The sequence below is a fragment of the Pistacia vera genome, unplaced genomic scaffold (genome assembly GCF_008641045.1).
Source record: "Pistacia vera cultivar Batoury unplaced genomic scaffold, PisVer_v2 Contig459, whole genome shotgun sequence".
In the NCBI taxonomy this organism is placed as follows: Eukaryota; Viridiplantae; Streptophyta; class Magnoliopsida; order Sapindales; family Anacardiaceae; genus Pistacia; species Pistacia vera.
This window is the reverse complement of record NW_022196289.1, coordinates 372,080-442,821: the sequence shown is the minus strand read 5'-3', so window position 1 is coordinate 442,821 and position 70,742 is coordinate 372,080. Positions and strand designations below refer to the sequence as shown.

Genomic DNA, 70,742 nt, shown 5'->3' with positions numbered 1-70,742 from the left:
CTCTTATATTGATAATTTCATACACAAGCTTCATGTAATTGCATTTTGCTGACTTCGTGAAGGGTTTCTATTTTTAACTTCTAGCATAGGGCATTTATTTTTCAACTACTTTAATCTGTCTTGTCAGTGTGAGATATTGTTGAGTTCGTGCTTGCATGATTTTAACGTTAATTGCTGCAGATTTGTCTTTCTTTTGCCAGTTTTTTTCTTTGAAGTTAATATGACAGTGGATGGTTCATGTGTCTCTGCATTCAAATTTCTGTATTTCTGTTCTTTGATTTGTGAATCTAAAAGATCTTAGCTCAGTACAGGAAGCGAGGAAGCGTTTTGACAAGGCTAGTCTTCTGTATGACCAGGTGAATTCTCCATGACATCTTAATTGTTTTTCTTACTGATGTTGATCTCTTATGCATGCATTTAAAAAAACCTTCACATTTTTATGTATGTTTTTTATAATTTACTCAAAACAGGTTTCTGCTTGGTATTCTTCTTTCACTGTTTTGAATTTGTTGAAGTCAAGTATGAGTTTGAGTGACATTTATTCTTACATGAATAAGTTATTTATAGTCTTTCCATTATATTTGGAGTTGGAAGTAATGTATCAGAGTCTAAATAGACTATCTAGTTGTCATTGTTTGGCTTGTTTAGGAGGTTAATTTCATGCTCGGTGAGAAACTAAGCTGAGTCTTCCTCTCAAAACCTAGTGACAACTATGAGAAACCTGAATGTTGTTTTTCATTTCTATTTATTGATTTTCAAATTCTCTGCAGTTTTCCTTATAATCTTAGTGCTGATGAATGAATTAAGAATTGCATGCAATAGTGATGTAGCAATGAAGTTGTACGCTTATTTTGTTAATGATTTGACTGGGTTTTGGATGTCTTGCTCCTATGTTTGGATGAACTTGATAGTTAACATTGTTTATGTAATAAATGTTGCTTGAATTAACTTTAAGTTAATGTTTTGAATCATTGTGAACTTAGTTTCGGAGTTGTGTTCTCTTATATTTATTTAGTCTTAATTTTTATTCATGCTGCAGGCTCGTGAAAAGTTTTTGTCACTGAGAAAAGGAACAAAAACTGATGTAGCTGCTGTTTTAGAGGAGGTATTATGCAATATGAATGCTGAGACACAAGTTTTTGCTCATTCCTGTTCTATTCTTGTCATAGTATTGGGACCGCCATCTTTATAATTCTAATTTCCGTTGGAGTTTTTTAGGAGCTTTATCATGCAAGGACTACATTTGAGCAAGCTCGATTTAGCCTAGTAAGTCGATTTCTTGCTGTTAATATAATTAACATTAAATTTCAGATTCTGTTATTATTACTGTAATTGTCACTTTATGGTTTTAATAATCATGGTCACTGTCATACCCAGGTAACTGCCCTTTCTAATGTTGAAGCAAAGAAGAGGTTTGAATTTCTGGAAGCAGTCAGTGGAACAATGGATGCGCATCTTCGTTACTTCAAACAGGTATGTCATGTGATTTATCTATTCTCCTTGATGGTTATCTATTCTCTTTGAATGCTTTTGTTTTAGGATGGCTTTTCTGAATCTTTTTCAAATTTCATGTAGGGTTATGAGTTATTGCATCAGATGGAGCCATATATAAATCAGGTTTGTATTCCGTAGACGTAGTGGGTGTTTATTTTATTTTGATATTACCCAGGTTGTAAAATTTATTAGGGGATGAGGTCATAAATTTGGTCTTGCTTGGATGTGTGAGTTTATTTGCAGAGGCAAAGGGAAGAATAAACGATTGAGTTTGTTTGAATATCTGATAAAGTAGAATAGCTATCCATATAGTGGGGATAGGGCTTACTTAGTCAAGCTGAAGAGTTGGGGATCTGTACATTTCTGATATTACTATTATTTGCATGTCATGGGAATTCTTGAAATAACGGGCCTATCGTTGGCTTGCAGGTGTTGACTTATGCCCAGCAGTCAAGAGAAAGGTCCAATTATGAGCAGGCAGCTCTTAATGAAAGGATGCAAGAGTTCAAAAGGCAGATTGACCGAGAGAGTAGGTTGTCTTCCAATGTTTCTAATGGATCTCCTAATGGAGATGGTATACAAGCCATTGGTAGAAGTTCACATAAAATGATAGAGGCAGTTATGCAATCTGCTGCGAAGGGAAAGGTTTTAACGATGCTTTTTACTTTTTTACTCTACTATTGAGATGTTTCTTTGTCTTCCTAATTGTCTTTCTGCTTTTCAAAATGTACGTAATCTTGCAGGTTCAAACTATCCGACAAGGTTATCTCTCAAAGCGGTCCTCAAACTTGAGGGGAGATTGGAAAAGAAGATTTTTTGTTCTTGATAGCCGAGGAATGCTGTATTACTATCGTAAGCAGTGCACCAAATCATCTGTAAGTAATTTATTTGTAAAATTAGTTAAGACTTAAGAGATTTTGAAGTTCACCACATGCTTTTTTTCTATCTTCTGCCTTTTTAGGGTTCTGGCAGTCAACTTTCTGGTCAGAGGAATAGTTCTGAGCTTGGATCTGGATTGCTGAGTCGATGGCTTTCTTCTCATTATCATGGAGGAGTACATGATGAAAAATCTGTTGCTCATCACACAGTGAATCTTCTTACCTCAACAATCAAAGTTGATGCTGATCAATCAGATCTTAGGTTCTGTTTCAGGATCATTTCACCAACCAAGAACTACACTTTGCAGGTATAACTTGAGATGCAGCTCACTTATGTGAGTTTGAGTTCCTACACAATTCTGCCAAAACTGGTGGGATGGTGTAGGACTAACTTATTGGTTGGCAATAGGTCCTCAATAATGTTTATTTGTGCTTGTCAGTGCAGGCAGAGAGTGCACTGGATCAGATGGACTGGATTGAGAAGATTACTGGGGTTATTGCTTCATTACTTAGTTCTCAGACTCCTGAGAGGGTAATTATTAAGAAGTTTAGCTTGATTGGTGGCCATTGTTTTTCAAAATCAATCTGATGATTGTAGTTTAATATGTCAGTGTCTGCCTACTAGTCCCATGGGAAGTGGCCATCACCGGTCTGGCAGTGAGAGTAGTTCATTTGAAAGTTCTGACTTTGATCATGCTGCTGTTGAAGAATATACATCTGAGAGGAACCTTGCAATTTCACATCATGAACGACATTCAAGGGGTTCACTACATCAGCGAGCTTCTGTAAAGAGTGAGAAGCCAATTGATGTGTTGCGAAGAGTTTGTGGAAATGATAAATGTGCTGATTGTGGTGCCTCTGAACCTGATTGGGCATCTTTGAATCTTGGTGTTCTTGTTTGTATTGAATGCTCTGGTGTTCACCGAAATCTTGGTGTACACATATCAAAGGTGAAATCTATTCTATTGCCTGACCTTTTTCTATGTTTCCGATGAGATAATGCTTGTGTTTTTCTTTTCAAACACAGCCTGCTGTATTAACCATTATTGTTTTTTCTGTTGAAGAATATATAAATGTTCAATGGTTTAAATAGCCATAAAATTGCATAAATGATTGAAGGTGCTGATCAATATCAGTTTTATTATAAGTAAATTTGATTGTAGAGAGAGTACTAAGGCTGTTGTTTTGTGGAAGTGAGTTATTAATTCCTTTGATTGGCTGTACTTAAATGTGCTTGAAAGATATTAATATTGCTTCCACATCCATGAAGCGTTGCCTTAGCATTTGGCCTATGTTGCAGGTCAGATCACTTACCCTTGATGTGAAAGTGTGGGAGCCATCAGTTATAAGTTTATTTCAGTCTCTGGGCAATGCCTTTGCAAACTCAGTCTGGGAGGAATTATTGCAATCAAGAAATGCATTCCATGTTGATCTTAATCCCGCAAGGTAATGAATCCTCTTAATGGTTGAAATTAGATTATTTTCATCCACTGCAATCTTAAGTTGGTATTTTTGCTGGTGGTTACTAACATGTACCTTCTTGTTGCTGAAGCTCATACAAGTCTGATAAACCGCAATTACTTCTTTCGGGCAAACCTAGTCCCTCTGATTCTATATCAGTGAAGGAGAAGTTCATTCATGCAAAGGTGTAACAGATTTAACATCTACTTTGGTCTCTGTAGTTAAATTGTTTCCATGCATTATTTGCATATAGAGAACCTAAAAAAATGCATCATCTGCTCTTGTTTATGTTTTTCTGCTGATGCATTTTTTGAATTATTTGTCGACTGAATGGTGTAACAGATTAACATCTACTTTGGTCTTTATAATTTAATTGTTTCCACGCATATTTTTATAGATAACCTAAAAAATATTCATCATCTGTTGTTTTTTATGTTCTTTACTCACATTTTGCATTGTTGTTGACCAACACAATCTTTTTGCTTTATGGTTGACATGTATTGTCTGTGCTTCGCAATATTGCTTTTCGCTTTAGTGTCACTCTTCAGTCAAGAATATAATTAATACTTTGATTTGCACTTAGTTTTTCGTGTGACGTTGAGGATTTGCTAGACATCTCATTGGTACTTGAAAAATAGTTCCTCTGTAATACAAGCAACATTTTGTCATAATAGGTTTAATTACCTCTTTAGAAATTGAAGAATGGTTTTATACTGAAATTCCATTTCTGCTTCTGGGAAATAATCATGATGCTCTATTTGTTGCTTCTGAGAAATAATTGTTTTGTCATACTGGTCCTGCTCGTAGATGGTGTGCTCAGGCAGAAAATAATCTCTCTTTGGTGCTAAATGATGGTTCAGTGGATTTAATTGAAGCCTAAATTATTTATGGACAAAAATACGTTCATCTTTGGCTGCTCAAATTATACTTAATACCATGCATCATAGGAAAAGTATATAATAAGTTGCGTGGTTTCCTGGGTGATAAAAGGAAACTGAAGTCTGGTAACCCAATATTTTAAACATAAATTCTATAAATTTTTTTTTTTTTTTTTTTTTTTTTTAATCACTGATAAACAGGCATCAGAATTGCATTTGTAGTAGTTGAACATCCTAATTTCACAGGTCTCAGAGTTGCATTTGTAGTAGTTGAATATCCTAGGTTCTATTAGTAATTGATCTTTTAAGACATGCAACCTGCTAATTGTTGAAGTTTTGAAATTCTTCTTTTGTTTGCAGTATGCAGAAAAGCTTTTCGTTCGCAAACCAAAAGACAATCACTATTCCCATGCTATGGCACAACAGATCTGGGAGGGTGTTCGTGCTAATGATAAGAAAGCTGTATACCGTAACATAGTTAATAGTGAAGCAGATGTGAATGCTGTGTATGAGCAAGCATCAAGCAATCCTTCCTTAACACTTGCCAAAGCAATGCTACTGAACGAGCAGACAAGCCTTGAACACAGCTCCAGATGCTTAACAGGGAATTCATCGGACAGATCTTCCTCTGGCTCATCGAACTTGGCCAGTACTAATGAAGGCCAAACCATTGATGATCTAGATGGTTGCACCCTGCTCCATCTAGCTTGTGAAACTGCAGACATTGGCATGCTAGAACTCCTATTACAGTATGGTGCAAATATCAATGCTACTGATTCAAGAGGTCAAATGCCACTGCACCGCTGTATACTCCGAGGCAGACCCCAATTTGCTAAACTGCTTCTTATGAGGTAAACTTCAGAATCTTTGTTGAATAATTGTTTTATTTGTTTCAGCAGTTTTGGATTGTCATAATCTCAGTATTTTATTATCTCAATAGTAAATTTACCTGGTGATAATCACTGAGGTAAGGGTGTCTGGATGATATTTACCCATTAATTTAAGGTCATATTCTGTCGATGTTGATTCGTGGACCTCTTAGAATGATGATGAAAGTTTTTATTTTGCAGAGGTGCTGATCCACGGGCTGTAAATGGGGAAGGTAAAAATCCACTTGAACTGGCTGTAGAGTCGAACTTCAGTGACGGCGATGTGCTTGCAATATTATCGGATTGGAATGAGTAAAATTTGCTGTCTAAAAAATTAAAGGAATTGGTTTTTGTATAGTTCATATTTGATGGAAGAATTTGAGATATTTAGTTTTGGGTTAGAGGAGATGTGTGGAAGGTTGTTCTAAGAGAGAATGGAGTGAAAATGTGAGTGGTAGGTTGGCATGGCTGCCCCCTCATGGGCATGAGTGCAAATTTGATCACTCAAGTAATTTGCAATTTAAAAATTGGCCTCATTTATGAGTTGAGAGGTGCTGTATTAACTGTTTATGTGTTTTTATTTAATCAGTTTGATTCTTCCTTTTTTTTAATTGGTGGAGATGTGAGGGTGTAGGTTAGGGCATTGTGTTTGTGTATTGTTGTACATTGGCTATTTTAGTAAATTGTATTTGTGCCTGTAAACTTTTTTTTTTTTTCTTTTTTGGGCTGAGTCTGCATTACATGAAGAAAAATTAGAGTGATACGACGTATACTGAGGTCAGTAGCACATTAGTCATGTGAAGTATAACATACAATAATGTTAGATGAATAAATAAAACTTACAAAGATTTCTGTACAAACTAATGTACAAAGATTACTCATATAACATATCACTTTATAAAATTTTACGATTAATGAAGTTTTGACGTCTCAATAATCATCAGATTAGATTTAAAGGTGGGATCTTAACTTTTTATAAATAGTTTTACTGAAAATATTATTAGGTAAAAAAGAATTAATTTTGAAAATTGTTGTTCTGGCGGTTGTTACAACTTTGAATTTTGGTTCATACTCTATAGGGGTGTTTAAAAAAACTGGTATCCAAACTGAAACCGAATTGGAAAGACTGAGTACCTGATAATTTGGTTTGGTTTCGAGTTATTGTAAGAAGAAACCTGGATTTTTGGTTTGGGTACCAATGTAACAGTGCAAAAAACCAATTGCTCGAATCGAAGCGGTTTTCTGCCAAAAATTAAAATTGATATCAATTTTGTTTTTCTATTGAATTAGTTTACTAAACCTAACCTAGTTCTCGACTTCTCTAAGTTCTCTTCTTAAATGTTGACATTTGGAATATGAATGCACGCCATATTTAGCGGACTTGGTGTATTTGTTTTGGTTTGATTATGGACTAATTAGCTAGATTTATACTGTTACCTTTTATACTCTTATTTGTATTTATTTCTTTTTATTTGCTTTCCTTACATGTTACATTTACACTTGCATAAATTGTGATACATTGTACATGGAATACACATTCAGCAATACATAATTCTTCTTCCTATTGTCTTGTTCTCATTCTGTTCTCTCGGCAATCTCAGCAACTAAGTTGCTTTTCTTGCCTTTCCATATTTTCCCTTGGCATACTTCGATAGTCTTCTGCCTCTTCTTGCCACTCAAATTCCAGGTTCTTACATGGTATCATAGTAGGTTTCCTAGCCAGATCCTATACTTGTCACTCAATCTCACTAATCCAACTCTTGTCTTCTGTTATTGGTTTCCTTGCAAAATAGATTCTAGGATTAGTTCCTCTCACAAAAAACCCAAATGAATCCAAACCAAAACTAGAAAAATACATCAAACCCAATCTGGCCCAACACACCAAACATGGGCTCAGATTCAACAAATAGCCAAACCGGCCAAACATGCATACCAGTCAAATAGGCCTAGATATGGAAACCAATCAAGATGGCCCAATTGGCCCAAATACTCAAGCCAACCAAAATACCCAAACACCCAAACTGGGCCTAACCCAAGCACATTTCCATTTGAGTTTTCGAGTCAAACCGGCCCAAACCCATACCTTTTCCAATTCCAGCTTGTGCAACCCCATCACCGTTGGCCCGAGCTTGGCTATCCTCTCTACACCTCACCGTTAGATGGCCTAGAGCTCGTTCTGGTAAAGCAAGTTCTCATTGTCGCCAAGAACTATGCAACGTGGGCTTGCGACTTTCGGTGAGATCTCATCACCAAAGATAAAGACGGCTACATCGATGGCTCTGTAACACCGTCGGTTGAGCCTCATCTCCAGAAACATTGGACCAGATGCAACATGCTGGTCCGTTCATGGATCAGCAACTCCATGACCTAACAGGTTGCTGCTGGCCTACCACCAACCGAAATCGCTAAGGAACTCTGGCGATTCATCAAGGAGATGTATGGACAGTTGGATCTGGCCACACTGTTCACACTTCGGCAAAGCCTCACCAAGATCAAGTAGCAAAAGCAGACCGTCACGGTCTATTACAATCGGCTCTTAGTAGTTTGGAATGAATTCGACACCATCGTCGAGCCTCTACAGGGACCACCAGAAACATTACAGCAATTCCACCAACTCCATGGATTAAACGACAATTTTCTACCCTTTCGCACATATATGTTGGACAAAACAACAACGATGTCGCTTTCGCCATCTATACCAACTGGTTGTCTAAGACAAAAGCCAACGTCTGGCCTCCATGGACTCACCACGATTGGGTAAGTCTGTGGCCTTTGCTACCGAGAAAGGAGAAAAGAAAAATGGGGAAGGGCTGCAACTAGGGTTCTTGCAAGAGAAAGGGAAAGACAACCTTTTATATCAAGGGATGAATGGCTAGGATCATTCCAAGCAATCCAATGGCCAGCAAGCAGTCAACCAAGTCAGCGGTCAACCTGGTCAATAAACTTAAAATTCATCCAATGGTCCACAATATGGAAACTTTCACAATGGATCCAACGGCCCAGGATCATCCCGATCAGGTAATAAAAGGTATTATGGTTACTATAAACAAATAAATCATAATAGGGGCACATGCTGGAAATTACATGGTCGTCCTAAAGAACGACATAATCCAACAACAAATAGTGTGAACATATCGAGATCTGAAGCTCCCCCACCCTTAATCAAACCTAAACAAATCACTCAGCTCATCCAGATGTTGAATCAGCTTCCAACAAACAACGCTTCCGCTAGTTATGCAGGTACCTCTTTTTGTTTCAGTAATTCAATTTCCCGTGATTTATGGATTATTGACTCAGGGGCTAGTGATCACATATTTTGCGATCCTAAATATTTTCAGCTACACACAAAAACCAACTCACAATTATCCGTTAAGATGCCCAATGGTAACATTGCTTCCACAACTCATACAGGAACAGTCAAACTTACTGATAGCATAATTCTTAGAAATGTCCTTTTTGTCCCTACATTCAATTTTAACCTTATATCTGTGTCAAAATTTTGCATTGATAACACCTGCACATTATAGTTCTTTCCTAATCTATGAACCTTTCAAAACCCTTCAACTGGCAAACAGATGTGCTTGGGTAAGGCCCATCATGGCCTATACTATTGAGAGCCCTTTCAATTTTTCCTAGCAATAAAGACAATTATTGTAATGCGAATATTAGTAATAATTCTATTGTTTTTCATCAAAGATTGGGTCACAATGTCTTTATCCCTTAGTTAAATTGTCCAATATGTCCTATTGCCAAATAACCAAGAATACGTTTTCCCATCAACACATCCTCCACTCAAAGACCTTTTGCTTTAATCCATCTTGATATCTGGGGCCCATATTCTGTTTACAATCACAATGGATCCCCTTTTTTCCTTACATAAGTGGGTGATTTTTCCTGTGGGACTTGGATCTTCCTCATGCAAAATAAAGCCCAAGCCTTTCCTCACATCCTAAACCCCCTTTCCATGGTCCAAACACAATTCAACACATATGTTCAAAGGGTTAGAACTGACAATGCTTTAGATTTCTTCAACAAACAATGTTCTTCCTTGTTCCTTTCCCATGGAATCCTCTAAGAAAGTTCATGCACTTATACCTCTCAACAAAATGGGATTGTTGAACGGAAAAACCGTTACCTTCTAGAAGTAGCCCTAGCCCTCAAACACCAAGCCCACATCCTAGTTCTTTTTTGGGGCGAATGTGTGATCACTGCCACCTATCTCATTAATCGCATGCCTACACAGGTTATTAGAGGTAAAACTTTGTTTGAATTACTGTTTGGAAAGAAACCTGATAACACTCACTTACGAGTTTTTGGTTGTTTGTGTTACTCCACTATTATGGGTCCCCGTGACAAGTTTGCTCCCCATGCTAGAAAGTGTGTTTTTATGGGGTATCCTATGCTCCATAAAGGGTATCGCCTTTATGATCCCCAACTTAACAAATTTTTTGTTAGTAGAGATGTTATTTTCCATGAGGGAATTTTTCCCTTTTCCGACAGTAAGGCTACACCTCTGATAATCCGAGGATTATGCTAGTTTATTTAATCTTTTAGGCCGGATTTTAGATACTTCTTAGTCTATTTTTGCCTGAATTGCTACTTAATTCCTTACAATTCGTGTTTCAGGTTAAAATGGAAATTTTGAGAGAATAAAGGCAGATTTGGAGTTTTTGGACTCTGAAGCAAGCGGAGGGCAATTCTGGAATTTCAGAATTCTTCGCGGCAGGTGAAATGGGCCAGTGACGCACCAGATTCAGCTCCTTCTTCGCCGCGGCGAAGTCTGCGTACTCCACTTTTTGTAAAATGCACAGTTTCGTTTTTAGGCTAAGTTGTAAGATTTTGGGCGAGGTATAAAAGAGATACTTAGTCTTTTTGTTTAGGGCTTTCATGGAGAGATAGACAACAGTTTTACATTTTCTTAGATTCAAGTTTTTGAGTGATTTTGGATTAAACAAAGTGTGAAGATTTGAGGTGAAACCAGTGGATTCATCAATTGGGGAGATTCTTTTACTTTTCTTTTGTTTCCATGATGTTGAACTTGGAGTTTTCCGTTTCTTTTAATTGTTTTATTGATTTAGCCATGAACTAACCTATTTTGGGTTAGGGTTTTGATGTAGTTCAGATTCTAAAGGGTTAGAGAGTTGATGATTATTAATTTCATATGATTTTGCTTTGATTTGTGATTATTCTGTATTTATTATTTTTATGTGATGAACATGATGAGATTGAGAGATAATTCATATTAAGCTTCTTGGGTAATCACTATTGTATTATTGGATGCTAGAGATAGATTCAAGAACCAATGAAATCAATCTAGGATTCTTGTGCTTAATGAGCTTAGATTTATTAACTTTCAATTTGTTGGGTGCGGAAGGTTAATAGGGAAGAGTAGGAAAACATAGCCTAAGAAGGTATGTTGGACACCTTAGAGAGTTCGATTTACAATCAATGCATGTGACTATGATTTTAGTTTAATTCTTTAGGTTTAACCCATAGAGTCCGAATGAAGTCAAAACCCTACCCGTTTGTTTGAATTGATTTTATCCCGTTTTAAATCTTGCTTTCATAGTTTAATTTTATTTTAGTAAAATTTTGTTTTAGTTATAGTTTAAATTGCTCCCTTAAATCCAAAAAAATTCAGTCACTTCAACTTGAAAACGGTAGAAAACTTAGTACTTAGCAACAATCCTCGTGGGAACGATACTCACTCATCACTCTATTACTTGTGCGACTAGTATACTTGCTACATATTACATGTTGTAGGAAACACGCATCAAGTTTTTGGCACCGTTGCCGGGGATTGAGTTTTAAGTTAACATTGAGTTTTTCTATAGTTAGCTAGATTGAAGTTTTAAATTTTGTTTTAAATTTTCAGTTGGTTTGTGATCTCACTTTCTTTCGTTTTATTTTGTGCAGTTTATGCGAAGAGCAAGACGTCAGCCAGTGGTTCCCGTTGATCTTGAGATTGAGAGAACCGCCAAATGACTTAACAGAGAGAGAAGAGAAAGAGAGGACATAGTGGTTGGAACAGAAGAAATAGTTGTTGAAATGGCAGAACCAGAAAACAGGACATTAAGGGAATTTTCAGTTCCCACCGTTAATGGCAGTGGGTCGAGTATTACTAGGCCTACGGTGCAAGCCAACAACTTTGAGATTAAGCCTGCAATCATTCAGATGATCCAGCAGTCGGTAAGGTTTAATGGTGATTTGAAGGAATATTCGAATCAGCATATTGCGAACTTCTTGGAAATTTGTGACACCTTCAAGTCAAACGGAGTGTCAGATGATGCCATTAAGTTGAGGTTATTCACATTCTCATTGGGGGATAAAGCAAAGGGGTGGTTAATGGCTCTACCATCGGGGACTATCACAACTTGGAATGATCTAGCATAGAAGTTCCTGACCAAGTTCTTCCCTCTAGCAAGATCAGCAAAACTAAGAAATGATATCACATCATTTCTACAAGATGAATCTGAGTCATTGTATGAGGCTTGGGAGAGGTACAAGGAATTGATGAGGAAATGTCCACACCATGGGTTGCTAGTTTGGCTTCAAGTCCAAACTATCTACAATGGACTGATGGGTAACGTGCAAACCATGGTGGATGCAGCATCGGGTGGAGCTTTGCAGAATAAGACAATAGAGAGGGCTTATGAGTTGCTTGAGGTTTTGGCAAGCAACAACTATCAAAGACCAAATGAGAGAACAATATCAAGAAAATCTACGGGTCGTCATGAAGTTGATGCCTTCACAGCCATCTCAGCCCAACTCACGGCACTTCAGAAATAGTTGGGAAGTATGCAGGTAAACTCTATTCAAGCACCTCAACTAACTTGTGATTTTTCTGCAGGAAACCATGTGAGCAGCGAGTGTCAAGTGGGGAACACATTTGCTTCGTCATCTTCATCATCGGACCAAGTGAATTACTTGGCAGGAAATCAGAGGCAACCAAACAACCCATACTCCAACACATACAATCCAGGGTGGAGAAATCATCCAAATCTGGCTTGGGGCAATCAGAACCAGCAAAATAATCAATGGAACCAAAGGACATTGCCAAATAACCAACCAGAGGTGAATAATCAACCGGGAGACCCAAGAGTGACAAAGTTGGAGGACATGTTTGGGAAATTCATGCAGGAGACCACGGGTTTTATGAATGAGACGAGGACGAATTTCAGAAATCAAAGGGCGTCCATTCGGAATCTTGAGGTACAGATGGGCCAATTGGCCGAGAAGTTAAATGAGAGATCGCAGGGATCTCTACCAAGCAACACGGTGACTAACCCACGTGAGCAAGTAAATGCAATTTCGTTGAGAAGTGGGACAATTTTAGAAGAGGTGGAAAATTCAAGGAAAGAGGAAAATTCATCAAAGAAAAATGAAGAATCTGATGAGGAAGTTGATGAAGAAATCATCGCTAAAGAGAAACCACCCAGCCCAAGGAAAGATGAACAGAAGCAAGAAGAGGGAAAAAAGAAAAGGAAAGAGAAATTGTCATTCCCCGAGATACCACCAGAGTTGGCGCATCACACACCACCCATACCTTTTCCTCAAAGACTCAGAAAAGAAAATCAGGATAAGTAGTTTATTAAATTTCTTGATGTTTTTAAGAAACTGCATATTAACATTCCTTTTGCAGATACATTGCAGCAAATGCCGAGCTACGCGAAGTTCCTTAAGGAAATCCTATCAAACAAAAGGAAGCTAAAAGATGAGGAAATGGTGATGCTTACAGAGGAGTGCAGCGCCATTCTCCAGAAGAAGTTACCCCCAAAGCTCAAAGATCCGAGGAGTTTTACTATTCCTTGCACTATAGGAGATGTCACCTTTGATCGAGTTTTATGTGACCTAGGTGCTAGCATTAACCTTATGCCTTTTTCTGTTTTCAGGAAACTAGGAATTGGTGAAGTAAAGCCGACAACCATATGCTTGCAACTTGCGGATCGATCAATAAAGCATCCGAGGGGCATTGTGGAGGATGTGTTGATTAAGATGGACAAGTTTATTTTTCCTGCGGATTTCTTTGTGTTGGATATGGATGAAGACAAAGAGATTCCTCTTATCCTGGGATGACCATTTCTGACGATCGGAAGAGCTTTAATCAACGTTCAAGGAGGGAAGTTGATCATGAGGATGCAAGATGAAGAAATAACATTTAATGTCCTTGAATCAATGAGAGCTCCACATAAACAAGAGTCATGTTTAAAAATTGATGTGGTGGACCAGGCAAAGATTGAAACCTCCCAACTGAACAATCCTAAGGTGGAAATTAAGAGCTGCATTGTCAAACCGAATCAGTTCGAGAGTGAGGACCCTAAAGGAAGGGTTGCACAAAATTCCGAGATAAGCCATAGTCGAGATTGTGTTTTACCAAGGAACGGATCTCTCAGCTCAAAAAGGGTGAGGGAAAGTCAAGAAAACGGAAAGCAGTCGGTGAGAAGAGTCGAACCACCAAAGTAATGACCAAGGGATGGAAATAGGTAGTGAAACTCTCAACAAGGACTCTATGTGAAAAAGATCATCAGCAAAAGAAGCTTGAGCACAAGGGAAAATTCTGGGATGTGATGTACTTGGATAATCCGGACTGATGTGAAAAATTGAGAGAATCGAGCTTACCGACTATAAACAAGCACTTCTTGGGAGGCAACCCAAGTGTTATAATTTTTGTTCTTCTATTTTTTGTATTTCAGTGTGTTTGAATGTGTTTGATTTTTTTTTAATTTGTGTGTTTTTGGGTGTTTCAAGTGAAGTTTTCAGCTAATGTAAGGAAAGAAAATGCTCCAGACTTCGCCGGGGCGAAGAAGTATTCTTCGCCACGGCAAAGCACATTGTGTAAAAAATAAGTTTTGAAAAGTCCTAGACTTCGCCGCGGCAAAGCAACCTGAAAATATGTTGCAACTACTGTAATTTTTCGCCCCGGCAAAGTATTTTGCTTCGCCGCGGCAAAACCTGGGTTTCAAATTAGGGTTCTATGAACGAAGAACTTCGCCGCGATGAAGCTTCTTCTTCGCCGCAGCGAAGACTGTTTTCCATAAATACTCACTTTGATTTTTCATTTTTCACACGACTTTTCATATCCTTTTGAGAGAAAATTTTTCCAATTTCAATCCTTTGCCTTCCAAGTGTTGTCCCAACCAAAGTTTTCACTCCTTAACCTTCCTAAACACCAAAACAACTCATTTCAACAACAAATTTTTCAAAAATTTCACGAAAATTTCAGGTTCAAGAAATTTGGGGCTTTCCAATCTGGGCTAATTCTGGGTAAATTGGTGGCGAATAATCCTTCGTATTGGTAAGATCTCAAGTTCCCTAAACTCATTTTCGCACAATTTCAAGTTTTAAGTTGTAGATCTGAAAAATTGATTATTGGTTCAGTTGCGAATTTTTGGGTGATTGTGAGTTCGATTTTGTTGAGGAAGGGTTGATTGTGCATGTTGTGATATTGAGGAGTGTGGGTTTTGAGTTTTGGAGAGTTTTGTTGAATTTGGAGAAATCATAGTTTGAGGGTCTGATTGCAAATTTTTGGAAGTGTTTTCAATTTTCCTTTTTCAGGTTTGAATTGTTTGTTGAGGGGAACCTAGGCTTGAATTTTTGGGTTGCGCTGTGTAGTTGAATTATAGAAATGGCACCCAAAGTTAAGGTTCCATACAAGGGCAAGGGAAAAGGAAAGAAAGTGGACAACCGCTTTGTGAATGAAGAGGCCCAGAAACGATATCAAGGGGCTATCCAAAGAAGAGATAAGAGCTTTATTCCTAAGCGCGGATTGACCGCGAGTCAGGCGTTGGACTGGAGTCGAGGGAGACAATGGGAACTGTTTATGAGTGCTCCTACACAACCGGCTGTAGAGCCGCTAGTAAGGGAGTTTTATGCCAATCTCCCGGATTGTGAAGAGGGTACTGCATTTGTCAGAGGGATTGATGTATCGTTTACAGAAGATGTGATCAATGAGTTTTATAACCTGCCTGGGTTTGATCAGGATGAGTACGGAAGGTTTAGGGGGACACAGTTTCAAGATAGTATCATTCTTTCGGTCATAGCAAAACCGGATGCAACTTGGTCAGTGTCGAAGAAACAAAAGAAGACCATTAAGGGAACTTCTTTGACACCGATGGCTCGACTGTGGCAATATTTTGTTAGTGCGAGATTGATGCCAGAAACACACTATAGCACGGTAACTTACGAGAAAGCATTATTGCTTTATTCTATTGCCACAGGAAAGAGTATAAATGTGGGACGAATTATCTTAAACAACATTCATCATGCTGCCAAACCAGGGCGATCAAGTTATTCTTTCCCACATCTCATTACAGCCTTGTGCATTAGAGCTGGAGCTAAGGTGGAAGGTGATGAGCAACGTATTCATGTTGCCCCTATCCTCGATTCAGATTATTTTCAGAAGCATCTTGAACGTCCAAAAGCCGAGCAACCAAGGGCAGGAACAAAACGGCAGAGAACCACACAAGGCCCTGTCACATCCTCCAGCTCCACAGCTACACAGAAGGAGATGATACAGCAGATGATGGGTATGATGAAACGTATGGAAAAACGTCAGGAATGGTTGGCTGAGCAGACCTAGATGATGTATGATATGCAGAAGAGTAGCTTCAACAAGCTCAATGTTGACACTTCAGGATTCCAATAGGCTAACAGGGATTCAGATGAGTGGATAAGCTCCGAGTCGGAAGAGCAAAAAGAGGACGATGAGGGAGGCGAAGAATGAGCACCGGAACACCTGTTTTGTTTTTCTTTATTTTTATTTGTTTGCAGTTGATTTTGTTGTTCTTTTCAAACATTAAACTCAGTTTTTATTTTTGTTTTGGATTGTTGTAGTTGTTTTCGTTGTTTCATTTTTCTTTTCATTTGTAGTTTGTGCAAGGACGAGATTGGGTTGTAATACTTTCATATTAGTCAGTGGATTTTTCTAACATAGTGGACACCACAGTTTCTATTGTTTTGACAGATGTTGGGTGATGAAAAGGTCACAGATGGGGTGTGCACTGTGGAGCGACACTTCACGGATTAATCAGGGAACTATCTCGTACCTTTGTTATTTTCATTTTTCTATTCCTAATTTATGCATAATGGGACATTGGGGACAATGTCATCTTTTGTTTGGGGGTAGGAAAATTAGAAATTTTTTATTTTGTTTATTTTACTTTGGTTTGATTGTTTTTGCCGATGATGAATTGTATAATCAATGATGCGAATTGGATTGTTGCGTTTTTATTGTTGAGAAATGTTAAGCATTGCTTCAAGTTTAGGTTTATTGACTGAAATTTTGATTGAGGTTTGTTGAGTGGTTCAACCACCATTTTCATTTTTTTTTTTTTTTTTTTTTTTTTGGCATGTTTAGATTCTTTATGTACTTAGGTAAAGTTTTATAATGTTGGTGGACTCTAGAACCTAGTAGAGAAGTGCTTGAGGCAAAATTCTAGATAGACATGGTAGGAGATGATTTAGGCATTCTTTTTGGAACGTTTGAGCCTTTCTACCAACCCAGGAATGAAATTGTCCCTAGTCCCCCGTTTGAGCCGTATGAATCATTATTGCTTTATTTTCTTGGCTAACCAAAATTGTCCGTCCTTGTACCCTAAACACTCTGTCGTACCCTTAGGAGAATTTGATCCTAATGCAAACACAAAGAATGGAATAGTTGTACGAATTAACTAAAGAATAGTTTGGGGGTCGTGAAAGGAAATAAAACAAAAGAGGTAGTTCACCTCAATTCAATTATTTGTAAAAAAAAAAAAAAAAAAAAAAAATCTTTTGCCAAGTTTAGGGTATCTCGGCTGGCAACCAGTAACCGCCTTAAAAACTGCCTAGCAGTACTTGGCGACTCTGGTTTAACAACACCACGTACACCTTAGACGCACTTCCCCCGCGCATTTATGGTATCAGAAATAAGAAAGATACAAGTTTGAGAGGTGTAATTAGTGGACACGTTGATTGGTGGTTAGAAGAAGTGGAGTTTGATTTGATTTGAGTGTTTGCATGAGGAAAACCGAGTTCTCTTACTTTGTATTTCCTATCCTTTTTCTTGGAACCCACTTCCCGAGCCTAGCGTTACAAGCTTATAAAGACCTTTTGATTCTTAGCTTTGTCTAGTCCTCTTAGTGAAGAGTAGTTCGATATTTAGGCTTATGGAGTCTGCCACCATTTGATAACTTTGCATTCCTGCATAAAATAATCCAGGAAGTCGAAGGTGGATTGAAATGGGGATTACCTACTCGGGGACCAATTGAGAAAGAAAGTCGATGCAACTTATACTTCTTGGAGTGTTAAATATTTCTCTATTAATAATTGTGCAACACTTTTGAGATTGTAATAATTCTAGGCATTTGTTTTGTGAGTTGAGTCTTTTGTTTCTCTTATTTAATTTTTGTCATTTGCTGTTTTGTGTTTTGAACGTTGTGTTTTTCTTTATCTGTTTGGTACCTGATGCTTGGGACGAGCATGTCTGAGTTGGGGGTGTTTGATAATCCGAGGATTATCTAGTTTATTTAAGCTTTTAGGCCAGATTTTAGATCTTCTTAGTCTATTTTTACCTAAATTGCACTTAATTCCTATATTTCGTGTTTCAGGTTAAAATGGAAATTTTGAGAGAATAAAGGCAGATTTGGAGTTTTTGGACTCAAAAGCAAGCGGAGGGCAATCTTGGAATTTTAGAATTCTTCAGGAAGCTTCGCCGCGGCGAAATGGGCCAATGATGCACCAGATTCAGCTCCTTCTTCGCCGTGGCGAAGTTTGCGTACTCCACTTTTTATAAAACGTACAGTTTCGTTTTTAGGCTAAGTTGTAAGATTTTAGGCGAGGTATAAAGAGATACTTAGTCTTTTTGTTTGGGCATTCGTGGAGAGATAGACAACAGTTTTACATTTTCTTAGATTCAAGTTTTTGAGTGATTTTGGATTAAACAAAGTGTGAAGATTCGAGGTGAAACCAGTGGATTCATCATTGGGGAGATTCTTTTCCTTTCTCTTGTTTCCATGATGTGAACTTGGAGTTTTCCGTTTCTTTTAATTGTTTTATTGATTTAGCCATGAACTAACCTATTTTGGGGTTAGGTTTTTGATGTAGTTCGGATTCTAATGGGTTAGAGAGTTGATGATTATTAATTTCATATGATTTTGTTTTTATTGTGTGATTATTCTGTATTTATTGTTTTTATTTGATGAACATGATGAGATTGAGAGATAATTCATGTTAAGCTTCTTGGGTAATCACCATTGTATTATTGGATGCTAGAGATAGATTAGAACCAATGAAATCAATCTAGGATTCTTGTGCTTAATGAGCTTAGATTTATTAACTTTCAATTTTTTGGGTTCGGAATTTCATAGGAAGAGTAGGAAAACATAGCCTGAGAAGGTATGTTGGACACCTTAGAGAGTTCGATTTACAATCAATGCATGTGACTATGATTTTAGTTTAATTCTTTAGGTTTAACCCATAGAGTCCGAATGAAGTCAAAACCCTACCCGTTTGTTTGAATTGATTTTATCCCGTTTTAAATCTTGCTTTCATAGTTTAATTTTATTTTAGTAAAATTTTGTTTTAGTTATAGTTTAAATTGCTCCCTTAAATCCAAAAGAATTCAATTACTTCAACTTGAAAACGGTAGAAAACTTAGTGCTTAGCAACAACCCTCGTGGAAACGATACTCACTCATCACTCTATTACTTGTGCTACTAGTATACTTGCTACATATTGCATGTTGTAGGAAACACGTATCAACCTCCTCCATCTCCGCCTGAACCATTGGATCATCCAGAAAGCAATCACAGAACTAAAAGAGTATCTTCACAGTACATTCCACATTAAAGAACTGGGGGCACCAATGTTCTTTCTAGATATTGAGATTGCTCATTCCTCAGAAGGAATATCACTCAGCCAACAAAAGTATGTACTTGAACTTATTTCAGATTCAGGGTTAGCAGCATGCAAACCAAGCGTCATTCCTGTAGAACAGAATGTTAAACTCACCACACAAGAATATGATGAGAAAAGTCAAACCTCTTATATAGATCCTTTGCTAGAAGACAGTTCCAACTAGCAACGACTTGTCGGAAGACTCATATATCTTACAATGACTCGACCAGACATCAGCTATGCAATTCAAATCCTCATCCAGTTCATGCATGCCCCAAAGCAATCCCACATGGATGCAACAGTCAAGGTACTAAAGTATTTGAAAGGTTGTCCAGGGTTGGGACTTCCCTTACCAAGGAAAAGAGATCTAAATATCACTGCGTACTATGACTCAAATTGGGGTTCATGTCCGATGACGAGAAGATCCCTCACTGGTTTCTACATTAAACTTGGAGAATCGCTTTTCCCATGGAAAACAAAGAAGTAAACCACTATATCACTCTCATCGGCAGAAGTAGAATATCCAGTCATGGCCAAAACTACATGTGAGATCATATGGGTCCTTGGGTTGTTAAAGGATCTAAATCTACAAGTGAAAACTCCAATCAAATTGTATTGTAACAACAAGGCCGCAAACGACATCGCAGCCAATCTTGTCTTCCATGAAAGAACAAAACATATAGAGATTGATTTCCATTTTGTCAGAGATAAAATACAAGAAGGTATGATTAAAACAGAACACATTCATACCACAGACCAGCCAACAGAAATATTCACAAAACCATTATGTCAGAGACAATATTCATATTTATTGGGCAAACTCGGAGTTTATGACATTTATAAACCATGAGCTTGAGTGGGAGTGTTGACATCTGGAATATGAATGCATGCCATATTTAGAGGATTTGGTGGATTTAATATGGTCTGATTATGGACTAATTAGCTAGATTTATGATGTTACCTTTTATACTGTGATTTGTATTTATTTCTCTTTGTTTGCTTTCCTTACATGTTATATTTACACTTGTATATATTCTGATACATTGTACATGGAATACACATTCAGAAATACAAAATTCTTCTTCCTTTTATCTTGTTCTCTTGACAATCTCAGCAACTGAGTTGCTTCTCTTGCCTCTCCATATTTTCCCTTGGCATACTCCGGTAGTCTTCTGCCTCTTCTTGCCACTCCAATTCCAAGTTCTTACATTAAACCTAAATATTTGTTTATGTGAAGTTAAATTTTATTTTTAATTGTCTTAAACTTTTGTTAAAATCATAAAGCTAAGAGCATAGATTTCTAATAACTAAATGACTTTTGAAAATCAAGAAGTGCAAGGGGTGGTGCGTTTGTTTGAGACAATCAGTGAGGGTGTGACATACTACTGAAGTTCTTAACAAAACGCCGATAACATGTGGCAAGTCTTTGAAAGCTCATGATATCTCTGATAAATTTAATAGTTGACCATTCTCTAATCACTTTCACCTTTGCTTTGCCAATTTGATGCACTTAATTTAACCATAAATCCTAAGAAGATCAAGCTATCTATCATAAAGTTGTATTTCTTCAAATTGACACCAACGTAGAAATTTTGTCGTATTTTCACCAAAACGCGCCGCATCCTTTCTAAACTGACACAACAAACTGCATCGTAAAGTTGTATTAGTCGATTCGTTAGACAAGTACTTTGATGTCCCACACGTTAAAATGCTTAAAAATGGAATATGATGTAATTATACGTCGATACATTGGCTCACCCAATTCTTGTGTATATACTAAAGACAACGACTAAATTATAGGCACTATTCTGACGAAGATTGGCGTATGTATAGTTGGCTAACAATGCCAGTAATGCATAATATTTGGGCTTCATCTTTATTGTAGAATGCTAGAGATTTTGCATTGTTTCTAGTTGTTCCAATGCGTAGCAAAAAGAAGAGAGGATTTGTGTTGTTTTATTGGATACGATGACCTGGAAATGGAAGCAACACCACTGTTGCATTGTTTTCTTCGGGCAATGTCGTTTGCATCGCTTTACATGCTTCGAACATCTAAGAAAGAACAAAGTAACATCTATTAGACTACTAATGGATACTTTATAAGAAAAAAATAAAAAAACAATTAAGTCAAATGACATTGATCCAATCTCCTCATAATCTGCCATTGTTTTTGCATCTATCACTTCGCACCCTTTGTCTCTCATAATATGCCATTGTTTTTTGCATCTACCTCATCTCCTCATAATCTGCCATAGTTCTAATCATTGTTAAAAGTCTTAGAACCTTAAGATATGACTTTATCAATGCATAGGTGAATAATGTCTTATTCATCATATTTATGGAAAACGAATTTGCTTGTAGGACATAAATCCCAACAAATAAAGCATAAAAATGACAGTAATGTAATGATACAATAGCCATTGACAATGAGGCAAAGCAATAAAATCATAATTTAGATGAATAATACAATAATTTAAATTATTTTATTTTATTTAAAAACATTTATGAACATAAAGACTAAATAATCCTTGGAGTGCAACACAATAAATTCTCAATACAAAAAGCATAAAAACATGCTATCGGGGAGTTTCACTTACAATATAAAATAAACAATCCATTTTTTTTACTTCGTAAAAATATAGGTGTACGTTATGTGAAATATAATGACAATATAAAATAATAAAGCACGTTTGTGAAATTTATTTATCACAATGATCGCAAAAGTTTAAACTTACTCTCCTATGTGCCTAAGGAAATGTCATTCTAATGTTAGGAACACTAACTCACCTAGGAACCTTTCTTCAACTTAAACTCTTGATTCGTTTTAGAAGATGATATTCAAGTTCGAGTTGGAAGGGATGTGCTCTGAGCCCTACTATTTGAGGTAGGTAAGACATAAATTTAAGCTCCATCAAAGGAGTTGGACAAGATAATATGCAATAATTGTAACTCTCTAAACCCCACTTAGCAAGGTGGGTAGGGGATGTTACATTTACCATCTTCATGTTCTAGCTTCTTTTCATTATCCTTCTCTTAATGTGTTGAATAATTAATTGGGTGACTTTGACATTCATTATAATGATAATTAGGGTTTCATACAAATGGTAAAATATCGATTACTAGGTTTGCTATCAAAAGTTCCCCTTGCCTGTCGTGTATTATGTTGACTCATGTTGTGTTGTAGACCTTCAAATGTTTTTATGGGAGTTTTACCCTTACTTTAAATTTTGGAGGTGGGATCTTTTTGAATGATCGTGAAGTTACTGGATTTCTAGATCTTTTCCTATTTAACTACGTTCCAATTCTTGTGGCTAATTGAATAACATTATATATTTTTTATGAATTTGCCACAAAACAACTTAATCTTAGATGTTAGTACATAAACCCTAAATAAATCTTGCTACCTAATGGTATTCTAACTCGTATTGGCCTATGCGAAACAATTGTAGCTCATTGTTTGCAAGTATGATATTAATGCAATAGAACCCGATCATAATCATGTGAAGAAATCATTCCCTTATAGGTTTCTTCATACCATATCATGTCTATACTTTCTTCTTTCCCTAACGTGTTTGAGACAATTGGAGTTGATCCTACCAAGCAGAAACGCCCTATATATATCATCTTCGATCTCAAACCAAGCAAAGTATTTTTCCACAAGACTTTCCTAATTCATAAATTCTTTAATGTCAAATTGTGCATTAAAAGAATGTAAATAGAAATTTAGAAACCGTACGTATAATAATAATTATTAAAAAAAAAACTAAAAAAACTTGAGTATTCTAACCCATTCCTTCTTGTCAGCATTATCTTAGATGGTTTATATATCCATGCTTAAATTATAGGGTATACGACTTTTTCCCACTCAAGGTTCCCACCTATAGTTAATATTCCGTTATTATTCAAAGCCGATTTTGATAGTAAAAATTCTCTTCATCATTACCTTTTGAACCTTCAGTCTCCTCTCTACGAAACCTCTTTCGCTCCGACATCTGATTTCTCATCGATTGATGGCCACCGCAAAGCTAAGCTTTCCTGTTCTTAGTTGATTTTCAACTGAGTCCAATAGCAAAATTTCAATCAGTCATCACCATTCAATCCACCAGCCTCCACTCTACAAAACCCTTTTTATCTTGACTCCTAGCAACTCACCAAACGCAAACTGAGAAAGTAAATTGTATTTTGTGTATTAACGAAATATAAGCTTTAGGTGGGAACTGGGAAGTGGTATTTTGAAACTTTTTGGGTGAGAAAAAGTTGTTTACTCTTAAATTATATATAAGGCTAGGCTAGGGATCTACTTGTAATTTTAAATTAATATTTAGAGTAATGCTGCATATTTCGAAAAGAATAATGCTACGGACACTGACGTTTTGCATCAAAATGTTAAACCGAATGACGTGTCACCTAAGTCAGACGTGCCACGTAGCACGTTAGTAATATTTCGCGAATAAATGGTTGTCCATCAAATATAGACGACTGTCCATTTTTATTGGACGGTCGTTCATTTGAAATGGACGAGAGTCCACCTATAAGGACACCCGTCTATAATTTAAATTAAAAAAAAAATTGATAACAAAAATCATAGACGCCTATCCATATATTGTGGATGGGTGTCCCCACTTAATGAACAAGCGTCCCTATTAGATGGACGCTCATCCATTGTTTCAATTAAAAAAAATTAAAAACAAAAGTAATCTCATTCTTTCAGCCAAAGTCTGTGAACATTCATGGCACATGTTTTTTACTTTATTTTTTATTTCAGATGGTGGACCCCTTGACTGCATTGATGTATGCATGGCACCTGTTTCTTTACCTTATTTTTTATTGCAGATGGTGGACCCTTTGACTGCATTGATGTATGCACTTCAAGTGATGAGCTTCCATTAACTTTGTGTTTGTGTTTGAAAGTAAATAGAAATAGGAGTTTAGAAGAAGAAAACAGGAGGAACATTGCGGGAAAGAAGAGATTATGTTGTAGAGCAGAGTTCCTATTTAATGGATGGGCGTCCATCTAAGAGGGACGCCCGTCCATTGCTTTTGTTTTTATTTTTTTATTTTTAATTTAAACAATAGACGAACGTCCATCTAATAGGGACACCCGTCCATTAAGTAGACGCCGGTCCATAATATATGGATGAGTGTTCATGATTTTTGTTATCAATTTTTTTTTTTAATTTAAATTATGAACGGGCATCCTTATAGGTGGACTCCCGTCCAATAAGTAAGGACGCCCGTCCATTTCAAATGAACGGCCGTTCATTCACGAAATATTTCTTAACGTGCTACGTGACTCGTCTAACTCAGGTGATACATCATTTAGTTTAACATTTCGGTGTAAAGCGTCGGTGTCCGTAGCATTATTGTTCCAAAAATTATCCCAATTTTCACATCCCAAGTGATGTGTCATCTATTACTAGATCATATTATGAATCACCACCTCATTTACACCTCAACACCACGTAGAATTAAATACCACTTACGATAAGAATTTCAGGATAACTTTTGGGATATCTAGCATTAATGTAATATTTATCACTTCGTACAAATAAGGAACTTGTCCATTAATCGAATTTAAATTACCACTAACTCCAATATATCAGGGAGCTCTTGGTTAAGATTTTGAAGTTGTCTACTATTGAAGGTATATTATTAATTTTGAGTACACGGTTTTGAAAACTTTGCTAGAAAGGTATAACAGTTAAGAAAAGGGAGAACCCAAGGTTTAGGGAAATTACAATTTCCCACGCATCAAGTTTCAAAATGACACTTTACCACCCACCTTCTGCTAACTTTAACTGAAAAAGGACAAAATGGTAAATTCAAGAAACAATTAAAGGATAATTTTGTCATTTTTTCTCCTGTAAATAAAGTCAGAAAACCCTGGTTCAAACACTTTATTCCCCACCTCACCACCCCAAAATCCCCCACCCCCACCAAATGGCCAGAATGGCAACCGGCCTAGTGCGATTAAATCGGAATCGCACAGCCTGTGATTCCAGCCAAATTGCATCTAGCCAAATTCAAACCTGTATCTTTTTGAGATAAAAAACTGATAGAACTAAAGAGCAATAAGTCAGAGAGTTTTGAGATTTAAAAAAGAAAAAAGTTGTTTACCATTTGAAGAAAAGAGCCACGTGATGAAGCAGATTATTTTGGAGCGTATTTTTAATATTGTCTCTGAGTTTGAATGTAAAGAACCAAGAAGTGGTTAATTGCTGCAAAAGTTCTTATTTTCTTTTTCTGGGCAAAAAATCCCATCACAGACAAGACGCGGTTGCTTCTGTTTTAGAAATTTCAAAGGGATCTCTTCCATTCACTTACCTTGGAGTTCGTATCTTCATGGATAAGAAAAAGAGAGTTTTTCTTCAACCCGTTGCAGATAAAATCTTGTCTATAAATTATCGACTTGGAAAGGGAAGATGCTTTCTCTGGCAAGAAGAGCTAAACTAATCCAATATGTTATCCAGTCCATGTTCCTTCATAGTTTTAAGGCATATAAATGGCCATTAAGTTTGCTTAAGTTTATCAGTAAGCGAATAAAACTTTTTTGTGGTCAGGAGATGTGGATAAAGGCAAATGTGTTCTTGCTTGGTCCACAGTTTGTAAGCCAAAAGTGGCAAGCAGTCTTGGTTATCGGGATCCAAAAAATCTCAATCATGCGGCAATTCTTAAGTTCTCCTGGGAATCTATGAAGTCGAACACTTGTTAGGGCATTTGTTTCAATCCAGATTTAAAGTCAATAGTTTTTAGTTCATAAGAACTTATTTGAAATCTTCTGTATGGCCAGGCATAAAGGAGTCTCTACCTATTATTTTCATGCATTGCAGATGGGTTGTTGGCATCGGTAAGCAGATTTTCAGTTTTTTAATTTTTTTTTTTTTTTTTTTATTTGGATGATGTGTGTTGATTTAGATAAGGGTGGAGATTTTGTGTGTTGATTTGGATAAGGGTGGAGATTGTGTGTTGATTTGTGGGAGAAGATTGTGGTGAGAAGGTCGACAAGGTGCAATTTTGGCCAAGGAGAAAGAGAGAAGGAGAAGAAGAAGATAAAAGGATATTTTCGTCTTTGTACTGTTTATACATGTCACATAACGGAATTTTCTAACGGAACATAGCGGTGGGTGGGAAAGTGTCATTTTGTCATTTCCCTAACCAACGGTCAGTTAATATTAAACCCACTCAATTATAATTGAAATAGATAGAAGACAAAATGATTGGTTGTTAGTGTTATTAGAATCCGGTACAAGCACATTAGAGAATACCATTGCTATGGAAAGAATCGGCTTTCCACAATCTAGCCCCAATGCATTACTGAATACTGATAGTGTTTTGTCTCAAAAATGAAGAAAAAACACTATTGATGTTATTAGCATTAACGTAACAATGTTAATAATTTGTCATATATAAAAACAATATCTGTAATTTTATAATGATAAATTTATCTCTATATTAAATTATTAAAATTAATTTTAATTTTCTATTCCTCACAAATAGTTTTGACACCACATATTTATCTCATAAACCCTAATTTTTATATGCTATTCAAATCATACTTGGAATTTAAAGATAGTTTATTGAGGAAGAAGATTTGCAATAGCATATTTTCAATTACAAAGAATACAAAATTGTAAGTTTTTAATTGCTTCTCTTTTTTTTTTTTTTTTAAATTCAAATTATATCTTTGATGAAAAACTAATTGGGAAAAGATACTTCATGCTAACAAATTTTTATTTTATTTTGTGATATATTGTGGATTATACTTCTATTAAAATAACAATGTTATAATTTTTTTTATTGTTCATCTGTTTTATCTTTTGCATATATAATATTACCAAATTCTTTAATTTTTGTATATTGTGATAATGTTCTTGAGGAATCATGTAATGATTTTTTTTTTTTTTTTTTTTTTTTTTTTTAGCTTTGATCTTTTTGAACTTTTATTTGAATGTTTAAGATTTTGGTTTTGAAATATTGATATTAGGGTATATAGATAAGGGAAGGAATCAATATTTAATTTTTTAAAATATAAAAAATATTTACGGGTAAAAATAAAAAATTTTAAACTTTTATAAGAACATTTAAAAAAAAAAAACAATTTAATCTATTTAACTGGTCAATAAAACCACTCTATTTCTATTTATGTATTGATTGAAAGGGGCTATGGCCCATTAAAATTTCAAAGTAAAAGTTTGGAGGAGGAAACCACCCACTGCACACGACACAACACATGTACTGAATGATGTAACTGCTCTCTGCTTACCCACTAACATCAATACCCCACTCCTGCCCCACCTGATGTCTTCTCACAACGAGCGAAATCTTTAGTCCCTATAGTTTTGGTCCATCACAATCAAGGACATAAATGATTATTTACTGACAAAATAGTGCTTAAAACAATTACTTTTGTTGGGTTATTCCTCTGGTGTCCTGAATTGTACTTGAGGCATAATCCAGGGACGTTTGATGTTTTACCTCTCTCAAAACTCACACATTAATAGCCTCTTATCATCAATCAAAAACTTTAAACCAGTAACACACGTGTCAATAAAACAGTAATTTTTATTTTATGAAAGTATAATGTTTGAAGTCATCTGATTTTAAGAGAATTGGAAAATAAAATAAAAAAGATTAAATAATATGATGAGATATTAAAGCAAATGATTCTTCTTCAAATCAAATCAAAAAAGTAAAAAACAACTTTACTAAACCCACTTTAATCACTCTCTAAATACCCACTTAGCGCACAAATTCCCGTGCCTCCTTATCAACGCTCCACATTTCCATCCCCAATCCAACCAACGCTCACGATCTTCCACCTCTTCGCTCTCTCACACACTACGATGCTACCCCTTTCGGCCTAGCGATAGCGACACAACCAATCCTTACTGCCTACGTGGCTCTGGCCCCATCCTCTGTCCAAAGGGCGGGACTCTTGTTTTGGCCTGTGTTTTCCTGGACCTGATATGTTTTTTTACATTTTAAATTTTGTTTTATGCAAAATTCCAATTTTCTCCCCCATATGATTTATTACATTATCTAACTCAATAAAATAGTTGTTTAATTTTACTTTTACTTTTCACTTAAGAATCTTGATTTCTGCATAATTAAATGAATAAAAAGCAAGTGATATATTTAAAAAATTATCATCTTAAATAATGCAATGTATCATAATACGTGATTAAAAAGTTGACATGGTAAAGTGATATATCAACACCACATAAAGAATTATTTTTGAAAACTACATGGAAAAATTTCAACTATTTTGCCCAGGGCCACCAATACTTAAAGACATTTAAAAATTTATAGAATTTATGTATATGCAATTTGTAAAATACTTGAGTAAACTTGTAAATTTTATATATATATGAAAAGAATCTCAAACTCTGGATATATAAAAAAAAAAAAAAAAAATGAAACTAAAGTAGTTTGAACTTTGAAGAATTGAAGTAGTACAAACACAGAACAAAAAAGGGTACAACACATGTTAAAACATTCACACACCCCAACTCACCACTCATATTTAAATACTAATTTTGTTCTTGTAGAGAGTAGAGACTGTAGAGTATTTCTGTTTCTTCTATAATAATAGCTCAAAAACCACAGTAATTATTGGGCAAGAAAAGGACTTTGGTCTTGTATTAGGTAGGTTTAAGTCTCTGACTTTGAATCTGCAGCAAGTTTTGGAGTTTAGCAAATGCTGAAAGAAAATGTGGTATTTTGGTTTTAAATGAATGTTAAAAACTTGAAAACTCTGTAGAATCAACTACAGGGTCAGATTCTTTTGAGAAGGAGATTATAAAGAGTTAGTGGCAAATGATTCTTTCTGTCTTTCTTATTAAGATTTTTAGTAGAAATTCCTTTTTTATCTTGTAAACACTTGTCATTTGAGAGTTTATGAAGAAACTAAAAGGTTCTTTCAACTGGGGTTCTTGTTTTCAAGTTGAAAGTGGAAAAAGTTTGGAGCTTTCTTTGTTTTTCTTTCAGGTTTGAGCTCTAAATACCTCATCTCTGTCTTCAAGTAAGTTCAGCAACAGATGAAATTTTTTTATGTGGGTTTTGTGTTATTATGAACTTTGTTTTTCTTGGTTTCTTTTTGGTCTCATGGAGAAAACCTCAACTGTGTTTTTGCTGTTTATGATTCTTTGGTTTCAATACACAAGTGTGCAATGCCAAGAAAGAATTAGTGAACCTCCATCTTCTTCTAAGTCAGAAGACGGTGATAATGGGATTAAAAGAATCATCCTTAGCATTGTGTCAGGAATATTGACTGGTTTGATTGCAGCCATTCTTTTTGCTTGTATAGTTCGATGCTTTTTTGGTTACATGAACCAAACTCCAATTCTCAAAGGGCCTGTTATATTTTCACCAAAAATTGCTCCCAAGACACTCCAAGCAGCTCTAGCAAATGAGAACCAGTTGCTAGGCTCAAGTCCTAATGGAAAGTACTACAGAACAGTTCTTGATAATGGGCTCACAATTGCTTTGAGAAGGCTTGAACCCTTTGAGAGTGGTGGTTCACCCGAGAAACAGAACAAGGCGGCGAAGAGACGGATTCAACAACATTTGGAAATTCTTGCTAGCTTGAGACATAGGAATTTGATGAGTTTACGAGCTTATGTTCGCGAATCTAATAGGTTTTATTTGGTTTATGATTATGTGCCAACTGGGAGTCTTGAGGACGCTGTGAATAGAGTTAGGGAGAATCAGGTGCAGCTTGGATGGGAAGTTAGGCTTAGAATTGCGGTCGGGGTTATTAAGGGGTTACAGTATCTTCATTTTACTTGCAATCCTCAGATTTTGCATTTTAATTTGAAGCCTGCAAATGTGATGTTGGATGCTGAATTTGAGCCAAGGCTGGCAGATTGCGGATTGTTGAAACTAATGCCAGATTTGGATATAGCAATTTCTGCTTATAGTGCTCCAGAATGTTTCCAGAATCACAGGTATAAAATATGCTTCTTTTAAATTTTGTAGTGAATTCTCGGTACTACTCATGATAATAGCAACTGATAGGAACCCATTAATGGTTTGCATCTGACCTCTCGACAATAATTGAAGTTTGCCTCAGGATTAGTGGTTCTGGCTCATGGTTTTCCTACACAACTATTGAGTTTGGATACAGTTATTGTTATCGAGATGAGCGATTTAGATTCTGAATTTGTAATTATTCTCATGCTCTTGGTGTTTCTGCTGTTAACTGGAACTTCAAAGTCTGTGGTGGTTGATTGAAAACGACATTCTTGATTTGTATGTTCAATTTGGTGCTATGATGTTCTGTTTCTATTATTTCTAGTTGCCTCAAAATGGAAGGAAATATGTATGCTTAGGTATATACTTAGCACTTAGGACTGATCTAGAACATCATTTTAGTTTTGTTCTTTCCTGTTTCGTCTCTGCTTCTAAATGGGAAAGAAAATTCCAATTTAGTTGACTGAAGAGTGCTATAGAGCTCTATTACTTTCCATTGGATTCATGTTGATTTGGTTTTCTTGTCATTAGCTGGTCTAAGTAAAGCATTTGTGCTAGTCAGTGAGCTTCAACTAAAATCTGTTTTTATGAATGCCATACTTTCTTTGAAAACACTTATTTTAAACCAAACATTTTGTACTTCGCAACATCTGCAATAATGAAGTTTGAAATATGATCTATTTTGACAGTTACACGGATAAGAGCGATGTCTTCAGCTTTGGGATGATATTGGCAGTTCTATTAACTGGTAGAGACCCCACTGATCCATTCTTTGGCGAAGCAGCCAGTGGAGGAAGTTTAGGGCGGTGGCTTCGGCATTTGCAGCAAGCAGGGGAGGCACGAGAGGCACTCGATAAAAGTATCCTTGGTGAGGAAGTTGAGGAAGAGGAGATGTTGATGGCAGTGAGAATCGCTGTTGGCTGCCTATCAGATTTACCTGCAGATAGGCCTTCCAGTGATGAGCTTGTTTCAATGCTGACTCAACTGCATAGTTTTTGATCGCAATGTAAGTAATTTGTTAAAAATTAAGTCCTCAGATTTCGGAAATTGGGTATTTTCTATGTTTTACAATGAGGTCTTTAATCTGCAATCCCTCGTGTCGTTATGCAGTTAACTTTTTTCGAATCAAAGTATACGATATTGAGTTTCTGTACATGACTAATGTAATGTAGATTTCTAACAGGAAGAAGTGGACCATTTGATCATATAGATGTGTGTAAGGCTGAGCCACATTATTGTGTTGTCAAACATGTAATAGTGGTGGGGTTTTGTTGGCTATCTTTATTTAGACATAACTTTATTGAAATCAGGATTGCTTCATCTTACAGTCTTTTATTTGCATACAGTTGTTGAATATGATATCATTGTATTTGGATGCCAAAGGAAGTTGCTTGAATTATATAAATATAGCATTCAAGTGCAAAAAAAATGGAGAAAAACCAGCACATAGGTATAGGTTGATCAAATCTCGTGTTACTTTTAGCTATATCCTGACTTTGCAGCTAAAAGATGAGTACTGAAAACTTTGGTTAAAGTTGCTTTTGTATTTTAATTATGAAATACTTAATATTTTTTATTTTATTTTAAGGAAAGGAAAGGAAAAAATTCCAATATGGAACGTTTGATTAGTGATTAAAATAAAAATAGTAAGGGAGAGTTGAAAAAGTAGTGCATTAAAATAGTTTGTCTTTGGTAAAGCATGTGACAAAAATATGATAGAATGCATAGGGAGAATGAAAAGTAGTGTGGTCTGACTGACTAACTGAGAAGTCATGCCCCTCTGCCTCTGGGACCAAAAACAAAAAACTAACCCATGCAGCATGCTCCAAAAGTACTACTGCCTTCACAGCTGTCATTTCACATTTTTCAACTTAACAACCCCCTTTTTTTTTTTTAAATTACCATAACTTCCCATGGGAATGGCATAGCCTGTGTCACGGGCCGGAGTTTCACACCTAAAAGGCTAACCTATTAAGTGGAGAGATTCCCCCCATTTATAAGCCCAAACCTCCCCAAATGCTTTCAATGTGGGATTTGTTACATTCTTCCCCACCCAATCCTGTGACCCCTCGTCACAGGTAGGGCCCTCTGCTTACCCATCCACCTCACTCTTATGTGGACCCACAATCATACGTGGACGCCCCTGCGTGGGTGCTGGCGGGACATCGAAAGACGGATTGGTTCTGCTCTGATACCACTTGTCACGGGCTGGGAGTTTCACACCTAAAGGCTAACCTATTAGGTGGAGAGACTCCCCCCATTTATAAGCCCAGACCTCCCCAATATGCTTTCAATGTGGGATTTGTTACACTTGGCCCCTATCAATCCAATCATGCTTTTATGAACCCCTACGGTTCTCCAATAAATTTCTCTCACATGTATCAGAAATTACATTTACCGTACTCCATCAGGATTTCAATCGGAGACCTCCCTAAGACATTGTCAAGGACGTCATGTCGGCCTTGCAGGAGCGCGGGTGGTGTCGTGACCGATCCACCATAGAGAAGAAATGCAACATCCATGGCTTAGCTAGAGTGGAGGTTGTAGATCTAGGATTTATTAAAGAGAAGAAAAAGAGGATAACGAGGAAAAAGAAAAAGGAATATGAAATAATTGATTTTAATACGGATTACAATAAATACCTGACATTATATTCTCCAACGGATAATAGAGATTTCACATGCAAATTTACCTATATACCTTCACTCCCTTTGACTTTGTTAAACATCCTCTATCACCGTCTTAACAGAAATTCATTTTTAGGGGCTTTTTTAATACTTCCAAAACCTTGGTGGTGTTTAGATAACCTCATCTCTAGGGGGAGCCGGTGATTAAAACCCAATTTTAAAGTGTGTGAGCGTACCATTTGTAGTTGTTAAGTTTACCCGTTTACCGCACAACCTTATAATGCTAGAGTTTTATTTTACCTTAAAATAGTTACTCCAAAAAATATGTTTTGCTTACAGTAAGTTATCAATACAACGAACAAAAATTGTATAAAGTTTATGTAAATAACTACTCTATTTTTTATTTTTTGTCAGTTTGTATAACTCAATTGTAACATGTATTACTCTTCTCCAAATAAAAATTTTGTCTTCTGGGTATCATAAATAACATTACCCCCATTCCTCACACTAGAATTTTCCGTTGATGATAGAGGGAAATGTTATTTATGATACCCGAGAGAAAATTTGTTATCTTGGAATCTTAAGGGAAAAACTAAATCCAATTCTATCATTGTGGAATTTTGTACAGTTTTTTTTTCTACTAGTATGTATTCAATGATTTTCTAGAGTTGAAAGTAGTGGATTGAGTATTTTGGATTGAAAGAAGATGAAGAGAAAATAGAGAGATGCTTGAAAACTAGATTTGATTGTATTTTATAAGCCTTACTCTTATCTTAGATAGGGTGGGCAAGGCTGGGGCGCTGGAGGAGGGACTGGTTGGGCTCAGTCCCTCCTCCCTTGGGCCTGGTCTGGTCTGGGAGGCTCGGGCTATTTGCCTAGCTCTACTCTAGATCTTGAAGGAAATGTTGAAAGTTTGTTACATTTACAAATTCCATCCACATGCCTTTCTCTCTCTACTTTGAGCTTAATTAATAAACCCAACTTCTTACTAAATTTACCCATCTTAGCTTAATTTCAATGCCCTACTCTTATTATCAAATCTAGCTTCTAACAGTAATTCTATAATTTTCCTCTTTAGATCTCATCTCTTCTTCTCTTCTTCTTCTTCATTATTCTCCAAAACTTTAAATTATTGATTCCGTCAAAATGTTAAGTTTTTCTCCTCTTCTTCAAGAATTATTTTTTGGGTTTCGTATCCTTCTACACTCAAAGCAAGTAAGTCAATCAATCTTGAAAATATATAATCATAATAATTAAAAAGAATAATATTACTTTCTCACTCTCTCTCTACTCACTTCACTTACTCACCTTTGTTAAAAAAGTGAAAATGGATAATTAACATTTGAACAAAGTAGTAAGAGAAATGGTAGGGGAGTGAGTAGACTAGCATTACTCCATTAAAAAACCTCAAACAAATATTTCATATCTTGAATAAATAATGGGGATATTATCAATTAGTGTATAATTTCTCAGACTATCGCAATGGGAGGATAAAAGTTTAAATCCTTCAATTAAGAGACAATTACAATTAGTTAGTGTTAGATTTAACTTATATAAGTGAAATGTAATTGAATTAATTTAAATGATTCTTTTTACAAATTAATAATAAAAATTAAACATTAACCACTAAGAGTTAGAGAAAAAAACTAAACAAAGATTTTAAATTATTCTTTTTTATAAAATAAATATTTAAAATAATCAAAATTAAAAAATTAAACAGAAGCTACTATTATTTTCCTTTATTTTTAATAATTTTAACTTTTTCAGATTGTCAATTTTTTATTTCCCTTAAAAAAATTGGTTTTAAAATTTCTTTGTCTTTAAATTTAGGTTTTAGAACTAAATATTTTAAAAAAGAAAAAATTCAAGAGTATTTGTCATTTTACTTTAATTTTAACGTAAATAACCGTTTATGTCCTTTATTAAACAATTTGTACTTCTTACCTCTCATTAAAAAGTTTGAAAACTTTGTACTTTATTGATAATACCCTAAATAACTTATGAAAGCTGGTGTTAATGATTTATCATAATACTATTTTACCAAAACTAAAAAGATGGGGGTTAACGGAAAAAAAAATAAAAAAAAAGCAACTAATTAAATTATTATTAATGTTTCTTTTACCCTTTTTAACAACATGTTTAATGTCTCTCTTTATCAAATTCTCTATTTGATTTGTATTTAAAAAAAAAAAAAAAAAAAAACACTACTGAAGAACTTCATTCTTACCAAATATGTTATTATATACTAATCACACTGAAACTTCAATAACTATTATTAGATTATATTATAACTTATTTCAAATCATAAATCAAACAAATTATAATATATACTTTTCAGTTCCATAAAATCAAATTTGGAAGTTTTCAATAATTTCATAAAAGTCCAAGCCCATGGGCCTCTATCAAGGGATACACATCCCTTATCCATTCGCCAAAAAATCTTCGCTACCTTATCTATTCAACTCATTAATCAACTTCACATATTATTAGTAATACTATAGCATAGGATTCCACTTCTCTCTCAAAACTTGATACAACTGGACACACCAAAATGCAGGCAGCTTTGAGCTTTTCACCATCATTTCTCCCCATTGTTACACCCACAAAAACCTTGGCTTTGGCAGGCAGAATCACGCCAAGACTGCAGACTCCCCTGTGTCCCTCCATCAAAGTAACTCCTGCGACTAATGACACTTCAACAGTCGACTATAGCTCCATGACCTCGTAAGTATACATCATTACCGTTTGCTTAATTAGGGGATGGCAAAATGGTTCTTGGGGACTGGCCCCAGCCCCCACTTTGGGCCGAGGAATTCCCAACTTCCTGGCTTCAGTGACTTGGCTTTAAACTTATGTAGATAGTTTAAAAGGTGAATAATACTTGAGCTAAGATCAAGTTTATATATTGTAGTGTATTTCCAGCTGAAGCTTGTGAGACAATTGGAGGGGATGCATGTGATGCTGAAATGTACCCTGAAGTCAAGCCCAAACCTGAGATCCAGAGCAGCAAGGCCAAGACTAGTTCAGAGCCGATTGACAGAGAATATCTGGACTACAGCAGTCCGAAGACGTAAGATGCACTAATCCCATCAATTGTTTAAGATCTTTTGTTTGCAACTACAGAATTTGAACAAGTATCTTTTGTTTGAAAATTGTTACAGTGTGTTTCCAGGAGAGGCTTGTGATGATCTTGGAGGAGAATTCTGCGAACCCGAGTATCAGGAAGGAGTTTACTAGAACAACCTATTGATGACTTAATAATTGAAGGTCTATCTTCTGTTTCTTATGTAAATAGCCATGGATTCGCAGTGTATCTAACAGCGAGCTTAAATAATGAAATAAGCTTTAAATCCAACTATCAATTTAGTATTTGCAAAATATCCTCTTGATCAAATTGGAAAAGCACATACCTCAAAGGAGATAGATCCAGTAGAGAAATTTAGGATCAAATACACAGTGCAAAAAGTTTTCGCCATTTTGCTTTCAAAAAAGGAATACTAAAAGAAGGCCTCATAAGAGTATAATATTCTAAGACAAACCAGAATTAAGTGTACAACTGAATCAAACAACAATATTTGCTATCACAATACACTTTTAAGTCATTCCCTTCAAAAATAGATACTGAATAAGGAGCTATTTACTATTTTGCAGTTCGATCAAACAAAATAGGAAACTAAAACTCGAAAGTAAGTTTAGCAACATCACTGTACACCATCCTCTGTCACCTCTTCCAATAACAGATACTGAAGAGCTATGGAGTACTTTGCAGTTCTCGACCACCCCACACTGCCGCTGCATGAATTGTCAATATTTTTCAACAGAAATGATCCAAAGCCATCACCTTGATCACAAAAACCCAATTAATCATGTCGTAACAATCAAAGACGATTGGTACAGAAGAAAACACAAATCTAGAGCGGATAAAAAAAAAAAAAAAAACTATGACCTATATTTCACAAACACTATAAGCCATCAAGACAATGGTTGATTCTAACTTTCACATAAAATCCATTTATTCTATAACTGACCTTTGATTGTAAAGATGCTTGAGATCCATCTCTTATAAATAAATAGCAACCTCGGAGTGTTCCCGTGGTGTTTATCAGACAACAGAAGCTTGCAAGGTCCTTTTTCACTACAAATTGAATTCAAAAACACATACAATGCTAATCATCGGAGAAAATCCACGTGGTCATATCATTTAGTTGGCGAAACGATTACTTACTTTGCATTCGTTATGGCATTGTGACATAAAGCTAGAATCCTCACCATAGCCAAGTCTCTACCACGAGGATTAGCATATCTTTCTTGGCAAGTCCTAATAGTTTAAGGAAACAGTAAAATGTAATGTGAAGTTGCCATGACTTTTAGTTTGATTCAAACTCACAAAACTTAAAAAGAGAAACCTTTCATCAAAGAAATCTCCAAAATCATCAACAACCACTGCAGCAGGAAATGTATCATGCAGGTGAAATGCAGCAAAGTACTTCTTAATACCTTCATCATCATCCAAATATCTTCAAGAAAATCAAAATGTTATAAAACAATTATAATTTTCGGCACAATAATAAATGTTACAAACCCATGAGAGCTTAGCCGGATGGTCAGGGTTTGCTCTCAGCCTCTCATGGGCACCTGCATGGCCAAAGGCCATTATTTCCCGCTTCCTAAAGATTGCAGGGTTCGGCGGGGCTCCAGTTTTTCGAAGCCAGACTAGCAAAGCAAGTAATGGGCATTTCTGGATTCTCAATAAATAAATAAATGTTACAATACTTAAAGGAAGTTGATGCTTACTTAATTTGGATACGCTTAAAGACATGGGACGAGGGATCAATGCCTTGTGAGAGAAAGGGGGGCTTAGTTTCAAGCCTGCGGCGGTTACATAAAAACATGACTTTGCCATTCCCAGTGCTCTGCAATGCTGAATTGAATGCAAATTGGAACAGCAGCGACGTCTTCCCACTACAACAATAGGCATAACATGAATTGAATTGATAAGCAAATATTGGGTATTAAAGAAAGAATTGAGTTTGATTTACCAAGAAGGAGGGCCTGAGAGAAGCATGAATGGGTCAGACTTAGAAATGGTTTGGCTACTCTTACTCAAGAAGAACCTCTCCACCATCCTCCTTTTACTGTCTGCAATTCCCAGGACAAATGGGTTAATTTGAAATGTACTCAATTTCGATTATAATAATGTCATGAATTTTTAATATTTTTTTAGAATAATAATTTGGATAAAATGCTTAAACAATTATATGAAAAGAAACGATATTTAACCTAACCGGTTAACTTTAAAATTAATAAAAAAAATTAATTGAGATAGAATGCAATATATAAGGAAATTGTAATTTAAAACAAATGTTTAATTATAAAAATTTTGGGGCGTTAACACTATATGGCAACTGCCTTAGTTGCTGGGGGGTTGAACTAACACTGTTTATCACACCTACAGTTTCGAAATTTGAACATTACTATTTGCGAGTATTCCATAAAGTATCAGGTGATGACATTCGGTAAGGGGTTTTGGCTGGTGGCTTGGTTCTAGGCTCTAGCTCAATCTTGTAATCTATCTCTCTCCTAGGTAGTAATCTCTTGAACACCTTTGGTGACATGTACTCCCTGAGCACATTGGCAATTTCTTTCGGCCATCACGAATAGTCACCAAATAAGTGGTTTTTCGAATCCACTTTCGGCCATCATACATTTCCGGGGTTTGAAGGTGTAATGTCTCCCCTTTGTGAGAGAGTTGGCCTCTGTTTAAATAGTGACTGCAAGGTCTTCGAATCTGGGTGGGATTAAGAGTTCTTGTAGAGTTGTAGTTGTGGTTTTGTGAAAGAGTAGAGCCTTTGGCTCCCTTACCTCAGTAGGAAAGGGAGTCTTAGCATGCCTAGGATACGGATCTTCGGTGAATTAGGGTAGTGATCGAACTCTTTAGTAGAGTTCAGATAGTACTAGAGTACGTAGGCGACCCTGGGCTCAAATAAATCGTAAGTCCAGAAGGTGTTCTAGGGTCAGGAAGCATGGGTCTAAACAAGCTGGCAACAAGACCTAAATGAATCGGGCCTCTGCTGATTGGGTCCGAATGGTGGGGTACTAGGTAGGCACACGGAACAGGTCTTATCTATAGAACTCTATTATCGGCCCAATCGGAATTGGGCCTGAGCTTCCAACTTTGTTGAAGGTGTCTTCGTTTTTGGACCTATTTAGGCCGAGGACATTTTTTGGCCCTAACAGTGACATTATTCCCTTGTACTCCTTGAGCACATTGGCAATTTCTTTCGGCCATCATATGTTATTTCCTCTTTTGCTGAGATTTTGAATCTTACTCAAACTATTAAACTTAATCTGATAAAGTCAAAAAATCATATTTATTTTTTTATTGGGATTATCTCTCAAAATAGGACTTAGTATCCTATTAGGATTCCAACCCCTTGGGTTCACTATAAAAACAGAGGCATACCCTCTCATTATTCAATCAATCTCCAATATTCAATCTCTACTACTCAAAATCACCTCCTTACTCTAAATTCTTGCTCCCGATTATTCTACACATTTGCCATAATCTTGGCCTCCGACAAGACTTCCGGTAACTCTTCTTCCTATTAATTCTTATTAAATTATCTCTGTCAGCCTGGTTGACTTGAGCGTCGAAGTGTCTACGACAAACACCACCCGATATTTTCCATAAGCTTCACTCTTGTCCTTTCATTTGTGCAGGTCCGACGGATTGTCAGTAGCCTCAATCTCACGGGATTAGACTCTATTTTTGTAACAGCAGACTTTTTGCATCTACACTAGCTCTTATAATTAGACTTTGTAAAAATTGGTTTTACTTTTAAGGTATTGAGAGGAGTTGTAAAGACTATTAATCTTGTCACTCTGACTCTCGTTTTTCAATGATGGTACTCAGTGTCAATACACATCTCTTGGGACACTATGATTGCCAATGTGGACCATTGCAAACGAAACAGTTATACCAAGACTAATTAGGATCTTTCTTACCTTTCTTTCATCACTTCGTGGCTAGTGTTTTTGCCCTTTGTGTCATTAGAATAATACTCTTTTGCTTCAACTTTGCCATGCTTGGTTCTGGAATTCTTTTGTTTGGAAAAACCACTTTTTCGATACTCTGTGAGGGACTCCCTATTGCCAAGGCTACGGCTACACCTTTCACCCGACGCCTATATAATTCTTGTGATATCCAATTCCAGAGCGCATCCATAAAGTTGAATAGCAAATTTTCCTCACTCATGTTATTGATATGCCATATTAGCCTAATAAACCCTTTTGACATGCTCTACGGTTGAAGAAGTGTGTTTCCACTCTTACATTCTCTTTCTCGTATCATGAGCCATATTCTTAGAATAGAATTGGCGCTTCAACTCTTTCATGAGCTCTTGATGACTCGATTTTTCTAGTCCCATTTTTTAGTTTTAACATAATTCATATGCCAGCAACTAACAACAAGATTAGTAAGATAAAGAGTAGCATTGTTTACTTTTTCCACTTTCATCAAGCACCTTCAATCGCCAAACTAGTATCACTCAAGTTGGCTTCGTCCTCTACCATTGTTCTCATTTCTGAAGATCACTGATCTAAACAAGTATTTTTGTAATTCATGTAATGTGTATTGTGGAGTTGAAATATGAAAGTTTGAGTTATGATGATTTGAAGTTCTTGTAATTATTTGTTGTGTTTTTTTTTTTTAAATATATTATATGAATTTTAGTTAGATTTCCATGCATTTCGATCTTAAGTAAACAAAGAAAAGAGACGGACATAAAAAACATGATTTGGATGCCTGTTTACACATGTAGTGTGAAAATCTTCAATTAGCTAGAAACATTATGCGAAATGGATCATAACATATAATGATCCACTTCATGTAATCCATTACGCGAAGGGGATTTTACCACGCTAAATAAAGTTTTCAGTGTGGATCATATTCTATGTTATAAAAACTTCACTTAGCATGGTAAAAATCCATTTTCATCAATTACATGAAGTGGATCATATTATATGTTACGATCTACTTCGCGTATTCTTTCTGGCTAACAAGAGATTTTGACGCTAAGTCAATGAGAAGGCATCCAAAATCATGTTTCTTATGTCTAATCCATTTTCTTTGTATATTTACGACCAAATCTAACTAAAATTCATATATAATAAGAAAACACACACCCAATAATTAAAACAAACTTCAAATCATCCTAATTCAATAATTTCAACAAACTTTCTTATTCCAACTTCATAATACACAGTACATACATTACAACAATACTTGCTTAGATTAATGATTTTATCTTAATAAAGTGAAAGATCCTTCATTTGGAAGCTTTGCAGAAAGTTGAATGATGTTTATGGTTTGAGAAGTAAAGTAGAAAGGTGAATATTCTGCTCAAGTGTGGGAGAGTTTAGAGGTAAGGGTATTTTAGTATTAAAATGTAGGTGTTGGTTTTGTTTGAAATTCAGGTTAATTACATATAACGCCCTAAAATTTAGGCTAATTTTTCAATTTCTCTAAAATCCAACCTTACAAGTGATTTTGTCCATTCTATGTATCAACCATTTTTCAAAGACTAGGATTCTCTCCTATACTGAGCTTAACCTGAACAAAATGTAATGGTGTGATTGATTGGCGGGCGCTTTATAAAAAAATAAAAAACGAAAAATAAATCTTAACCAAGAACAGACTTGTTAAGAGGAGACTGCCGACTGGGGCTGGTGACCCATTAAAAATAAGTTCATTAATTTTGTTTACTTCTCTATTTTGACCAGGCTATACTTGTGTTAATGTTTTTAGATGTGACCCAATCCACCTACTTTTTCTATATGTATATTAGATTAGTTACAATGCCGTTCAGTTTTTTTCTAGACTTATATATATATATATATATATATAAAGAGATGGCAATGGGCTGGGTTGGGACGGGGTAACTCTTGACCCGGGCCCAAGCCCGACCCCATGATCTAGGCCCAAGTCCAACTCGAGCCCGTTGTGGGGATGTCGAGTAATGTTCGGGCCTAGCCCAATGGGTTTTTTGTGACTCCTAATCCCGATCCATGTTAATTTTTATAATTTATTTTCTCATACACAATCTTTGATATATTTTTCTTTGTAATTCATATTAAGTTAATTAATAATATCTCTTGCTTTAATCACTATATTTTGTGTGTGTATATAAAATATTTGATCCAAAGCATGTATTTCTTTATTTATTTGAATGAAAGTAAACATCCTTATTAAATGGTTTATGTAATGGATGTGATTTGACCAAGAAGTTTGATTAAAGTAAATGACCCATCTAAATAGATGCGGTGATGGAATAGGTACAATGAATAGTTGTAACCTATATGAAAGGTTTTGTAAAATAGTATAAATAAAAGTATAAAGCACTAGAACTATACAACTTAAAAAACTTCCCTCATTCAACTTACGATTGTCTTGAAATCTCTCTTAACATAATTCTTGTCCTTTCTACTACGTTCATACACTTTCCTATCAGGGTGTTTTAGGGAAAGTGTTCATACACACTTCAAATCCGTTTTATTTTCTGTTTTCATTAATATCATATTCGTGTCGTGTCAAATTTTCTCAAGTCAAACCCTACCCATAAATATAATATGATTGAATCCTTATAAATAATTTTATACTAGAATATTAAACTATATCCCTAAACACATAAATATTCACACATTCTTATTAATATTTTTTCTTACAATACTAATAATATAAGGAAAATTCGATATTGAAGTCTCAATTTAAATTTTCAATGTGGTGTATAAAATATAATTCATCTTTCTGCAAAAAGTTTCATCATTGAAACCATATATAAAATGTTAATAAAGCATGAAATTATCACATCTTACCATTAAATTCTATAAATTTATGAGAAAAGTTTTAGAAAGCATTATTACCTATATTGAATTTGAATATAACGACTTTGAAAAAATGAGACATTTTATGTTGAATAATAGCAAAAATTAGAAATAATAGTTGAAATTAGGAATAATACTAGAGCAATTATGTTAAAATTTTAATAAATGAAATACATAATTATTCTATTAGATCTTATTTATTACACTTTTTTAAATACTTTAATACTAATTTACTATAATATATTTAATCAAAAAGTCAAAATGGTGAAACTTTTTCTGGACTAAACCCCAACATGGCTTCTCGTAAAACAAATTGCTTTAAACAAATGAATTCATATAATGTTATTGGATCGTGTTCAATTTTACCAAGCTAAACCCTTTTTGGGGTGTGTTTGGTTAAGAGTAATCTCTTATTATTAAAGTAATATTATCTTATATTACTTGATTACTCGTTGTCAAGTAATATAAGATTATAGTGATCTTTCATAATCAATAATAATTACTATTGTCAATATAAGAGGTAATCTGATTATCTCCATTTTTTTAAGTATTTTAAGATTACTTGTTAATCTTATTTTTGTTATAATTTTATCCTTAATTATTAAAAATTTTGGACAATAATACCTTTGTTTTGAAAAAAAATTACAAAAAAATTCAAGGACTATTTTATCCTTATATATAAAGTTTTTAGCACATAAATACCCCTGCACTTTGAAAAAAATTACCCAATAGTGGTGGTCACCGGCCGTCGAAAACTTGCGACGATGGCCTGCTAGCGTTGGAATGATGCACGATCGAATAGATCTGACTGATCTGGTTGGAAAAGGCCAAATCTATGGCTTTTGGCCGTTAACAACGACTAGATCTTTGGTCGTCGTTAACAGCCAGATAGCCAGATAGATCTAGCTGTCATTGACCACCAGATCATGGCCGCCAATGGCCAGAACACTTGCCGTCAACGGCAAGAACACTGGCCGTTAACGACAATTAGTTTTGGCTGTTAATGACGACCGGTTTTGGCCATTTCCCGAAAATGAACTTATCGACATACGATTGGTTAGATCAGGTCGGTTGTGTGCTGTTATGGCCATTGCCTTAGTCGCCACCAATGGTGGCATGCAGTCGGTAGTGGCTTGGGGTAGGTATGACTGCTTTTGTTAAGTTTTAAACTTTTTAGGTTACTGGGGTGTTTTAGCAAAATTTCAAATACAAGAAGTTAAATGAAATTATTTAAAAAATCATATCATATTAATAATTAAAAAGGAGGGTAATTTAGTAAATTATATAACATACCCACCATTTTATTCCAACCAACTAAACACATTTTACTAAACATTTCTAATAATCTTCAAAGTAATCTATTATTTTATTAATATAATATTTTAAATAATACAATATCCTCTTACCCAAATCCACCCTTAAAAGTTTTGAATAACTAATCTTAGTTCATTTTCCTTTTCAAATCGGTCTATCTGTCTTAAAACCAAAATTTGCACTAGATTTTGTCCTTTTCCAAGCCCCTTAAAACCACCCAATCATTCAAAGCTTTTATTATTTTTAAATGACTATTACTAAATTAATCAACCAAGATTTTGTCCTTTTCAATGTCTCTCTTTATCAAATTCTATTTGATTTGTAGTTTAAAAAAAAAAAAAAAAAAAAAAACTATTGAAGAACTTAATTCTTACCAAATATGTTTATTTATACTAATCACACTGAAACTTCAATATTTATTAGATTATTTATAACTTATTTCAAATCATACAAACAAATTATAATATATACTTTTCAGTTCCTAAAATCAAATTTGGAAGTTTTCAATATTCATAAAAGTCCAAGCCCATGGGCCTCTATCAAGGGATACACATCCCTATCCATTCACCAAAAAATCTTCGCTACCTTATCTATTCAACTCATTAATCAACTTCACATATTATCAGTAATACTATAGTGTAGGATTCCACTTCTCTCAAAACTTGATACAACTCGAGACACAAAATGCAGGCAGCTTTGAGCTTTTCACCATCATTTCTCCCTTGTTACACCCACAAACACTGGCTTTGGCAGGCAGAATCACGCCAAGACTGCAGACTCCCCTGTGTCCCCTCATCAAAGTAACTCCTGCGACTAATGACACTCAACAGTCGACTATAGCTCCTGACCTCGTAAGTAACATCATTACCGTTTGCTTATTAGGGATGGCAAAATGGTTCTTGGGACTGGCCCCCAGTTTGGGCGAGGAATTCCCAACTTCCTGGCTTCAGTGACTTGGCTTTAAACTTATGTAGATAGTTTAAAAGGTGAATAATACTTGAGCTAAATCAAGTTTATATTGTAGTGTATTTCCAGCTGAAGCTTGTGAGACATTGGAGGGGATGCATGTGATGCTGAATGTACCCTGAAGTCAAGCCCAAACCTGAGATCCAGAGCAGCAGGCCAAGACTAGTTCAGAGCCGATTGACAGAGAATATCTGGACTACAGCAGTCCGAAGACGTAAGATGCACTAATCCCATCAATTGTTTAAGATCTTTTGTTTGCACTACAGAATTTGAACAAGTATCTTTTGTTTGAAAATTGTTACAGTGTGTTTCCAGGAGAGGCTTGTGATGATCTTGGAGGAGAATTCTGCGAACCCGAGTATCAGAAGGAGTTTACTAGAACAACCTATTGATGACTTAATATTGAAGGTCTATCTTCTGTTTCTTATGTAAATAGCCATGGATTCGCAGTCTAACAGCGAGTTTAAATAATGAAATAAGCTTTAAATCCAGCTATCAATTTAGATTTGCAAAATATCCTCTTGATCAATTGGAAAAGCACATACCTAAAGGAGATAGATCCAGTAGAGAAATTTAGGATCAAATACACAGTGCAAAAGTTTTCGCCATTTTGCTGTCAAAAAAGGAATACTAAAAGAAGCCTCCTATATGAGTATAATATCTAAGACAAACCAGAATTAAGTGTACAACTGAATCAAACAACAATATTTGCTATCACAATACACTTTTAAGTCATTCCCTTCAAAAATAGATACTGAATAAGGAGCTATTTACTATTTTGCAGTTCGATCAAACAAAATAGGAAACTAAAACTCGAAAGTAAGTTTAGCAACATCACTGTACACCTCCTCTGTCACCTTCCAATAACAGATACTGAAGAGCTATGGAGTACTTTGCAGTTCTCGACCCCCCCACACTGCCGCTGCATGAATTGTCATATTTTTCAACAGAAATGATCCAAAGCCATCACCTTGATCACAAAAACCCATTAATCATGTCGTAACAATCAAAGACGATTGGTACGAAGAAAACACAAATCTAGAGCGGATAAAAAAAAAAAAAAAAACTATGACCTATATTTCACAAACACTATAAGCCATCAAGACAATGGTTGATTCTAACTTTCACATAATCCATTTATTCTATAACTGACCTTTGATTGTAAAGATGCTTGAGATCCATCTCTTATAAATAAATAGCAACCTCGGAGTGTTCCCGTGGTGTGTTATCAGACAACAGAAGCTTGCAAGGTCCTTTTTCACTACAAATTGAATTCAAAACACATACAATGCAATCATCGGAGAAAATCCACGTGGTTATATCATTTAGTTGGAGAAACGATTACTTACTTTGCATTCGTTATGGCATTGTGACATAAAGCTGAGATCCTCACCATAAGCCAAGTCTCTACCACGAGATTAGCATATCTTTCTTGGCAAGTCCTAATAGTTTAAGGAAACAGTAAAATGTAATGTGAAGTTGCCATGACTTTTAGTTTGATTCAAACTCACAAAACTAAAAAGAGAAACCTTTCATCAAAGAAATCTCCAAATCATCACAACCACTGCAGCAGAAATGTACATGCGGTGAAATGCAGCAAAGTACTTCTTAACCTTCATCATCATCCAAATATCTTCAAGAAAATCAAAATGTTATAAAACAATTTAATTTTCGGCACAATAATAAATGTTACAAACCCATGAGAGCTTAGCCGGATGGTCAGGGTTTGCTCTCAGCCTCTCATGGGCACCTGCATGGCCAAAGGCCATTATTTCCCGCTTCCTAAAGATTGCAGGGTTCGGCTGGGCTCCAGTTTTTCGAAGCCTGACTAGCAAAGCAAGTAACGGCATTTCTGGATTCTCAATAAATAAATAATGTTACAATACTTAAAGGAAGTTGATGCTTACTTAATTTGGATACGCTTAAAGACATGGGACGAGGGATCATGCCTTGTGGAGAAAGGGGGGCTTAGTTTCAAGCCTGCGGCGGTTACATAAAAACATGACTTTGCCATTCCCATGCTCTGCAATGCTGAATTGAATGCAAATTGGAACAGCACGACGTCTTCCCACTACAACAATAGGCATAACTGAATTGAATTGATAAGCAAATATTGGGTATTAAAGAAAGAATTGAGTTTGATTACCAAGAAGGAGGGCCTAGAGAAGCATGAATGGGTCAGACTTAGACACGTTTGGCTACTCTTACTCAAGAAGAACCTCTCCACCATCCTCGTTTTACCGTCGCAATTCCCGGACAATGGGTTAATTTGAAATGTATCAATTTCGATTATTAATGTCATGAATTTTTAATATTTTTTAGAATAATAATTGGATAAATGCTTAAACAATTATATGAAAAGAAACGATATTTAACCTAACCGGTTAACTTTAAAATTAATAAAAAAATTAATTGAGATAGAATGCAATATATAAGGAAATTGTAATTTAAAACAAATGTTTAATTATAAAAATGGGGGCGTTCACTATATGGCAACTGCCTTAGTTGCTGGGGGTTGAACTAACACGTTTATCACACCTACAGTTTCGAAATTTGAACATTACTATTTGCGAGTATTCCATAAAGTATCAGGTGATGACATTCGGTAAGGGTTTTGGCTGGTGGCTTGGTCTAGGCCTAGCTCATCTTGTAATCTATTCTCTCCTAGGTAGTAATCTCTTGACACTTTGGTGACATGTACTCCCTGAGCACATTGGCAATTTCTTTCGGCCATCACATAGTCACCAAATAAGTGGTTTTTCGAATCCACTTTCGGCCATCATACATTTCCGGGTTTGAAGTGTAATGTCTCCCCTTGGTGAGAGGTTGGCCTCTGTTTAAATAGTGACTGCAAGGTCTTCGAATCTGGGTGGGATTAAGAGTTCTTGTAGAGTTGTAGTTGTGGTTTTGTGAAAGAGTAGAGCCTTTGGCTCCCTTACCTCAGTAGGAAAGGGAGTCTTAGCATGCCTAGGATACGGATCTTCGGTGAATTAGGGTGTGCGAACTCTTTAGTAAGTTCAATAGTACTAGTACGTAGGCGACCCTGGCTCAAATAATCGTAAGTCCAAGGTGTTTCTAGGGTCAGAACATGGTCTAACACAGCTGGCAACAAGACCTAAATGAATCGGGCCTCTGCTGATTGGGTCCGAATGGTGGGTACTAGGTAGGCACACGGACCAGGTCTTATCTATAGAACTCTATTATCGGCCCAATCGGAATTGGGCCTGAGCTTCCAACTTGTTGAAGTTGTCTTCGTTTTTGGACCTATTTAGGCCGAGGACATTTTTTGGCCCTAACAGTGACATTATTCCCTTGTACTCCTTGAGCACATTGGCAATTTCTTTCGGCCATCATATGTTATTTCCTCTTTTGCTGAGATTTGAATCTTACTCAAACTATAAACTTAATCTGATAAAGTCAAAAAATCATATTTATTTTTTTATTGGGATTATCTCTCAAATAGACTAGTATCCTATTAGGATTCCAACCCCTTGGGTTCACTATAAAACAAGGCATACCCTCTCATTATTCAATCAATCTCCTATTCAATCTCTACTACTCAAAATCACCTCCTTACCTATTCTTGCTCCCGATTATTCTACATTTGCCATAATCTTGGCCTCCGACAAGACTTCCGGTAACTCTTCTTCCTATTAATTCTTATTAAATATCTCTGTCAGCCTGGTTGACTTGAGCGTCGAAGTGTCTACGACAAACACCACCCGATATTTTCCATAAGCTTCACTCTTGTCCTTTCATTTGTGCGTCCGACGGATTGTCAGTAGCCTCAATCTCACGGGATTAGACTCTATTTTTGTAACAGCAGACTTTTTGCATCTACACTAGCTTATAATTAGACTTTGTAAAAATTGGTTTTACTTTAAGGTATTGAGAGGAGTTGTAAAGACTATTAATCTTGTCACTCTGACTCTCGTTTTTCAATGATGGTACTCATGTCATACACATCTCTGGACACTATGATTGCCATGTGGACCATTGCAAACGAACAGTTATACCAGACTAATTAGGATCTTTCTTACCTTTCTTTCATCACTTCGTGGCTAGTGTTTTTGCCCTTGTGTCATTAGAATAATACTCTTTTGCTTCAACTTTGCCAGTGCTGGTTCTGGAATCTTTTGTTTGGAAAAACCACTTTTTCGATACTCTGTGAGGGACTCCTATTGCCAAGGCTACGGCTACACCTTTCACCCGACGCCTATATAATTCTTGTGATATCCAATTCCAGAGCGCTCCATAAAGTTGAATAGCAAATTTTCCTCACCATGTTATTGATATGCCATATTAGCCTAATAAACCCTTTTGACATGCTCTACGGTTGAAGAATTGCATGTGTTTCCACTCTTACATTCTCTTTCTCGTATCATGAGCCTTTCTTAGAATAATTGGCGCTTCAACTCTTTCATGAGCTCTTGATGACTCGATTTTTCTAGTCCCATTTTTAGTTTTAACATAATTCATATGCCAGCAACTAACAACAAGATTAGTAAATAAAGAGTACATTGTTACCTTTTCCACTTTCATCAATCACAACTAGTATCACTCAAGTTGGCTTCGTCCTCTACCATGTTCTCATTTCTGAAGATCATTGATCTAAATAAGTATTATTTTGTAATTCATGTAATGTGTATTGTGGAGTTGAAATATGAAAGTTTGAGTTATGATGATTGAAGTTCTTGTAATTATTTGTTGTGTATTTTTTTTTTAAATATATTATATGAATTTTAGTTAGATTTCCATGCATTTCGATCTTAAGTAAACAAGAAAAGAGACGGACATAAAAAACATGATTTGGATGCCTGTTTACACATGTATGTGAAAATCTTCAATTAGCTAGAAACATTATGCGAAATGGATCATAACATATAATGATCCCTTCATGTAATCCATTACGCGAAGGGGATTTTACCACGCTAATAAAGTTTTCAGTGTGGATCATATTCTATGTTATAAAAACTTCACTTAGCATGGTAAAAATCCTTTTCATCAATTCATGAAGTGGATCATATTATATGTTCGATTACTTCGCGTATTCTTTCTGCTAACAGAGATTTTGACGCTAAGTCAATGAGAAGGCATCCAAAATCATGTTTCTTATGTCTAATCCATTTTCTTTGTATATTTACGACCAAATCTAACTAAAATTCATATATAATAAGAAACACAACACCCAATAATTAAAACAACTTCAAATCATCCTTTCAATAATTTCAACAAACTTCTTATTCCAACTTCATAATACACAGTACATACATACAACAATACTTGCTTAGATTAATGATTTTATCTTAATAAAGTGAAAGATCCTTCATTTGGAAGCTTTGCAGAAAGTTGAATGATGTTTATGGTTTAGAAGTAAAGTAGAAAGGTGAATATTCTGCTCAAGTGTGGGAGAGTTTAGAGGTAAGGGTATTTTAGTTTAAAATGTAGGTGTTGTTTTTGTTTGAAATTCAGGTTAATTACATATAACGCCCTAAAATTTAGGCTATTTTTCAATTTCTCTAAAATCCAACCTTACAAGTGATTTTGTCCATTCTGTTATCAACCATTTTTCAAAGATAGGATTCTCTCCTATACTGAGCTTAACCTGAACAAAATGTATGGTGTGATTGATTGGCGGGCGCTTTATAAAAAAAATAAAAACGAAAAAATACTTAACCAAGAACAGACTTTTTAAGAGGAGACTGCCGACTGGGGCTGGTGACCCATAAAATAAGTTCATTAATTTTGTTTACTTCTCTTTTTGACCAGGCTATACTTGTGTTAATGTTTTTAGATGTGACCCAATCCACCTACTTTTTCTATATGTATATTAGATTAGTTCCAATGCCGTTCAGTTTTTTTCTAGACTATATATATATATATATATATATAAAGAGATGGCAATGGGCTGGGTTGGGACGGGGTAACTCTTGACCGGCCCAGCCCGACCCCATGATCTAGGCCCAAGTAAAAAAAAAAAAAAAAAAATCTCTCCACATGTATCAGAAATTACAATTTACCTGTATCTTAGTACTCCATCAGGTTTTCAATCGGAGACCTCCCTAAGACATTGTCAAGGACGTCATGTCGGCCTTGCAGGGATGCTGCGGGTGGTGTCGTGACCGATCCACCATAGAGAAAGAAATGCAACATCCATGGCTTAGCTTAAGAGTGGAGGTTGTAGATCTGGGGTTTATTAAAGAGAAGAAAAAAACTAAAAGGAATGATGAAATAATAATTGATTTTAATTCGGGATTACATAAACACCCTGACATTAATATTCTCCAACGGATAATAGAGATTTCTCATGCGAATTTACCTATATACCCTCACTCCCTTTGACTTTGTTAAACATCCCTCTATCACCGTCTTAACAGAAATTCATTTTTAGGGGCTTTTTTAATACTTCCAAAAACCTTGGTGGTGTTTAGATAACCTCATCTCTAGGGGGGAGCCGGTGATTAAAACCCAATTTTAAAGTGTGTGAGAGTACCATTTGTAGTTGTTAAGTTTACCCGTTTACCGCACAAGCCTTTATAATGCTAGAGTTTTATTTTACCTTAAAATAGTTACTCCAAAAAATAATGTTTTGCTTACAAGTAAGTTATCAATACAAACGAACAAAAATTGTATAAAGTTTATGTAAAATAACTACTCTATTTTTTATTTTTTGTCAGTTTGTATAACTCAATTGTAAACATAGTATTACTCTTCTCCAAATAAAAATTTTGTCTTCTGGGTATCATAAATAACAATTTACCCCCATTCCTCACTACTAGAATTTTCCGTTGATGATAGAGGGAAATTGTTATTTATGATACCCGAGGAGAAAATTTGTTATCTTGGAAAATCTTAAGGGGAAAAACTAAAATCCAATTCTATCATTTGTGGAAGGTTTTGTTTCTACTAGTATGTAGTTCAATGATTTTCTAGAGTTGAAAGTAGTGGATTGAGTATGTTTGGATTGAAAGAAGATGAAGAGAAAAATAGAGAGGATGCTTTGAAAACTAGATTTGATTGTATATTGTTATAAGCCCTTACTCTTAGATAGAGGTGGGCAAGGCTGGGGCCCTGGAGGAGGGACTGGCTGGGCTCGGTCCCTCCTCCCTTGGGCCTGGGACCAATTCTTGGAAGGGCTGGGGCTATTTGCCTAGCTCTACTCTTAGTCTTAGATCTTGGAGGGAAATGTCAAAAGTTTGTTACATTTACTAATTCCATCCACACATGCCTTTCTCTCTCTACTTTGAGCTTTAATTAATAAACCCCACTTCTTACTAAATTTACCCAATCTTAGCCCTATTCTTACTCTCAAATCTAGCTTCTACGATAATTCTTTAGATCTCATCTCTTATTCTTCTTCTTCTTTCATTATTCATCCAAAACTTTAAATTACTGATTCACATCAAAATGAGTTAATGTTTCTCCTCTTCTTCAAGAATTAGTTTTTGGGTTTCGTATCCTTCTACACTCAAAGCAAGTATAAGTCAATCAATCTTGAAAATATTATAATCATAATATTTATTAAAAAACCTCTTGAATAAATATTATCAATTAGTGTGTAATTTTTTCAGACTTTCGCAATTGGAGGATAGAAGTTATAAATCCTTCAATTAAGGGACAATTACAATTACTTAGTGTTAGATTTAACTTTATATAAGGGTAAAGATGTAATTGAATAAATTTAAATTATTCTTTTTACAAATTAAATAATAAAAATTAAACATTAAAAACACTAAGAATTAGAAGAAAAAACAACTAAACAAAGATTTTAAATTATTCTTTTTCATAAAATAATCAAAATTAAATAGAAAAAACTATTATTATTTTCCTTCATTTTTAATAGTTTTTACTTTTTTAGATTGTCAATTTTTTAATTTTTTATTTCCCTTAAAAAAATTGGTTCTAAAATTTCTTTTGTCTTTTTAAATTTAGGTTTTAAGAACTAAATAATTTCAGAAAAAGAAAAAGAAATTCAAGGGTATTTTGTCATTTTACTTTAATTTTAACGGTAAATAACCATTAAATGTCCTTTAATTGAACAATTTGTAACTTCTTACCTCTCATTAAAAAAGTTTGAAAACTTTGTACTTTAATTGATAATACCCTAAGTAACTTATGGAAAGCTGGTGTTAATGATTTATCATAATACTATTTTACCCACAACTAAAAAGATGGGGGTTAACGGAAACAAAAAAAAAAAAGCAAGTAATTAAATTATTAATTAATGTTTCTTTTACCCTTTTTAACAACATGTTTTCAAGGGTGTTTGTCTAAGTTTATAAGCTGGTTAAACTAACTTATAAGTTCTAAAATTAAGCTGACCTGTTTGTTTATAGCTTTTTTGAACTTATAAGTTGAGCTTATAAGCCAAAAAAAAAAAAAAAAGTTGGGAGAAGGTACCTTTTTTTGTTTGCTTATAAGCACTCTGCTTATAAGTTAGTTTGACCAAATATATTACTACATTATCCTTGTTTAATTTTAAAATTCTATAGTATACCCTTATTTAATGTAGTACCTTTTTTAGTCATTTAATAATAAAATATACTTATAAGCCAAATTTTACCAAACATGTCAACTACTTATCAGTTACTTATAAGTACTTTAACGAAACACGTAATTGCTTAAAATTTCAAATGCTTATAAGCTAAAATTGGCTTATAAGTACTTATTGCTTATAAGCTAATTTTCATAAGCTCACACAAACACCCTCTTAATGTCTCTCTTTATCAAATTCTCTATTTGATTTGTAGTTAAAAAAAAAAAAAAAACTATATGAAGAACTTCATTCTTACCAAATATGTTTTTATATACTAATCACACTGAAACTTCAATAACTATTATTAGATTATATTATACCTTATTTCAAATCATAAATCAAGCAAATTATAATATATACTTTTCAGTTCCCTAAAATCAAATTTGGAAGTTTTCAATAATTTCATAAAAGTCCAAGCCCATGGGCCTCTATCAAGGGATACACATCCCTTATCCATTCGCCAAAAAATCTTCGCTACCTTATCTATTCAACTCATTAATCAACTTCACATATTATTAGTAATACTATAGCATAGGATTCCACTTCTCTCTCAAAACTTGATACAACTGGACACACCAAAATGCAGGCAGCTTTGAGCTTTTCACCATCATTTCTCCCCATTGTTACACCCACAAAAACCTTGGCTTTGGCAGGCAGAATCACGCCAAGACTGCAGACTCCCCTGTGTCCTTCCATCAAAGTAACTCCTGCGACTAATGACACTTCAACAGTCGACTATAGCTCCATGACCTCGTAAGTAAACATCATTACCGTTTGCTTAATTAGGGGATGGCAAAATGGTTCTTGGGGACTGGCCCCAGCCCCCACTTTGGGCTGAGGAATTCCCAACTTCCTGGCTTCAGTGACTTGGCTTTAAACTTATGTAGATAGTTTAAAAGGTGAATAATACTTGAGCTAAGATCAAGTTTATATATTGTAGTGTATTTCCAGCTGAAGCTTGTGAGACAATTGGAGGGGATGCATGTGATGCTGAAATGTACCCTGAAGTCAAGCCCAAACCTGAGATCCAGAGCAGCAAGGCCAAGACTAGTTCAGAGCCGATTGACAGAGAATATCTGGACTACAGCAGTCCGAAGACGTAAGATGCACTAATCCCATCAATTGTTTAAGATCTTTTGTTTGCAACTACAGAATTTGAACAAGTATCTTTTGTTTGAAAATTGTTACAGTGTGTTTCCAGGAGAGGCTTGTGATGATCTTGGAGGAGAATTCTGCGAACCCGAGTATCAGGAAGGAGTTTACTAGAACAACCTATTGATGACTTAATAATTGAAGGTCTATCTTCTGTTTCTTATGTAAATAGCCATGGATTCGCAGTGTATCTAACAGCGAGCTTAAATAATGAAATAAGCTTTAAATCCAACTATCAATTTAGTATTTGCAAAATATCCTCTTGATCAAATTGGAAAAGCACATACCTCAAAGGAGATAGATCCAGTAGAGAAATTTAGGATCAAATACACAGTGCAAAAAGTTTTCGCCATTTTGCTTTCAAAAAAGGAATACTAAAAGAAGGCCTCATAAGAGTATAATATTCTAAGACAAACCAGAATTAAGTGTACAACTGAATCAAACAACAATATTTGCTATCACAATACACTTTTAAGTCATTCCCTTCAAAAATAGATACTGAATAAGGAGCTATTTACTATTTTGCAGTTCGATCAAACAAAATAGGAAACTAAAACTCGAAAGTAAGTTTAGCAACATCACTGTACACCATCCTCTGTCACCTCTTCCAATAACAGATACTGAAGAGCTATGGAGTACTTTGCAGTTCTCGACCACCCCACACTGCCGCTTCCTGAATTGTCAATATTTTTCAACAGAAATGATCCAAAGCCATCACCTTGATCACAAAAACCCAATTAATCATGTCGTAACAATCAAAGACGATTGGTACAGAAGAAAACACAAATCTAGAGCGGATAAAAAAAAAAAAAAAAACTATGACCTATATTTCACAAACACTATAAGCCATCAAGACAATGGTTGATTCTAACTTTCACATAAAATCCATTTATTCTATAACTGACCTTTGATTGTAAAGATGCTTGAGATCCATCTCTTATAAATAAATAGCAACCTCGGAGTGTTCCCGTGGTGTTTATCAGACAACAGAAGCTTGCAAGGTCCTTTTTCACTACAAATTGAATTCAAAAACACATACAATGCTAATCATCGGAGAAAATCCACGTGGTCATATCATTTAGTTGGCGAAACGATTACTTACTTTGCATTCGTTATGGCATTGTGACATAAAGCTAGAATCCTCACCATAGCCAAGTCTCTACCACGAGGATTAGCATATCTTTCTTGGCAAGTCCTAATAGTTTAAGGAAACAGTAAAATGTAATGTGAAGTTGCCATGACTTTTAGTTTGATTCAAACTCACAAAACTTAAAAAGAGAAACCTTTCATCAAAGAAATCTCCAAAATCATCAACAACCACTGCAGCAGGAAATGTATCATGCAGGTGAAATGCAGCAAAGTACTTCTTAATACCTTCATCATCATCCAAATATCTTCAAGAAAATCAAAATGTTATAAAACAATTATAATTTTCGGCACAATAATAAATGTTACAAACCCATGAGAGCTTAGCCGGATGGTCAGGGTTTGCTCTCAGCCTCTCATGGGCACCTGCATGGCCAAAGGCCATTATTTCCCGCTTCCTAAAGATTGCAGGGTTCGGCGGGGCTCCAGTTTTTCGAAGCCAGACTAGCAAAGCAAGTAATGGGCATTTCTGGATTCTCAATAAATAAATAAATGTTACAATACTTAAAGGAAGTTGATGCTTACTTAATTTGGATACGCTTAAAGACATGGGACGAGGGATCAATGCCTTGTGAGAGAAAGGGGGGCTTAGTTTCAAGCCTGCGGCGGTTACATAAAAACATGACTTTGCCATTCCCAGTGCTCTGCAATGCTGAATTGAATGCAAATTGGAACAGCAGCGACGTCTTCCCACTACAACAATAGGCATAACATGAATTGAATTGATAAGCAAATATTGGGTATTAAAGAAAGAATTGAGTTTGATTTACCAAGAAGGAGGGCCTGAGAGAAGCATGAATGGGTCAGACTTAGAAATGGTTTGGCTACTCTTACTCAAGAAGAACCTCTCCACCATCCTCCTTTTACTGTCTGCAATTCCCAGGACAAATGGGTTAATTTGAAATGTACTCAATTTCGATTATAATAATGTCATGAATTTTTAATATTTTTTTAGAATAATAATTTGGATAAAATGCTTAAACAATTATATGAAAAGAAACGATATTTAACCTAACCGGTTAACTTTAAAATTAATAAAAAAATTTAATTGAGATAGAATGCAATATATAAAGAAATTGTAATTTAAAACAAATGTTTAATTATAAAAATTTCGGGGCGTTAACACTATTTGAGGCCTTAGTTGCTGGGGGGTTGACGAAAAACACTGTTTATCACACCTACAGTTTGGAAATTTGAACATTAGTATTTGCGAGTATTCCATAAAGTATCAGGTGATGACATTCGGTAAGGGGTTTTGGCTGGTGGCTTGGTTCTAGGCTCTAACTCAATCTTGTAATCTATCTCTCTTCTAGGTAGTAATCTCTTGAGCAACTTTGGTGACATTGTTCCCTTGAGCACATTGGCAATTTCTTTCGGCCATCATACATGTCTCGAATAGTCACCAAATAAGTGGCTTTTCCCTGCTTAGCTCCATTCTTAAATTATAGTCAAAAGAAGATATGGGTTGTTGTTCGACTTTGGAATCATACATGGATTTCCTCTAGAACACATACAAAGTTGAACCATGGTAATGAGACAACGTCTCATTATATGCTAGCTGTATGAGAAAAAAATCGTTTTGGGTCTGACAAGGTCTAATAACGAAATAAACATATTACAGGACAACGTCTTAGCCCAATTTTAGTTGGGCCTACGTTTAAAGTCACCGTGTGAACTGTCCACTGTTTGAGTTAGGCTATCCTAAAAATTAAGTTGAACTGAGTTCCGGCTCATTAATCTACAATAGTCCATAAATAGGAAATCAGAATCATATTCTATTTCCTCTTCTGCTGAGATTCTGAATCTTACTCAAACTATTAAACTTAATCTGATAAAGTCAAAAAATAATGTTTTTTTTTTCCTTATAGGGATCCTACTAGGATTCCAACCCCTTGGGTTCACTATAAAAACAAAGGTCTACCCTCTCATTATTCAACCAATCTCCAATATCCAATCTCTACTACACAAAATCACCTCCTTACTCTAAATTATTGCTCCCGAGAATTCTACACCTTCGCCGTAATCCCGATAACTCTTTTTTCCATTAATTCTTATTAAATAATCTCTTCCAGCCTTGCTGACTTGAGCATCGGAATGCCTACGGCAAACACCACTCCAATGTTTTCCATAAGCTTCACGCTTGTTCTTTTATGTGTGCAAATCCGACGGATTGTCAGTGACCTCAACTTTACGAGATCGGACTCTATTTTCGTAACAGTAGATTTTTTACATCTACATTAGCTCTTATAATTAGACTTTGTAAGAATTGGTTTTACTTTTAAGGTATTGAGAGGAGTTGTAAAGACTATTAATCTTGTCACTCGACTCTGGTTTTTCAATGATGGTACTTAGTGTCAGTACACCTCTCTTGGGACATTATGATTGCCAATGTGGACCATTGCAAATGAAGCAGTTATACCAAGACTTAGGATCTTTCTTACCTTTCTTTCATCCCTTTGTGGTTGGTGTTTTTGCCCTTTATGTCATTAGAATAATACTCTTTTGCTCCACCTTTGCCATGCCTAGTTCTGGAATTCTTTTGTTTGGAAAACCCACTTTTTCGATACTCTGTGAGGGACTCCCTATTGCTAAGGCTATGGCTAAGGCTGCTCAACGAGGCGAGCCGCTCTCGAGCCGACTCGGCTTGGCTCGAGTATGGCTCGTTAACAGCTCGCCTCGTCTGGAATCGAGTCGGCACGGCTTGATTCGTCAGAGAGCACGAGCTGAGTTCGAGCCTGCCTCAGCTTGGCTCGGCTTTGCTCGTTAAGCTCGAGATCGGAGCCAGGCTTGAATTATTAAGGGCGTTTAGGGGTTTATTAAGTATAGGGGATTAAACTAAAATTTTAAAACAAAAAGTTTGCAAAAAACAAAGAACACCCCAATGTTAAAATCCCTAAAAATGCGACTAAAATCTTCCCCTTAAAACCAAACCAAACCAAACCATTTTAGGCAAGTTGTCGGGTCAGATTTGGTGGAGAGTGCAGGGAAACAAGAGAAAGAGGAAAGAAATCGAGTTAGTGGAGAGTGCAGGGGAAACAAGGAGAAAGAATGAAAGAAATAAAGAGAAAACAGGAAAGAAAAAGAGAAAATAGGAGAAATAGGCGTCATTAGAGAGAAAGCAAAGAGTAATAAGTAACAAAAGAGAAGAGGAAGAGAATAACTTTAGAGTTGGTGGAGACTGAGAGAGCAAGGGAAACAGGGAGAAAGAAGGGAAAAAAAAAAAAAAAAAAAACGATGAGCCATTGGAGTCTGGGAGAGAGAAAAGAAGTGAAAGCAAATCAATAATAAATTAGGGGGGGAAAGAAGTGAAAGAGAGAGTATAATGAGAGAGAGAAAGAAAATAATAATAAATGAGAGAAAGAAACTGCACCAAATTTAAAAAGAAAAATTATATGCTTTTACCGGTTGGCGAGCCGACTCTAACTCAGCTGTGTTAAGCTGGCTCGCAAGCCGACTTGAAATCTTTTCTCTCTTTACGAGTCGAGCCGAGTCAGGAAATTAGAGGCTCGGCTCGACTGAAATCGGCTCGAATCTTTTTCTTTTTCACGAGCGAGCTCGTTAAGCCAAAAACTTAGCTCGGCTCAGCTCGTTAACAGCCCTAGCTATGGCTACACCTTTCACCTGACGCAAATAATTCTTGTGATACCCAATTCCAGAGCTCACCATAAAGTTGAATAGCAAATTTTCCTCACTCGTGTTATTGATCTTCCATATAGCCTGATAAACCCTTTGACATGCTCTACGGTTGAAGAAGTGTGGTTTCCATCTTACATTCTCTTTCTCGTATCATGAGCCATATTCTTAGGATAGAATTGGCGCTTCAACTCTTTCATGAGCTCTTGATGACTCGCTTTTTCTAGTCCCATTTTTTAGTTTAACATAATTTAAGCTACAACTAACAACAAGATTAGTAAGATAAAGAGTAGCATTGTTTATTTTTCCACTTTCATCAAGACCTTCAATCGCCAAACTAGTATCACTCAAGTTGGCTTCGTCCTCTACCATTGTTTCATTTGAAGATCATGATCTAAACAGTATTTTTGTAATTCATGTAATGTGTATTGTGGAGTTGAAATATGAAAGTTGTTGAAATATGAGTTATGATGATTTGAAGTTCTTGAAATTTTTGTTGTGTTTTTTTTTTTTTTTTTTTTAATTATATTATATGAATTTTAGTTAGATTTCTATGCATTTCGATCTTAAGTAAACAAAGAAAAGAGACAGACATAAAAAACACGATTTGGATGCTTGGTTTACACATTTAGTGTGAAATCTTCAATTAGCTAGAAACATATGCGAAATGGATCTGTTGTAAAAACTCTTAAACAAATCAAGCAAACATCAACCAACAAACACACAATCAACGCAACCAAACAAATTCAACACATAGTATTTACCGTGGTTCACTTGTTCAATATTGAACAAGCTACGTCCACGTTGAGCTCCAGAATATGGATGCTTGCTGCACTTTCTATTTCGATCAAGAACGGTAAACCCTCAACCTCTCTCTCTTACAAGATTTCAACAAGATCAACCAGGATTTGGAACAACAACAGAACCTACAATCTGAGATAAGAACACTATACCAGGTTCCCTCCCCACTAAGAAAAACCAACTCAATGGACAGATTTCCGCCAGATTACACCCAACGACAAACCCTAATCTTGAACCCTAATTTGTAACTCAGAGAGATATCAAAAAAGAGAGGAAAAACGTGTTAGTTCAAAACTAAAGAGTCATCAGCTTTTATAGGTTTGACTTAGCTTAAGTCTTCAGCCGTTAGATCTGGATTCAAACCAACGATCAGGATGAACATCGGTTTAAGTCAACGGTGTCGTTTTGGAATTCTTGGCTTAAGTTAAACGATGTCGCTTAAGGCTTCACATTTAACAATCTCACCTTGAAGCCTTATTCTTTCCTTTGTCAGTAACCAGCAGGGGTAGCAAGCAGTTCTCATACTCCTTTTTGCTCTGTTGAATTCAGTTGATGTGAGAATGTCAAGCAATGCTGAACTTTATAGCAGTTACAACTTTGGTTCCCATATCAGATGGATTTTCTTCAATTGGAATTTTCAGCAGATTGACAGTTCCGTTTGAAATCTGATCGGACAAAATGATACTTTACATCCACATGCTTCGTCCTCTCCTGGTATAATTGGTTTTTACTTGGATGAATGGCACTTTGACTGTCAAAATATACAGTCACAAGGCCATTCATCAAGTTTATCTCTTTCAAAATCCCTTGTAGCCAGATTGCTCTTTGAAAGCATCAGTACTACCACATACCCAGCTTCTGTTGTGGACAGTCCACTAATGGTTGAAGTTGGGATTTCCAGCTAATGCAGTTTCACCTAAGTGAAATAATAAGCTGTGGTGGACTTCTTTGAATCATGATCTCCTGAAAGTCAGAATCCACATACCCACAAGATCAAGTTCAGGAGTTCTTTTGCAATACTCTAATCCACATGCATGTTAGTGTTAATGTATCTAAGTGTCCATTTTAAGGCAACCCAATGCTATATTCCTGGATTTGACATAAACCTACTTAATAGAGATATTGCAAATGAAAGATCAGGCCTAGTGCTTATCATTGAATACATCACTGATCCTATGGCACTAGAGTAGGGATGTTTTCCATTTTAATCTATTCACAGTTTTGGGGGATTGAACTTTGCTTAAGGTGAAATGACCTGCTAAGGGTACATTATAGTTTTAGCACTAGTCAAACCAAACTAGATATTAGTTTCTGCAGATAGGATTGATGTAGTTCAGTCTATTTTCTTTTCTATTTCTATCAATCATCATCCCTAATATACTTTTTGCAGATCCTAGATCTGTCATCTCAAATTCAGCATTTAATTTGCTTTTAATTCATCTATTTGAGTTTGGACTTACTGATTATTAGCATACATCTACGTATAGCAGTAAGTACAGGGATGTATTAAAGCAAGCATAATACAATAGCTACATAAGCACTCCTAATGAACCCAATTCCCACTATAAAGGAGTCAAATCTTTTGTACCACTGCTTAGGGGATTGTTTGAGTCCATACAAGGACTTGTGCAATAGGCAGGCATGCTCAGTAGTGTTCTATCTCTAAACCCTAATAGCTGACTCATATAAATTTTCTCTTCCAGTTCACCATGTAAAAAGGCTGTTTAACATCTAACTGTTCCAGTTCTAGATCATATTGAGTTACTGCAGCTAGCATAAGTCTAATGTGTTTAAACTTAACCACAGGAGAGAAAACTTCTGTAAAGTCTATACCTGCCCTTTGTGTGTAGCCCTTTGCCACCAGTCTTGCTTTGTATCTTGGAGGGTCTGATCTTGTTAGACCTTCCTTCAGTTTATAAAGCCATTTACAGTCAATTAGCTTCTGGTCAGTAGGTTTTGGGACCAGAGTCCAAGTACTGTTTTGTCTTAAGGATTTCATCTCCTCCTTCATTGCTTTCAGCCACTTTTTACTGTCTTTTGAACTCACAGCTTCCTGATATGTCTCTGGTTCAGATCTCAGTGTTTCTATCTCAGCCACCAGGGCTGTGTAGATCAAATATGCATGCTGTATCTGTTTGGGGGCTTATTTCCCTTCTGACCCTATCTTTGGCCAGTTGGTAATCTGTTAGGTTCTCATCCTGTTCTTCTTCATTGTTCTCAGGCTGCACAGTTTTTCATATTGATCCCCAATGTTTTGCAGTGTGTCATTTTCTGGTCTGTTTGTTCAGATTGTTCTAAGTGCTCTAGCAGGTTTTGTGGCTCCACCTCAACCTGTGATCCCTTTGTTTAATCAAGCAGTTCAGAATCTGTTTTTGAGTTACCTGATTATCAGTAAACACTTTACAAAGGAAGGTAGCTCATTAAAGACTACATCTCGGTTTTATGATCCTAACTCTGGTGCATTTCTCTCCCACAACCTATAACCTTTGTACCATCCTGGTACCCTAGGAAGACACATTTTAGAGACCTGGGTTCAAGCTTACCCTCTCTGGTATATGCATATGCTGCACACCAAAGACCCTTAGGTGGTTTAGGTAGGTTTCCTTCCAGACCATCTCTCTTGGGCATTTAAAACCTATTGAACTGGATGGACTTCTATTGATCAAATAAGCAACTGTAGTTAGGGCTTCTCCAAAAAGTCTTGGGTAGCCTAGCAGTGAACAGAAGACACTGACCCTTTCTAGAAGAGTCCTATTCATTCTCTCTGTAACCCCATTCTGTTGAGGGGTTGCCCTGACAGTTCTATGCCTGTAGCCTCTAATTTGGCAGTAGGTGTCAAACTCTAGGTTACAGAACTCCAGACCATTATCAGTCCTAAGAGTTTTGACCTTTCTATCCTTATGTTTCTACAAGGTTTTCTAACCTTTGAACTTGGTTAGGGCTCATCCTTACTTAAGGAGGTTACTCATCCTTCTACTATCTCTCCTGTAGATCATCCACTATGGAGAGGAAGTATATGTTCCCTCCATGTGACTTCACCTTTTCTGGACCCCAAAGGTCAGCATGGACATAGTCTAGATAGTTTGCAGCAAGATGAGTCCCCTTTGAAAACTCATCATGGCTGTTCTCCAAGGATGCAGGTTTCATAAAAATCTAGAGCTGTTACAACATCACTACCAAAAAACCTTGCTGTTTCAATGCATTCATACCATTCTGGCCTATATGGCCTAATCTCATGTGCCATTTTGCTGTAGCAGATATGTTAGTAGACAATAAAATAGAATTAGAAAACATCAGGATTGAACTGTCCACAATATATAGAGTCCATTTCTTAACCCCTTCATTAAAACATTTCCATTTTTGTAGACTTCCATACAACCATTTTGTGCCTTATAAGAACAGCCTGATTCATCCAGGTTCCCAAGGAAATTAGGTTACGTTTTAATTCAAGTATAAACCTGACCCTAGTTAGTAATACTAACTTACATTATTCAGCTTAATGGTTATATCCCTTATCCCTTATCCCTTGAACCTCACAGGAGTGGTTATTCCCCATAAAAACAGTTTCCTGCTCCCCAATTTTAAGTCTTTGAAACCAGTCCTTGTTAGGGCTCATATGGAACTACAACCTGAGTCTAGTACCCATCACCTGCCTCTAGATGTATAGAAATGGTAAGGGCTTCTAATATTTCTAGGTTACTACTAGAGCTGGCTAGGTTTGTCTCTGTACTATTCTGTTTGTTCTTTTAATCCAATCATAGCAATTTTTCTTTAGGTTCCTACCTTGTTACAGAAGAACACAACATTTCCTAGATTCCCCCTTAGTTCTAGCATTTCCTTTACTGTTCTTCTTATTTTTAAAGCCTACATTTCTCTGATGAGTCTTTCCATTGTCTTTACTAGATTGCCTAACCTCAACTTTCCCTTTCACAAACAAGTTGCTACCATTACGCTTCTGGATCTTTAATTCTAATTCCCTAGATTTTAGTCCAGAAACTATCAGGTCCACACTAGGTACTGTCCCACTATACTGGAGTGCATTCTTAACTACTAAATATTCTTCAGGTAGTGAATTCAACAGAATCATAGCAAGACTTGAATCTCCTAGTTCCTGGTCAGTACCTTTTAGGGTTAGGGTCATTTTTAAGAATTCATCAAGATTGTCATTTAGTGATTTAGCTATAACCATCTTATGAGAAAATAAAGCACCTTTCAAGAAAGCTAAATTAGGGGTAGATTTAAGAGCATACAGAGACTCGAGTTTACCCTAGAGTGGAATTGGAGATTCCATACCATCCACCTTTCGCAGCACGGTGTCTGACAGGTTCATAATGATCAAATTGTATGCTTCTTCATCCACTTCTGCCTTTTTCTTTTTCTTTTCTTTTGGCCATTTGGACTCATCCTTTTCAAGTGCGATCCCGACTTTGTTGTGTGATAACAAAGCCTTCATTTTCTTTTTCCATGTATTAAAATCGATCTTCCCATCGTATTGGGAGATCTCCATACGAGTAGCGCTCATTATACTGTAATGACAGGGCAAAAACAAAAGAAAAACAGTTTAAGAAGTACGTAACATTGTTATACCAGAGGTTGCCAAGTACTGTCAGACAGTTTTTAAGGCGGTCACTGGTGTTCCAGCCGAAATACTCTTAAACAGATGCAGTATGATTCGAAACCCTAATTTGAAAGAAAACCCCCAAATTCTAATGAAACCCTAATTTTGATTTTTGCCCAAAAATTGTCAATCCTTTGTGTTTGTGACCTAATCTCAAGAATTAACCCCACGATTCAGCAAGATTTGAAGTCCTAATGATCTAGGAACCTTTAAATCGAAAAACCCCCAAATTCTATCAAACCCTAATTTTCGAATTCGTCAAGATTCCTAAACCTAGATACATCTTAGACCTAATACAAGGCTCTGATACCACTGTTGTAAAAACTCTTAAACAAATCAAGCAAACATCAACCAATAAACACACAATCAACGCAAACCAAACAAATTCAACACACAGTATTTACCATAGTTCACTTGTTCAATATTGAACAAGCTACGTCCACGTTGAGCTTCAAAATATGGATGCTCCCTGCACTTTCTATTTCGATTAAGAACGGTTACAACCCTCAACCTCTCTCTCTTACAAGATTTCAACCAAGATCAACCAGGATTTGGAACAACAACAGTAAACCTACAATATGAGATAAGAACACTACACCAGGTTCCCTCCCCACTAAGAAACACAACTCAATGGACAAATTTCCCGCAGATTTACACCCACACGACAAACCCTAATCTTGAACCCTAATTTGTAACTCAGAGAGATATCAAAACAGAGAGGAAAAACGTGTTAGTTCAAAACTAAAGAGTCATCAGCTTTTATAGGTTTGACTTAGCTTAAGTCTTCAGCCGTTAGATCTGGATTCAAACCAACGATCAGGATTGAACATCGGTTTAAGTCACAACGGTGTCGTTTTGGAATTTCTTGGCTTAAGTTAAACGTTGTCGCTTTAAGGCTTCACATTTAACAATCTCCACCTTGAAGCCTTATTCTTTCCTTTGTCAGTAACCAGCAGGTGTAGCAAGCAGTTCTCATACTCCTTCTTTGCTCTGTTGAATTCAGTTGATGTGAAGAATGTTCAAGCAATGCTTGAACTTTATAGCAGTTACAACTTTGGTTCCCATATCAGATGGATTTTCTTCAATTGGAATTTTCAGCAGACTGACTGTTCCCTTTGAAATTTGATCTCGGACAAAATGATACTTTACATCCACATGCTTCGTCCTCTCATGGTATACTTGGTTTTTACTTGGATGAATGGCACTTTGACTGTCAAAATATACAGTCACAAGGCCATTCATCAAGTTTATCTCTTTCAAAATCCCTTGTAGCCAGATTGCCTCTTTGAAAGCATCAGTTACTACCACATACTCAGCTTCTGTTGTGGACAGTGCCACTAATGGTTGAAGTTGGGATTTCCAGCTAATGCAGTTTCCACCTAAAGTGAAATAATAAGCTGTGGTGGACTTCTTTGAATCATGATCTCCTGCAAAGTCAGAATCCACATACCCAACAAGATCAAGTGCAGGAGTTCTTTTGCAATACTCTAATCCAACATGCATGTTAGTGTTAATGTATCTAAGTGTCCATTTTAAGGCAACCCAATGCTATATTCCTGGATTTGACATAAACCTACTTAATAGAGATATTGCAAATGAAAGATCAGGCCTAGTGCTTATCATTGAATACATCACTGATCCTATGGCACTAGAGTAGGGGATGTTTTCCATTTTAATCCTATCTACATCAGTTTTGGGGGATTGAACTTTGCTTAAGGTGAAATGACCTGCTAAGGGTACATTTATAGTTTTAGCACTAGTCAAACCAAACCTAGATATTAGTTTCTGCAGATATGGGAATTGATGTAGTTTCAGTCTATTTTCTTTTCTATTTCTATCAATCATCATCCCTAATATACTTTTTGCAGATCCTAGATCTGTCATCTCAAATTCAGCATTTAATTTTGCTTTTAATTCATCTATTTGAGTTTGGACTTACTGATTATTAGCATATCATCTACGTATAGCAGTAAGTACATGGGTATGTTATTAAAGCAAGCATAATACAAATAGCTATCATAAGCACTCCTAATGAACCCAATTCCCACTATAAAGGAGTCAAATCTTTTGTACCACTGCTTAGGGGATTGTTTGAGTCCATACAAGGACTTGTGCAATAGGCAGGCATGCTCAGGTAGGTTTCTATCTCTAAACNAAAACAGAGAGGAAAAACGCGTTAGTTCAAAACTAAAGAGTCATCAGCTTTTATAGGTTTGACTCAGCTTAAGTCTTCAGCCGTTAGATTTGGATTCAAACCAACGATCAGGATTGAGCGTCGGTTTAAGTCACAATAGTGTCGTTTTGGAATTTCTTGGCTTAAGTTAAACGGTATCGCTTTAAGGCTTCACATTTAACAGGATCATAACATATAAATGATCCACTTCATGTAATCCATTATGCTAAATAAAGTTTTCAATGTGGATCATATTCTATGTTATAGAAACTTCACTTAGCATGGTAAAAATCCATTTTCATCAATTACACGAAGTGGATCATATTATATGTTATGATCCACTTCGCGTATTCTTTCCAGCTAACAAGAGATTTGACACTAATCAATGACAAGGCATCCAAAATCATGTTTCTTATGTCTAATCCATTTTCTTTGTATATTTACGACCAATATACATGAAAATATAACTAAAATTCATATATAATAACAAAACACACACCAAATAATTAAAACAAACTTCAAATCATCCTAATTCAATAATTTCAACAAACTTTCCTATTCCAACTTCATAATACACAGTACATACATTACAACAATACTTGCTTAGATTAATGATTTTATCTTAATAACGTGAAAGATCCTTTCATTTTGAAGCTTTGCAGAAAGTTGAATGATGTTTATGGTTTGAGAAGTAAAGTAGAAAGGTGAATATTCTGCTCTAGTGTGGGAGAGTTTAGAGGTAAGGGTATTTTAGTATTAAAATGTAAGTGTTGGCTTTTGTGTTTGAAATTCGGGTTAATTACATATAACGCCCTAAAATTTAGGCTAATTTTTCAATTTCTCTAAAATCCAACCTTACACGTGATTTTGTCCATTCTATGTATCAACCATTTTTCAAAGACTAGGATTCTCTCCTATATACTGACCTAAACCTGAACAAAATGTAATGGTGTGATTGATTGGAGGGAGGTTTATGAAAAAATAAAAAACAAAAAATAAATCTTCACCAAGGACAAACTTGTTAAGAGGAGACTGCCGACTGGGGCTGGTGACCCATTAAAATAAGTTCATTAATTTTGTTTACTTCTCTATTTTGACCAGGCTATACTCGTGTTAATGTTTTCAGATGTGACCTAATCCACCTACTTTTTCTCTATGTCTATTAGATTAGTTACAATCCCATGATCTAAGCCTAAGCCTGGCCGGGGCCCGTTGTGAAGACGTTGAGTAATGTTTAGACTTGGCCCGACGGGCTTTTTGTGACTCTCAGTCCCGACCCATGTTAATTTCTATAATTTATTTTCTCATGAGTAATCTCTGATATATTTTTTTTATGTAATTTATATTAAGTTAATTAATAGTATCTCTTGCTTTAATCACTATATTTTTTGTACATATATCTTGATCCAAAGCATGTATATCTATATTTATTTGAATGAAAGTAAACATCCTTATTAAATGGTTTATCTAATGGATGTGATTTGATGAAGAAGATTGATCAAAGTATCTGACCTATCTAAATAGATGCGGTGACGGTATAGGTACAATAAAATAGTTGTAACCTATATGAAAGGTTGTGTAAAATAGTATAAATAAAACACTAGAACTATAAAACTTAAAAAACCTCCCTCATTCAACTTACGATTGTCTTGAAGTCTCTCTTACACAATTCTTGTCCTTTCTCCTACATTCATACACTTTCCTATTAGGATGTTTTAGGGAAAGTGTTCATACACACCTCAAATCCGTTTTATTTTCTGTTTTCATTAATATCATATTCTTGTCATGTCAAATTTTCTCAAATCAAACCCTATCCATTGGCTTATTGGGTTTAAATATGAGACCTGACCCAAACGTTAACTTATTACATTATCCAAACCTGGCCTACTAAAAGATTCCTCAATATTTTTTTATTTTTTTATTTTTCTAATATAGCAATGAATATAATATGATTGAAGGCCGAACGACTTACACATACCCAAGGTTGGCCGTTGAGAGTTTTACGGCCTCAACGGCCAGATCTACGCATTACGACACAGATCCGATGGGTCTGTGTCGTAACGCAATTTTTCGGCAAGTTTCCGGTCTCGATGGCCAGATCTGACCATAGATCTGGCCTTTTCCGGCCAGATCAGTCACGGATCTTGCCGAAAAATGAAAGATCTACGCATTACGACACAGATCCGATGGGTCTGTGTCGTAACACAATTTTTCGGCAAGTTTCCGGTCTCGATGGCCAGATCTGACCATAGATCTGGCCTTTTCCGGCCAGATCAGTCACGGATCTTGCCGAAAAATGAAAGATCTACGCATTACGACACAGATCCGATGGGTCTGTGTCGTAACGCAATTTGTCGACCAGATTCCAGAGGTGGTGGCCGGAATCTAGCACTACGGGTGGTGGGAGTATTTTTGTTATTTTATAAAATTTTTATATATTGGGGTGTTTAGTTAAATTAGCAAACTTAGGGGGCTTTTTAGAAATTTTTAAATTTACAAAAAACAAAAATATCAAACTTTCAAGGGCATTCTAGTCTTTTCACCATTACCAAACGGAAATCACTAACAGCACATGACGGAAAGTACCTATTTGTCGTTTCAAAACCTTTTGGGTACCACTTTGTCGTTACAGCAAACCTTGGGTATGTGTAAGTCATTCGGCCTATGATTGAATCCTTATAAATAATTTTATACTAGAATATTAAACTATAGACCTAAACACATAAATATTCACACATTCTTATTAATATTTTTTCTTACAATACTAATAATATAAGGAAAATTCGATATTGAAGTCTCATTTTAAATTTTCAATGTGGTATATAAAATATAATTCATCTTTTGCAAAAAGTTTCATCATTGAAACCACATATAAAATGTTAATAAAGCATGACATTATCACATCTTACCATTAAATTCTATAAATTTATGAGAAAAATTTTAGAAAGCATTATTACCTATATTGAATTTGAATATAATGACTTTGAAAAAATGAGACATTTTATGTTGAATAATAGTAGAAATTAGAAATAATAGTAGAAATTAGGAATAATACTAGAGCAATTATGTTAAAATTTTAATAAATGAACTACATAATTATTATATTAGATCTTATTTATTACACTTTTTTAAATACTTTAATACTAATTTACTATAATATATTTAATCAAAAAGTCAAAATGGTGAAACTTTTTCGTGACTAAACCTTAACATGGCTTGTCGTAAAACAAACTGCTTTAAACAAATGAATTCATATAATGTTATTGGATCGTGTTCAATTTTACTAAGCCAAACCCTTTTTGGGGTGTGTTTGGTTGGGAATAATCTTTTATTATTAAGGTAATGTTATCTTATATTACTTGATTACTCATTGTCAAGTAATATAAGATTCTATGGTCCGTTTGGTTCATTATTCTGATACTTTTTAGAATAATATTTTGAAAAAAGTTAAATTGAGTGGGTATTACGATG

The 70,742-nt window shown here is 35.6% G+C and overlaps 6 protein-coding genes, 1 non-coding gene and 1 pseudogene across 8 annotated transcripts; 5 read left to right on the top strand and 3 right to left on the bottom strand.

The window, feature by feature from the left end:
* Positions 1–306: 306 nt before the first annotated feature.
* Positions 307–6,180, top strand: LOC116144836 (ADP-ribosylation factor GTPase-activating protein AGD3-like). The gene is made up of 14 exons (XM_031430261.1): positions 307–356; positions 1,040–1,105; positions 1,219–1,266; positions 1,378–1,473; positions 1,576–1,617; positions 1,924–2,139; positions 2,238–2,369; positions 2,456–2,680; positions 2,818–2,904; positions 2,984–3,322; positions 3,673–3,818; positions 3,925–4,018; positions 5,072–5,562; positions 5,782–6,180. The coding sequence occupies exons 4-14, from the start codon at positions 1,444–1,446 to the stop codon at positions 5,894–5,896; spliced, it is 1,917 nt and encodes a 638-aa protein (XP_031286121.1). The 5' UTR covers positions 307–356; positions 1,040–1,105; positions 1,219–1,266; positions 1,378–1,443; the 3' UTR covers positions 5,897–6,180.
* Positions 6,181–12,012: 5,832 nt separating this feature from the next.
* Positions 12,013–12,119, bottom strand: LOC116144918. The gene has a single exon (XR_004130330.1). It is a non-coding gene; the product is annotated as a small nucleolar RNA R71 (small nucleolar RNA).
* Positions 12,120–28,983: 16,864 nt separating this feature from the next.
* On the top strand, positions 28,984–31,743 carry LOC116144837 (inactive leucine-rich repeat receptor-like protein kinase CORYNE). 2 transcript variants are annotated; one of them, XM_031430263.1, is made up of 3 exons: positions 28,984–30,398; positions 31,113–31,429; positions 31,607–31,743. In XM_031430263.1, the coding sequence occupies exons 1-2, from the start codon at positions 29,503–29,505 to the stop codon at positions 31,420–31,422; spliced, it is 1,206 nt and encodes a 401-aa protein (XP_031286123.1). In that variant the 5' UTR covers positions 28,984–29,502; the 3' UTR covers positions 31,423–31,429; positions 31,607–31,743. The 2 variants fall into 2 exon arrangements, with proteins under 2 accessions (XP_031286123.1, XP_031286122.1); XM_031430262.1 differs by having other exon boundaries at positions 28,985–30,398; positions 31,113–31,743.
* A 3,786-nt stretch (positions 31,744–35,529) lies between these two features.
* Positions 35,530–36,412, top strand: LOC116144860 (light-regulated protein, chloroplastic-like). Its single transcript, XM_031430282.1, has 3 exons — positions 35,530–35,774; positions 35,962–36,120; positions 36,212–36,412. The coding sequence occupies exons 1-3, from the start codon at positions 35,602–35,604 to the stop codon at positions 36,285–36,287; spliced, it is 408 nt and encodes a 135-aa protein (XP_031286142.1). The 5' UTR covers positions 35,530–35,601; the 3' UTR covers positions 36,288–36,412.
* A 42-nt stretch (positions 36,413–36,454) lies between these two features.
* On the bottom strand, positions 36,455–38,197 carry LOC116144859. Its single transcript, XM_031430281.1, has 6 exons — positions 38,090–38,197; positions 37,845–38,012; positions 37,457–37,567; positions 37,276–37,368; positions 37,079–37,185; positions 36,455–36,891 (listed from the first exon to the last, which is right to left on the bottom strand). The coding sequence occupies exons 1-6, from the start codon at positions 38,173–38,175 to the stop codon at positions 36,752–36,754; spliced, it is 705 nt and encodes a 234-aa protein (XP_031286141.1). The 5' UTR covers positions 38,176–38,197; the 3' UTR covers positions 36,455–36,751.
* A 6,662-nt stretch (positions 38,198–44,859) lies between these two features.
* LOC116144852 lies at positions 44,860–45,604 on the top strand (annotated as a pseudogene).
* Positions 45,605–54,253: 8,649 nt separating this feature from the next.
* On the top strand, positions 54,254–55,139 carry LOC116144893 (light-regulated protein, chloroplastic-like). The gene is made up of 3 exons (XM_031430311.1): positions 54,254–54,501; positions 54,689–54,847; positions 54,939–55,139. The coding sequence occupies exons 1-3, from the start codon at positions 54,329–54,331 to the stop codon at positions 55,012–55,014; spliced, it is 408 nt and encodes a 135-aa protein (XP_031286171.1). The 5' UTR covers positions 54,254–54,328; the 3' UTR covers positions 55,015–55,139.
* Positions 55,140–55,181: 42 nt separating this feature from the next.
* LOC116144892 lies at positions 55,182–56,924 on the bottom strand. The gene is made up of 6 exons (XM_031430310.1): positions 56,817–56,924; positions 56,572–56,739; positions 56,184–56,294; positions 56,003–56,095; positions 55,806–55,912; positions 55,182–55,618 (listed from the first exon to the last, which is right to left on the bottom strand). The coding sequence occupies exons 1-6, from the start codon at positions 56,900–56,902 to the stop codon at positions 55,479–55,481; spliced, it is 705 nt and encodes a 234-aa protein (XP_031286170.1). The 5' UTR covers positions 56,903–56,924; the 3' UTR covers positions 55,182–55,478.
* Positions 56,925–70,742: the final 13,818 nt, after the last annotated feature.

Bases quoted from the DNA above. Each gene is read 5' to 3' on its own strand.
- LOC116144836 (XM_031430261.1), top strand. From the start codon at position 1,444: ATGGATGCGCATCTTCGTTACTTCAAACAG. The intron at 2,370-2,455 runs GTAAGTAATTTA...CTGCCTTTTTAG, and splicing joins AGCAGTGCACCAAATCATCT to GGTTCTGGCAGTCAACTTTC. The intron at 3,323-3,672 runs GTGAAATCTATT...CCTATGTTGCAG, and splicing joins TTGGTGTACACATATCAAAG to GTCAGATCACTTACCCTTGA.
- LOC116144837 (XM_031430263.1), top strand. From the start codon at position 29,503: ATGTGGGTTTTGTGTTATTATGAACTTTGTTTTTCTTGGTTTCTTTTT. The intron at 30,399-31,112 runs GTATAAAATATG...CTATTTTGACAG, and splicing joins GAATGTTTCCAGAATCACAG to TTACACGGATAAGAGCGATG.
- LOC116144860 (XM_031430282.1), top strand. From the start codon at position 35,602: ATGCAGGCAGCTTTGAGCTTTTCACCATCATTTCTCCCCATTGTTACA. The intron at 35,775-35,961 runs GTAAGTATACAT...TATATATTGTAG, and splicing joins GACTATAGCTCCATGACCTC to TGTATTTCCAGCTGAAGCTT. The intron at 36,121-36,211 runs GTAAGATGCACT...AAATTGTTACAG, and splicing joins GACTACAGCAGTCCGAAGAC to TGTGTTTCCAGGAGAGGCTT.
- LOC116144859 (XM_031430281.1), bottom strand. From the start codon at position 38,175: ATGGTGGAGAGGTTCTTCTTGAGTAAGAGTAGCCAAACCATTTCTAAG. The intron at 37,568-37,844 runs GTAAGCATCAAC...ATTTTCTTGAAG, and splicing joins TTTAAGCGTATCCAAATTAA to ATATTTGGATGATGATGAAG. The intron at 36,892-37,078 runs GTCAGTTATAGA...TTTGTGATCAAG, and splicing joins AAGCATCTTTACAATCAAAG to GTGATGGCTTTGGATCATTT.
- LOC116144893 (XM_031430311.1), top strand. From the start codon at position 54,329: ATGCAGGCAGCTTTGAGCTTTTCACCATCATTTCTCCCCATTGTTACA. The intron at 54,502-54,688 runs GTAAGTAAACAT...TATATATTGTAG, and splicing joins GACTATAGCTCCATGACCTC to TGTATTTCCAGCTGAAGCTT. The intron at 54,848-54,938 runs GTAAGATGCACT...AAATTGTTACAG, and splicing joins GACTACAGCAGTCCGAAGAC to TGTGTTTCCAGGAGAGGCTT.
- LOC116144892 (XM_031430310.1), bottom strand. From the start codon at position 56,902: ATGGTGGAGAGGTTCTTCTTGAGTAAGAGTAGCCAAACCATTTCTAAG. The intron at 56,740-56,816 runs GTAAATCAAACT...CTATTGTTGTAG, and splicing joins CTCTCAGGCCCTCCTTCTTG to TGGGAAGACGTCGCTGCTGT. The intron at 55,913-56,002 runs GTAAGTAATCGT...TTCAATTTGTAG, and splicing joins AATGCCATAACGAATGCAAA to TGAAAAAGGACCTTGCAAGC.